General features: G+C 33.1%; 4 protein-coding genes and 3 pseudogenes across 4 annotated transcripts; 2 read left to right on the top strand and 5 right to left on the bottom strand.

Annotated features, from left to right (window-relative positions):
• Positions 1–92: 92 nt before the first annotated feature.
• On the bottom strand, positions 93–2,034 carry LOC125831188 (uncharacterized). The gene is made up of 8 exons (XM_049510375.1): positions 1,846–2,034; positions 1,681–1,770; positions 1,540–1,582; positions 1,339–1,448; positions 1,135–1,239; positions 436–638; positions 241–340; positions 93–158 (listed from the first exon to the last, which is right to left on the bottom strand). The coding sequence occupies exons 1-8, from the start codon at positions 2,032–2,034 to the stop codon at positions 93–95; spliced, it is 906 nt and encodes a 301-aa protein (XP_049366332.1).
• Positions 2,035–10,972: 8,938 nt separating this feature from the next.
• LOC125831544 (uncharacterized) lies at positions 10,973–12,734 on the bottom strand. Its single transcript, XM_049510707.1, has 8 exons — positions 12,456–12,734; positions 12,302–12,391; positions 12,175–12,217; positions 11,851–11,960; positions 11,672–11,776; positions 11,300–11,502; positions 11,136–11,205; positions 10,973–11,041 (listed from the first exon to the last, which is right to left on the bottom strand). Exons 1-8 carry the CDS (start codon positions 12,732–12,734, stop codon positions 10,973–10,975), a joined length of 969 nt encoding a protein of 322 aa, XP_049366664.1.
• Positions 12,735–16,899: 4,165 nt separating this feature from the next.
• Positions 16,900–17,833, top strand: LOC125831190 (uncharacterized; annotated as a pseudogene).
• An 821-nt stretch (positions 17,834–18,654) lies between these two features.
• Positions 18,655–23,590, bottom strand: LOC125831163 (uncharacterized; annotated as a pseudogene).
• A 7,827-nt stretch (positions 23,591–31,417) lies between these two features.
• LOC125831542 (mitogen-activated protein kinase kinase kinase 17-like) lies at positions 31,418–34,842 on the top strand (annotated as a pseudogene).
• Positions 34,843–34,943: 101 nt separating this feature from the next.
• On the bottom strand, positions 34,944–41,612 carry LOC125831186 (uncharacterized). Its single transcript, XM_049510374.1, has 2 exons — positions 41,278–41,612; positions 34,944–35,601 (listed from the first exon to the last, which is right to left on the bottom strand). The coding sequence occupies exons 1-2, from the start codon at positions 41,567–41,569 to the stop codon at positions 35,066–35,068; spliced, it is 828 nt and encodes a 275-aa protein (XP_049366331.1). The 5' UTR covers positions 41,570–41,612; the 3' UTR covers positions 34,944–35,065.
• Positions 41,613–46,602: 4,990 nt separating this feature from the next.
• LOC125831200 (DNA repair protein RAD16-like) lies at positions 46,603–54,549 on the bottom strand. The gene is made up of 16 exons (XM_049510385.1): positions 54,468–54,549; positions 53,952–54,044; positions 52,559–53,688; positions 52,256–52,378; positions 52,094–52,167; positions 51,799–51,859; positions 51,551–51,697; positions 51,381–51,466; positions 51,039–51,108; positions 49,539–49,664; positions 48,818–49,045; positions 48,115–48,219; positions 47,870–48,022; positions 47,537–47,625; positions 47,387–47,467; positions 46,603–46,882 (listed from the first exon to the last, which is right to left on the bottom strand). Exons 1-16 carry the CDS (start codon positions 54,505–54,507, stop codon positions 46,810–46,812), a joined length of 2,679 nt encoding a protein of 892 aa, XP_049366342.1. The 5' UTR covers positions 54,508–54,549; the 3' UTR covers positions 46,603–46,809.
• Between the last annotated feature and the right edge of the window lie 17,540 nt (positions 54,550–72,089).

Genomic DNA, 72,089 nt, shown 5'->3' with positions numbered 1-72,089 from the left:
AGCTGCAAAATTGTTCTAGTTTAATCTCTATATATGGTAGCTCTTTCTACTAGTTACTTCCCAACACTTTTGCTATCTGTATCTACTAGCAATTATTGTGGTGGTTGACGAGTTAGATTCAACACCAACTGATGCAGCATATTTGGAATCTCTGGATCGTCCTGCAAATTAAACACAAAATTACTACTTAATATCATAAAGTATATTTTGGTTTTGTACATTATCTAGAGGGATGTTGATCTGTGGGAAGAAATAAGACGATGGACTCACACGAGTAATGATGCCAAAAGTGTTGTCAATTAGCTGTTTTGGAAAATTGGTTCTCACTGTATCATATACCCTGTATCATGAAGGGAAAGATCAAATCAAACAATAATGTTGTTGATAATTAGAGACTAATTCACCACAAGAGCAGCAGGGACAAAAACAAATTACCCGCCTACCCATGCTACTCGCGAAAGACTTAGGCAGCATTGAACAACATATTTTAGCTGCTGTGAGCAAGGGATTTCAGAAGTAAATGTGTCTACCAGTTGATGCAGGACTTGTATCACTAACAGAAAACGAGCGGGGAGAGCACAACAATATTTTAGCCCTTTCTCTTGCATCAAGATTTTCATAAGTATGAGTGTTGCAACCTGCACGGACATATCAACAATAGTAATTCAGAAAAAAGGTTGAAAAAGACGGTCAAAAGGTTTTCTTATCATGGTCTCACTTTCAAATGAATTACACTGTGTAAGGACTCAAGCTGCTGGAACATTACATGAGAAAACTATATGGATGTAAAAACTCTCGAGAGTATTTGACCATTTTCGACTCAAATACACTCTCTTATTACCAGAATGAGAAGAAAAGAGAGAGGACCAGAATCATGAAAACAAACATTACTATGACGTGGATGATATCAACACTAAACGATATCACCAGGTCATTTCTTCAATTCTTCCATTCTAAACTTTCTTTTAAAGAAACAAAGTAGGGCCTTCTTGGCAAAACCCCTCCTCTGCTTTGTTCTTAATTTTGTGATCTTTTATTCTGGTTAATTCAAATTTTTTTCATATGAACTACATGTATAAAAGTTGATCACAGTAGAAGCATTTCGGATGATCACTGTAGGCAGGCCTAACTAACCTTCCGTATCAGTTGATCACCATGAAGGATGCAGTGCATGCATAAAGGAACTACTTGTGTGTCTAGCAATAAAAGAAGAATTTCTTGCCCATATGACTCATCGAACTGCACAAGAAATCGTATAATTAGTACTCGTTAGGATCAGATTATGATACATCACATGCTTCTGGTGCATTAAAGGTAAATTAGGTACTGTATTATGACCTTTGCTAGGGCAGAAATAAGATTCAAGATGCTAAGTGTCACAAATCGCAGAGGCCTCATCACATTTTCAGAGATTCGGAGAAATGGATTAAGAAAATATGGTATGTTTGCTGCATAAAAAAGAATAATGTTAGAAGAATACACTACTGAAATAAATCTTGTTCCGTGTCACAATCTAAATAAGCAATTTGTTGTTGCTACCTTTGAGGAGGCCGATTCTTGCATCTGGGTGAGAAGCCATACACTGCACTCATAAAAGATTAATTATGAGGCACTGACTATCGCCTTTACAGGCAATATGAAAATCATGTGACGATACACAGAACCGAAAAGTATATTCACCTGAATTACATTAAGAGCATTACAAAGTCGAGTACATTCCGTCATAGTTAATGTTGGGTCTAAAAGCTTGGGGTACACTGCTACTACTTCCTAAAATCAAAATTAGATCCATAAATCAATTAAGAGTGGTGAAGTTACAACGAAGCAATTTGATGATATAGCTACCTGTAAAAGTATGGTGAGTGTAAGTTCAGAGTTCCACAAGTGAAATCCAAGATCCATGCGCATTGCTTCAGTTGACTGCTCTATGATGAAATTGTTGAGTTCAATAAGAACAGCTTCGCGAATACTACTCTCACGAAGATTCATTATCAATTGCTCCGTCCTGTAACAACGCTCCGACGGATTACTCATTTCCAGAAAACGGTTACAGAAAATCTTTACTTTCTTGTTTCTTTTTTTCTTCACTGTGTGTGTGTATGAATTAATGAAGGAAACAGAGAGCAGATACTTATATATATACACACGGGGGAAGTGGAGGGGAAGGTTTCCATTCATGTAGACTCTCGGGATTCGAGCCAAATTTATTGGAGATAATATGCCATTGTTTTGGAAGTAACTCATATATATCCCTAATTCCATATTATCACACAAATGACCAACATATACCCTTTTTCCTTTAACGGAAGTGTAAAAATTAATTTTAAATTAACTTTCATAATAATTCATGTAAGGGTATATTGTATCCTTTTCACAAGTTTTTTTGCTTTTTTAATTCAAACGCTAATTTGTGTTTATGGATAAATTAATTCTTTTCACTTATTTTCATATAAAATTTATTATGGATGTCCTAAAAAAAGTTTAACGATATAAAAAACTTAAGTACAATATACCTGCAAAAGAAATAGTTTTATTTTTTTTTTCTTTTTTTCATTCACACTTCTTTCTTTTTATTTCTCTTATTTTACACTACAGAATGAAAGAAAATTGAAATAAGAATAAGAAACTCAAATAATAATAATAATCAAAGAAGTCAAAAAAATGATTTATGAGTGAAAAGGACTAAATACATGATTTTTAAATATTAAAAATAAAACAAAATATTTAAAAATAAATTTTATAACTTTCGTAACGGTATACGTGAGCCACTTTTGTTTTGTAAAGGTAAGGGGTATATGTGGTCAATTTTATAACGGTGGGGGCATAAGTGAGCCACTTTTGTAACGAGTGACATATCAGCTCTAAATGACAAAGTTGAAGGGTATATTGTTAGGATTTTGCCATGATTTTCTCATCATATTTTAAATTTTATTATTTTCTTTAAGTAAAGTCAAAGTATTACCATAAATGCTTGAACATTTTTGATAAGGAAAATATAATTCTCTTCCATATTTAATTAATTTTTTCTTAGAAGAAAATTTTGAAACTCTATAAATTGAAGATTTCTCTTCTCATATCAACAAAACAATATTCACAATGTGATCATTCAAAAAGTTTTGTTTATGGGAAAATTATTACAAATATCTATTTTGTCAAAACAGAAAAAGTTCTCAGGATTGAATATCAATAATAATTTTATTATTCAAATTTTGCAAAATTAAAAGACATAATACATAAATATGCTTTTTAACTTAGCGTTATTTTATATTTATGCTCTCCGACTTTAGATGTGCATAAGTAGATTTGAGATAATTGTTATAGTGTTGTGGGCTAGAGTAAGTTGTGGTTATAAAAAAAACCCTACGAACTCTAAACCCTACGAACGCGAATACCTCAAATACCGTCTATGGCCACGCCGGCCGGCGGTCAGGCCCCCACTGGGGTTGGTCTGCCCACCATAAACAACCCTACCACCACCACTAACAATCTTGATTATGCTGCTGCAGTTCATAATTCAATTGGCCCACAGGTGGCGGAGCCTATAGATATTAAACCTATTATTTTTTTGCATGGGGAGCCAACGATTACATGGACAAAAAAGGAATTTGAGAAGTTAACAGTGAGACAAAATCTCCAATATGCTGTGGTAGCTAAATTTTCCTATGGACGTCCTGATCTATATGAATTGAGGAAGGCAATTCCGATCCAATTGGAAATTAAAGGACCATGTAATATTGGTTTCTTAGAGGAGAGGCACATACTGATTAGATTATCATTACTAGAGGATTATGCAACTTTGATGTCTAAAGCTTGGGAACTCAGAGTAAGGAATAGGTATTTCCCCTTAAGATTCTTAAAGTGGGATCCGTGGTTCAACCCAGAGGAGGAAACAACCATTGCCATTGCATGGATTTCGTTCCCCGGATTGCCAACTAATTTGTTCGATAAAGAATCCCTTTTTTCTTTGGCAACAGCTGTGGGGAAACCTCTAGTGATTGACAAAACCACTAATAACCAAACCAGACCTAGTTGTGCGAGGGTTAAGGTGGAAGTTGATTTGCTAAAAGAACTACCAAAAAGAATTCAAATCAATTGTATAGAAGAGGAGACGGGAACAGTCAAATCAAAATGGCAAAAAATCCACTATGATTATCTTCCGAGATACTGCACACACTGTAAACTTCAAGGACATGATTTACAGGGATGCTGGATATTACACCCTGAGCATAGGCCAAAGAGAGAAGAAAAGCAGGAAGATAAGAAGCTAAATGACAAAGGAAAAGAAAAAGAGGAGGAGGACAAAGGGAAACAGATACCAAACGTGAATGGAGTGTTTAAGAATGGGAAGTTGATTCATGAAAATTGGAACGTGGTTCAGAATAAAAATAACAAGAATAAGTTGCAGCATGACCTAAACCAGAAAGAATATGATACCCAGCAAAATCACAACAACAAGAATAAGGATCACAAAGATAATAAAGGTGACAAAGGAACGGCTATCACTAATAAATTTGAGACTTTAGTGCATCTCACAGATGATGAGCAAGATGGAGCAGAGAAAAATGCGGAAAGATCAACAAGTGATAGCAACCTTAAAGGTGAAGATAAGACTAAACAATGGGTAGAAGCAACTTTTGGCAAAAGTCATACTGCAGCAAAGATAGCCAACAGTCAAAGTGAAGATAACAATAACCAGAATAGCAAAAATATAGAAGATGAAGTAACCCAGAATACCGACAATATGGGGAAACAAAAGATACAGGAAGAAGACATAATACAAGAAAAGCAACAGAATACAGAGGAAACAATAGTTAGTGAGGCTACAAAAGACGATTTGCATATAATTGAAAAGGTGCCTGCAGATTCAGGCAGCCCACAAGTTGTGCTCACCCCCCAAAAATCACCAAATAATAGCTATCCAGCAACACAAGGAAATCAGGACCCTGCAAATTCAACAGAAACAGCTACATCAGTAGTGGCAGACACACATCAGGGTAATCAAGACAATAGCATAGAAACTCAAAGCAAAGACAGAGAGATAGATAGAATAGAGGAGAACAATAGTCAGATAGGGGCAGAGAATCAGAATATAATAACAAATAAGACAGAAAGTCAACCACAAGGAGAGCATAAAAATGAAGTTCACATTGGAGATGATGATGAATTGGAGAACAGTGCAGTAGCAAATCAAGACAACAACAAAGGAGATCTATCTCCTAGACAAATAGCAAAAACAAAGAAAGAAAAGAAAAATGCTAAAGGAAGAGATAAAAGTGTACCTCCAAAGGCAACGGGAGGTATACTAACAAGGAAAGCTCATGCCAACACTATCTCTCAATGAATTGCTCACTTATATGGAATATAAGGTCGGTTAATTCACAACAGGCCTTTGAAAGGGTAGTAATGATGAATAGGCAAAAACATTTTAACTTCATAGCCTTGATGGAACCTTTTCAACATTATAGACACATTGACATGTATAAATTATGGTTAAATATGGAAACAACTTGTCATAACTTAAATGGCAAAATTTGGTTATTTGTGGAGGATAGATTTCAGATGGAAGTACAGATGGACACAGAACAGTTACTATCATTCAAACTCACAGATATTGATGATGGACAGGAAATACATGTGACACTAGTATATGCTAGCACAGATAGACGTACTAGAATAGCTCTATGGGATGATCTACATACCATTGCAGCAACTATGACTAACCCATGGTTAGTAGGTGGAGATTTCAATGTGATAATTGATGATATGGAAAAGTATGGGGGATTGCCAGTACAATTTAATGAAACTGAAGACTTTATTCACTGTATCAATATTTGCCAGTTAACAGACTTGGGTTTCAAAGGAAGTATGTACACATGGTGGAATGGTAGATCAGATGCAGCCTGCATATTTAAAAGACTTGACAGATGCTTGGGTAATCAAGCTTTGCAGAATTTATTTCCTAATTTAGAAGTGGAGCATCTTATCAAACAGGGTTCAGATCACTCTCCTCTAGTTATAACAAGTGGAGCAGATAGAAATCCAATCAAGAAAGCATTTAGATTTCTAAACTTTTGGGTGGAACATGAAGCTTTTCAGAAAGTTGTAGCAGAGAACTGGCAAGAAGATCATAGTACTGACCCTTTCTTTAACTTTCACAGTAAACAGAAAAGGGTGAGTAAGGCACTATCTAAATGGAGTAAGGACTCATATGGAGACATATTCAGACAGATAGGTACTTTGACAGAAGTGGTACAGATCCATGAGCAAGAATTTGAGAATCATCCTACAAACACTAATAGAGAAAGACTACAGAAGGTGCAGGCTGATTTAATCAATTTATATGCAGTAGAGGAAAAGTTTTGGAAACAAAAAGCGGGAATGCAATGGTTTGTGGATGGGGATAGAAACACAAAATTTTTCCATGCACATGTTAATGGAAAAAGAAGAAAATTGCAAATAAAAAGAATCCAAGATGATAGAGGAGAATGGTTAGATAGAGAAGAAGACATAGCGCAGGAGGCAATCAGATTCTACACAAAACAATTTACAGAGGAAAGACTTCCAAGTGACTTTGACATGCTGCAGTATATACCTAATATGGTATCAGAAGAACAAAATATTGTAATTAATGAACTACCAGAGGAGGAGGAAGTTAAGAATGTTGTATTTGGACTAAATGCAGAGAGTGCTGGAGGACCAGATGGATACACTGGTAAATTCTATCAGACTTGCTGGGGTATAATTGCAAAGGACATGACGAAGATGGTGAAATCTTTCTTTTGTGGGCATGAGTTGCCTAGGTACATCACATGTACGAATCTGACACTAATTCCAAAGAAAAAAGAAATCACCACTTTCTCAGATATGAGGCCTATCAGTCTAAGCAACTTCACCAGCAAAGTGTTTTCTAGAATCATCCATGATAGGTTGACTAAGCTACTGCCAACATTAATATCACCACAACAATCAGGCTTTGTTAAAGGCAGAAGTATTGTAGAAAACATCTTACTAGTTCAAGAGATAGTTCATGATATTAGAGTAAGGGGTAAGCCTGCTAATGTTGTTATCAAATTAGACATGGCAAAAGCTTATGACAGAGTATCTTGGATATTTTTGACTAAAGTGCTCAGAAAAATAGGTTTTGGGGAGATCCTAATAGATATGATTTATAGAATTGTATCCAATAACTGGTACTCAATACTAGTTAATGGACAACCTCAAGGGTTCTTTAAGTCCACAAGGGGAGTAAAACAGGGTGATCCCTTATCACCAACTTTATTTATCCTGGCTGCAGAATGTTTATCCAGAGCTCTTAATGCACTTCATTGTAGGGATGGGTACAAGGAGTATGGAATGCCAAAGTGGAGTCCCTATGTGAACCATTTAGCTTATGCAGATGATACTATCATATTTGCATCAGCAGATAAATATTCTTTAGAGCTGATAATGAACACCTTGCAAGAGTATGAGAAGGTAAGTGGACAACTGATTAACAAAGCAAAAAGTGCGGTCTTCATGCATCATCACACCCCCCAAGTTCTAGTGGATCAGGTATATTCTGTGACAAAAATTCCAAGGAAAGATTTTCCTTTCACCTATTTGGGCGTACCAATGTATTATAGCAGGAGGCAGAATATTTTCTACAAAGAACTTTTGGATAAAGTCCAAAACAGATTAAGTTCTTGGACTGGAAAACTCTTATCTATAGGAGGAAGGACAACTTTGATAAAATGTGTCCTACAGAGTATGCCTATTCATTTATTATCAGCATGTGACCCTCCAGCTGGAGTCATAGCCCAACTACACAGAATGTTTGCTAAATTCTTCTGGAGCAACTCAGTTGGAAACTCTAGTAAACACTGGGCCACTTGGACAACATTATGTCATCCATATGAAGAAGGAGGAGTGGGTTTCAGGAGTCTTCAAGATATATCTAAAGCATTGTTTGCAAAGCTATGGTGGAACATGAGAACTAGAGAATCATTGTGGAAAAGTTATATGAGCAATAAATATTTGAAGAAACACCATGCAGTGGTAGTACAAGCTAAGACAAGCACATATATCTGGAAGAAAATGATCAAAGGCAGAGAAGAAGTAGAACCTGAAATCTGGTGGTCAATTAAGCAAGGTAATTCTTATTTTTGGCTAGATAACTGGACAGGTTTGGGTGCTCTGTATAAAATTATTCCCCCAGAATTTGAGTACGATCAAACAGTCATTCTAGTCAAAGAAGTTGCAGAAGAAGGACATTGGGATGAACAAACTTTAAAAGAATTACTTCCTCAAGATTTGGCTGATCACATTTTACAAAGAATCAGTCCACCCAAGGACACTGAAGAGTTTGATAGACCTTACTGGAAATTGGAATCTAGGGGAAAGTTCACAGTAAGTACTGCATTCCAGAAAGTAAGACAAAAGCAGGAAATTAACAAGGTGTACAACCTCATGTGGATCAAAGGTATGCCTATCAAAATCTGTTTTTTCATGTGGAAATTGTGGAAATCCAAACTACCCCTAGATGATACATTGAAGAAGTGGGGAATTCAATTCCCTTCAAGATGCTATTGTTGTGAAAATTCTAAAATAGAAGACACTGCTCATGTATTCCTACACTCCCCCATAGCTCAAATGGTATGGGAGCACTTCTGTGGGCCAGTGGGAATTAACATGAAGAACATGCAGCTATCCCAAATTATTAATCGATGGTGGGAGATCGATGCACATCACCAGATTAAGTATATATTTCAGGCTGTCCCTTCTATCATAGTGTGGGAATTGTGGAAAAGGAGAAACACACTAAAAAATGGGAAGAAAATCTCCAGTAACAAGGTGATCTATCAAATTATGCATACATTGATTCTATTCATGAAAACTAGGAGGAGAAATTGCACGTACATCCCATACAAATGGACAATGGTGGTAGAGGCTATTCACAACTATAATCCAACAGTAAAGGTAACTAAAGTTATTTGGGGACCACCAAATACTGGTTGGGTTAAAGTCAACACTGATGGAGCATCAAAAGGAAATCCAGGAAGAAGTTCCTGGGGTTTTTGTGTGAGAAATAATAAAGGGGATGTCATACAAGCTCAGGCTAAGGAGATTGATGAACCTTTAATTACTAATACACAGGCAGAAACAATGGCACTCTTACATGCTTTGAAGTACATAGATACAGCACAACTAGACAAGGTGATTATAGAAACTGATTCTCTATTACTTAAAAACATTGTGGAAAGAGTGTGGAAAGTACCATGGAAGGTAGTGAATATTCTGGAGGAAATATGGAGGCTAATGCAAGGAAAAACAGTGGTTATATCACACATTTTCAGAGAAGGGAACAAACTAGCCGATTACCTAGCTAACCTAGCTCTAGAGAAAGGGACTGTTCAGGTGAATTGTTTTCAAGAATTAGAATCTCAAGGCAAGAGAATAGTGAACAGTGATAAACTAGTGGTACCATATCTAAGAATCCGACAATGCAGAAAATAAACACATATCATAAGCAGGAGGAGGTGCATCAAAGGAAATTTGTTCCTCAGTTTCAAATCCTCAGAGAGGCGAATTATGAGGAACTGATTTTTTCTAATAATTGGCTCAATTTTGCAGTACCAAGGAAAAATAATAATATGAAAATGGGCAAAAGCACAACAATAAGATAGGGGCATACACACAAGTACAAACAGTGAGCCACAGTGGTAAACACAAAAAGCAAGCAACTCAAATAGAAGTGGTGGTTCATGCTACTACTGAAAAATCAATGAAACACAGGAAAACCCCAACAGACAGAGCTCATCCAATAGTCACAGGATCTCGACATAAAGTATCCAATGAATATGGATCACTGATCGTACCAAACGATGGATCCCAACATCAATCTTGCAATTAACACACAAAAATGGAAAATGAGAATCACAACAAAAAGAAGAAGAGAAAGAAGGGGACTGAACAAAGAGGCAAACATTCACTCAAAAGAGAAATGGTCCTTACCAGGACAAAAATCGAAAAGGAAATGGCTGACCATGGAGTTCTGGAGAGTTCCAAGAGTCATTTCAATTTTCACTTTAGTGCTTTTAGATATAGAATTTATTTGCTTTGTTTTTATTTTATTTATGTTGGGTCAATTTTGGACCATCTTTTGAACATAGCCCAATGGGCATTTCTTTAATAAAAATGGCCTGATGGCCAAAAAGTGTTAAAAAAAAAAAAAAAAGTTGTGGTTATAGTTCTCTGGGCTATATTTCGCCTTGGCTATCTTTACAATGGAGTTACTGTATGTAGAGAGTGCTTACATTGTAAGAGTGAGGGATTAAGATTTTAATTCCTATATTGCAAGAGATTGTAATCTGAACGTTGTTCGATGTTTTAGTGGAGATTTAAAAAATCCTACTGAAATAGATGGTGATTTTACTTTCTTGATCATGGAGTCATGTTCTCATTACTGCAGTGAAAACTAATACAGGTCTTCAATACATTCTTCTGTTTATAGTTACGTTGTAGCAACAAGTAAGGGACCTGGTCCCTGAATTGTGGTGGACTCGTACAACTCTTCAATTGGTAAAGAGCATGTGGAGATTCATCATGATCGCAATAAATATGTGGAGATTCATCTGTGAAAAGTTTGAGGATAAGACAATTGAATGTTTGGCCTTTTGCATCTACAAGGAGCTAAAACTATTCTCACATATTGATGTGGAAACTCCAGAATATGAGTCCTCCATTAGATGCGAGTGATGTTAGAAAGTAACTTCTTACAGTAAAATGAGAATGTTCATTCAGCAAGCAGTAAGGCTAGTTATAGGTTCAAATACTCAAAACCTTTACATATTTACAACTATTACTCCTAATTTAAGCTCTTTCTACTATTATATGTATATGTATATAGCCTATAGGGATTGGATTCTGTAAAGCAAGTTTCTTGAATTCCTTCCCAACACTATTTGCTATATATCGTCAATCCTCTTCCGAGCAATTATTGAGGTGGTCGATGATTAAGATTCCACACTAACTGATGCAGCATTTCTGGAATCTCTGGATCTTTCTGCAAATTAATAATATCATAAAGTATATTTTGGTTTTGAACATTAGCTAGAGGGATGTTGTGTCTGTCGGAAGAAAGAAGACGATGGACTTACATGAATAATATTGTGAAAAGTGTTTTCAATTAGCTGTAGAGGAAGCATGTCTCTCACTGTTTCATATACCCTGTATCATGTTGGGAGATCAAATCAAATAATAATAAATTGGATAATTAGAGACAAATTCACCATAAGAGCAGCAGGGACAAAAAATTTTTTACCTGTCTTCCCAAGCTACCCGCGAAAGACTTAGGAAGCATTGAACAACATATTTTAGGTGCTGTGAACAAGGGATTTGATAAGAAAATGATCGTACGAGTTGACACAAGATTCGTATCACTGACAGAAAATCATCGGGGCGAGAACAACAATATCTTAACCCTTCCTCTTGCATCAAGATTTTCATAAGTATGAGTGTTGCAGCCTGAACACACATAACACTCTTTTCATTTAATCAGCAGAAAGCAACTTTTAATTCAGAATAAAATTTGATAAAGGCAGTCGAAAAGTTTGTGTTTCATGGACTCACATTCAATGATTATATCGGAATTTCACTGTCATAGAATTAAGATGAAAATGAAGGTAGGCCTAACCTTCTTTATCGGTTTATCACCATCACGAATGCAGTTCACACAGGAAGAAAATATTTGTGTGTCTAGAAATAAAAGAAGAATTTCATGCCCATGTAACTCATCAAACTGCACAAGAAAGTGAATTCAGAACATCGTAATGTATTACGATAGCTGCAGTACTAAAATAGTTATATTATCACCTTTGTAAGGGCGTCAATAAAATTGAAGATGCTAAGCCTCAGAAGTTGCAGAGGCAACATCACATTTGGAGTAATTTGGAGGAATGGGTAAAGATAATCTTGTACTTTTTCTGCAAAAAAAAAAGAAAGTATAGAAGTGCAGAGAAATCAGTACTCTATGATCCCTTTTACTTGTTCCGTATCTCAATTGATCCACGAAGCAAATCGAACAGGACAATGCTAATGGATGCAGAGAAACACACAACTGTGAACATTTACATTTCATATACATTTAATGACTTGAAAGAATGAAAAGGTAAAACGAAACTCATCCATCATCCATACCTTTGACGAGCCACTTTCTTGCATCTGGGTGAGAGGCCATACACTGCACTCATAAAAGAGTAGTTGTTACATATCATGAACTGAAAATCATGATCTATGTGTGCACAGAAATGTAAAAGTACTTTACCTGAAATACAGTAAGGGCATTACGAACTCGAGCAGATTCCTTGAGGGTTAATGTTGAGTCTAAGAACTTTTGGTACACTGCTGCTACTTCCTAAACTCAATTAAGTTAGATCAAGATTTCAAGTATGAAATATATTTGAAGAAATTAGTTGTACCTGTAAAAGTATGTAGACTGTATCAAACAAGTTCCACAAGTGATATCCAAGACCGATGCGAATTGATTCACTTCTGTTGACTGTATTGAAGGATTTCCACAGGTAATATCCAAGATTGATGCGCATTGATTCACTTCTCGGCTGTTTGATGAAATTGTCGAGTTGAATAAGAACTTCTTCACGATTACTACTGTAATGAAGATCCATTATCAAGTACGCCGCCCTGCTATGATGCTGGAAAAAGAAAACCGGCAGACGAGGCGGCAGATAATTACTCATTTCCAGAGAACGGTTAAACTATATCGTTATGAACTAATGAAGGAAACCGAAAGAATATATATACACACACACCGGGGGAAGTGGAGGGAAACATTTGCGGTTATTTTTAAGCTAGCTTATTTTATAATGTATACTAATTTATTTTTATTTTTCGTTTTTAATTGAGTTAAATGAACTCATAGAGACACTAATTTTGCGGTACTATGCTTTATTATGTTGATTTGACAAACTTATCGAGGAACCAGATGAAGGATGAGATATGCACCACGCCGATTTATTATATGATTGAAATGTTCATTCAAGGGGAGCAGTCTCTCAGAGGGACCATGTATGCACCAGGGACGATCCATATGAGTCAACATCTCCTATCACTATTGCGGTAACTCGTACCAATCTTCAATACATTTTGTTCATGGTTATAGAAACAAGTAAGGAGCCTGGTTCCTATTATTATTGTGGACTCATACAACTCTTCAATTGGTATCAAAAAGCAGGTTTTCGCTAAAAGGTTAACACCTAGAAAGGATCTTTTCAAATGGTTGCTCCATCAAATACGGACAAAGGTCAAATACTCAATAACCAGATCACCTATGTTCAATGGACAACACTATTGGTGGTGGAAGAAAAGGATGCATAACTTCAGATCGAAAATCGATTGAGAAGAATTTGAAGGCTAAGAAGTTGTTAATGTATTATTACTATGGCTGAACAATGATCACTTAAAAAATACCCATGAAATTGATGAATCAACAATGATATAGATGAATCATGTACGAAATATGGCAAAATCAACTTTGAAATTGATGAATCAACCACCAAATTGATGTTTTATTGGCGCTTATATCAATTTATGAACCTTAGAAATAAATATGTATCAACTGAAAACTAAGAATATTGTATCAAATATGAAAAAGGTAAAAATTCTCCATCATTTCTTTTCATCTTTGAAGCCGAGAAATTCATTGCCATATTGCTGTAATATTAACGGAAATTTGAGCCATATTAATATAAAAATAAAATTGAATATATTGTTGCCAAGTAAAAAAATAAAAATAGATTATATATATATGTAACTATATTCAGTAATCTGTTTATACGACGATAATACAATACAATCTTCTCACAAGTCAGTATCAAACATTTGCAATTGGTTCAAAGTTAAAAAAGTAAAATAAATAAATTTAGGAGTAACTCGACTGGTAAATACAAAGAGCATGAATTTGATATTAATTTCAGAATTATATCTAAGGGTGTGTTTGGTATGAAGGAAAATAATTTCTGGAAAAAAAAATTGTAGCCCAAAGTGATGTGTTGAGTGTGATTATCATAGACAATTGAGTGATAAAAATGCTTCTTTTCATTAAATAAGGACTGATAAATTGCTGAAATATGAACATAACTACTCAGAATTTGTTTTCTATAGTATTAACATAATTTATTGTAAAAATATCAACTGTGGTAGAAGACATCACATTCTAATAGTATTGTACAAAAATTCAATATGAACCACAACAGAGAAAATAAATTCAACAAGCACAAAAAAGCAACATGGACTAGGGGTGTGTTTGGTATGGAGGAAAATATTTTTCAATTTTTTCATGTTTGGTTGGCTTAAAATGTTTGGAAAATCAACTCATTTTCCTCAAATTTAAGGAAAATGACTTCCCTGCCAAAATCAAGGAAAACATTTTCCAAAACTCTATTTCATCCTTTAATTTTTTTTTCTTACCCGACCCATACCCCGTAGCCGACCCTCCCCATTCAAAAAAATAAAAAAAAATTAATTTTTTTAAAAATTTCAAATATATTTTTATGTAAAAATTATGCAAAGCACATAGTATAAGAAAAAAATTACTTCCTATCCCTACTCTTTCCTAAATTACAAAAAAATTCCCTTTTTTAGTGTCTTTCGGATACATAATAGTGCAGGCGGATACATTAATTAATAAGTTGTTGTTATCAATTTAATGCGTTAAATAAGGGATTAAAAACAGAAATTATAATTGACTCCCACAAATCACGCGTACGTTTCTTCCTTCTACCAATCAGTGGTTCATAAAACTCTAACTGAACTAGAAATTTCAAATTTCCAATTATGAAACCTTCTCCCTGTTCTTCGAAAAAACTGTAGAAGTTTGATTCAAAAAAATTGGAGAGCAATTTTGTGAAGATTCATAATGAATATTTCGATCTTGTTAAGACATTCTGGATTATGGGAAAGTGATGTTAGATACGAGCGATACAGAAGTGATGGGATAGTGGTTGGGGTAAATATTTCGTTTGTGAATCTTATTTCAACAATTGCAGCTGAATTGGATATTGATGAATTGAAAACAAACATCAAGATCAAATACATTGTGGAAGGTAATTCGTCTCCATTGTGTATTCAGAATGATATGGGGGTGAAATTGTACATAGAATTTAAGAAACATGAGGTGGGATTCGGTATGTATCCCCTATTCATTGATACATCGGATAAAAGTGATGAAGAGATACAAAACTTCGATGCAACAATAGGTGCAATCGTGTGTGTTAAAGGTGAAAAAACCAACGCAAAGGCTCTAAGCATTGTTGAATCAAAAATTGGTGATTCCTATTACATACCAGAAATGGAGGGGGAAAATCATATATCAGATACAAATATTTTTGTTGAGGAAGTGAAGCAATTGTACAAGGATAAGGCAACTCTAATGGCTGTAATGAAAAAATACAAAATAAAGCATAGCTTCAATTTTAAAGTTAAAAGATCTGATAACAAAAGGTATGTGATACAAATAACTGATATTGTTCTTCATTTTTTATAATTTGTTTGTTAATATGTTTATCATGATACACAAATAACATGTGTTACGTGCAATCGTAGGTATTAGGTATCATGTTCGTTTTGAGTTACTTCTGGTTATTAATGTATCAATTAAGAATGGTATGTGAAAAATGTTTAATATGTGTATTGTGTTTAGTGTATACAATAAAGTATCATGTTCATTTTGAGATACTTGTATTTATTAAAGTATCAATTAAGAATGGTATGTGAAATAAGGTTAACAAGTGGATTTTGAATTAGTTATCTGATTTATATCTGAACATGATTAAATGTGTCCTCATTAAACTGCGTTATATATTAATATGTGTGCACATTACTATTTAACTAAAAGTATTTCTAATAATGTATCTTGTACTGTTCTTTTATTTTTATTTATGGATTGATACATTAAACCTGATCAAATAACAAATATATATGGTGTAATTCAGCTACATATTAGTTTATTATTCAGATGATTGTTGTTGGAAATTCTAGGCGTCAGTTAGGAAAAATACAGACATATTCAAAGTGAGATACTTCAATAGTGAACATTCATGTCCATTAAGGGATAGGGTTTTAAGTAAGGTACAAGCTACTGTTGGGTTTGTTAGTGGTGTGACAGCACCAAAATTGGAGAATCATAAAAGAAAACATACTCCAAACGATATAATTATTGATATTATGGCACTCTATGGTGTTGAAATTTCTTACCAACAAGTATGACGGGCTAAAATATGTGCATTGGAGATGATCAAGGGTAAACCTGTAGATGGATATAGACAGATGTCAAAATACATATATATGTTGGAAACTGTGTATCCAAATTCATATATACGGATGCACAAATCGAAAAAAAATGAGTTTATGTATCTATTCATATCATTAAGGCCAATGATGAGAGGGTTTGAGTTTTGTAGGCATGTTGTTGTTGTTAATGCTTCACATCTTAGCGGAGCTTACCGAGGGACATTTGTATCGGCACGTACACTCGATGGGGTAGGTATGTCATGTTGTTTATTAATTTAATTTTTTTTAAAAGTAATTTTAACATTCTGCAACAATTTTTTATAAATAATTATAATGTTGTGTGTTTCTATGTTAAGGTTGCATATTGCCTTTAGTTTATGGAGTTGTTGACACGGAAAATGATTGTTCATGGACATGGTTCTTTCAAAAGTTTAAAAATGTATTTGGTGAGAGAGAAAAAATGTGTGTTGTATCTGACAGAAATGAAAGCATAATGAAGAGTGTAAGTATTGTTTATCCAAATGATCCTCATTTGCATGCATATGGCACCTCTGGAAATATGTTTGTACAAACTTTAGGAGAAGCAGATCCACACTAAGTGATCTGTTTTATTCAATGGCAAATGCTTATAGAAAAGAGGATTTTGAAAAGTTGATGGCTAAATTGGAAAAAGTATATGGCAGAGTTAAGAAGTATCTTCAAGATGCTGGGTATGAAAGGTGGTCTAGGTCACATGCAACAGTGAACATGGGGAGAATGATGACTTCAAATATAGCGGAATGTATCAATGGTTGCCTTGTTGATGCACGACAACTACCTATTATAGACTTTCTGGAAGAAGCTAGAATTCTAATTGGTTCTTGGAATTGCAAAAATCGAGAAATAGCTTCTTATACAAAGGAAACATTAGGGAGGATATTTGAAGAACCATTGATTATAAACGCGTCTAAATGTGCAAAAATAAAGGTGCATTTATGTATTACAAGTATTATGTATCTAGCTTTACTTCTAATTATATTATTGTGTATACCAAATGAAAAAACGTGTGATGTATCTCTAATTTGTAAACAATTGCAGGTTGTTGCATCTTCTGAATTTATTTTTTCAGTGTATGGAGGTGGGATAAGATACATTGTTTATCTTGAGAGAAAAACTTGTTCATGTGGTAGATTTCAACATGACGAGATACCTTGTGCGCACGCAATGACCGTTTTGAAGAAGAGGAATATTAAAGATATACACCCATACTGTTCTAATTACTATAAACATGAAGCATTAACAAATACTCATGCAGTTCCAATGGAACCAATGCCAGACAAAAGTGATTAGACAACTCCGGAATGTGTTTTGGAAGAAGTCGTCTTGCCACCAAGATACAAAAAAATGTTTGGTAGACCAAGGAAAAGAGGAAGAAAAATCCAGATGAAAAGCTAACCACAAACACGAATTATTGTGGACGTTGTAGACAAGAAGGTCACAATAGAAGAACATGTACTTACAAGAAGGTCACAATAGAAGAACATGTACTTTCTTCCCGAAAGAGTCTTGATGATTTCTTTTTAAGAGTATTTTTATGCTTCATGTGTAACAATTTTTTGGATATTTTGAATCTGCTAATAAGATATTATCATTTGGTGTGATTTTTACTTTATATAAATGTTACAAGAGACAACATGTTGAAAGATACTAAATATATTGAAATTAATTGTTTTATATTATCATGTAAAATATATTGTATAATGTGTTGGGGCATATAAAAATTTGTTATTTGATAAGTGATTATGTATCATATACATGATAAGTTCAAGTATATTTTGTATCTGATAATAAAATATTGTTAGTTATTGTTCATTTACATCAATGTTACAAGATTCTACATGTTAAAAGATACTAAATATATTGAAACTTAATTGTTTTGTATCAATTGTAACATATATACAAATTTGTTATTTGATAATAAACTACGTATCATATACATAATAATTTTCTGGATATTGTGTATCTGATAATAACATAGTATCAGATGTTGTGATGTACATCAACGTTACAAGATACAACATGGTAATAGATACTAAATAAATTAAAAATTAATTGTTGTTTACCAAGTGTAAAATATATAGTATTAGATATTATTATGTAGCTGATGGCTATATTGTATTAGCAGTATTGGTGTATACCATACTTATAAGATACAATTTGTAACAAGTTACTATATAGTAAACTATATATATTAAAACAAAAATTGAAAATGAAATACAAAATTTGACAAAATCAGTCTTCAAATTAATAATTACTTAGAAATATTATGTTAAAATGGGAAGAAATATTACAAAATACTAATTAATGTATCTTCACCACAATAAAACATAACTATTCTACATTAATCAGTCCATCTTCTGCTGGTGAAGTGTAGTCACTCTTCGGCCTTGTAGGATCATCATTATCGCTAACATATCCTGCCTTGGCCTTGTCCATACCATACTTCCATAACAGTGTTGCATATCTATTGCGAAGATAGTCACTCTGAAAACTAATAGATGGAATGTTAATTTCATCGCTCAAGAATTCAGTAAAAGCAACTACATACATTCCACAGTCACTGCAAACAAGAAGAAGATACATTAAAAAAATGAATTAAATGTGTAAGTAAAGAAATTGTTTTACAATAATAATAGGCTATCGCTTTGTTGTTGCATAATGTCTTGAGCATATTCCACCTTAAACAACTGTTGTGGACCCAACAGTTCACCAGTTTCTTTGTCTTTGTACACCTCTAATGATGCCCAATTAGTTCTCTCCATTTTATCAAAGAACCCACTATCATGAAGATAGTTTGGAAGGATTATAGACAACTACTTTATCTCATCGGAATAAACTTTTTTCCTTGATCCCATAGATGAGTCATACACTCGTATTAACCTTTTCTTTAAAACAACCACAACAAACACCCAATGAAATCTCTGTCACAGTTAACTGAAATATAAACCTCGTCTACTAAATGTCATGGTAAAGCAATAGGGATCGAAAATCCATTTATGATGTCTTTGATAGACCTTTCATAAACATATACAGTAACATCACGATCAATATGTTCATGTGTACTAAGAGTATCATCTGCAGGAGCATAATAATACCTCTTGTATACAATGTTGATATATGACTTGAACAAATAGTTGACCGTAGTGTATCTATACTGATCCATGCTTCTTAATTTTGACTTCTTGTGTAGATAGTAAAAAATTACATCTATGTACTGTAAAATAAAGAAAAAAAACATAATATATAAATCAGCACAATATGAAACAAAAAAGATACATTGAAGAAAAAGCAAACCCAATTAGTAATCTGATATCTATTTTAAATGACACATGTTGATTGTGTATCTTATACATAATTGGAATGCTTATTGTACCTGATCAGTCCAGCATTTCATTGGATGTGACATAGTATAAAATCAGTTCTTGTCAACAGGAAATGCGACAACAAAATCCATATGGTCAAAACCAAATAGAGCATATTTGCCTCTATATTTATCCTCAGATGGTTTTCTATGAGAATGATTAAAGTCAAAATAAAAATAATTTAATAAAAAGTAATAGTATAAAGATACATTAATAAGAAAAACTTACTTATTCGCATGTGATTTGAGGAGTCTCTTTTGTATCCACTCTAAGAACTCTTGCATTAAACCTGACGAGAGTTGATATGTGATTCGACATTATTCAAATGGAGTGTATGGGCGGATGTCATCGTCTATTTTCTCCTTGCCCTTATCACTTGATCCAAAAGAAGTCAAATAGGGAGACTGCATAATCTTTGAAGGCATTATGTTACGCTAAGCTGGAGCTTTTGTATCAAGATTGGGGGCAAGCTCCTTGACTGGCAGCTGGGTAGGTGGCTGGCTTTCAGATAGAAAATCATCACTTTTGGTTAGCTCGAGTGGAATGATTACACTCAGTGATTTGACATTAATTGGCTAATTTGGAAGTCCATATACAGGTGCATCTTTGGCTGCCTCGGTTCTGAAAGAAATGGAGTCTGATGTGGTAGAATCCTATATAATGTCAGGGAAATATAAAATATATTACAATTTACATAAACAAATTATACCACATCAGGCAATTGTTAGCATTTTCCAATAAACAAATTATAACCATACTGATGTATCAACAACTACTGGATTTGAAGCATGTTTTTCTACGTCTTGTTGAATTGTATCAGAACCATCATCCTAATAAAGAGAATATCAGATACTATTATGATTTTTTTCAAAAATAATTAATGTATAATAATTAAAAAACTCTTTACTTACCACTTTCTTATCATGAAAAATCACATTTTTCGAAGGATCGCTATAGTGTGTTGTGGGTAGAAGCCCAGTGGACTCTTCCATTGCATGTTCCTTAATGGATGTATCATCCTTCTGTGTTTGTAGATTTGATTATAAGAAAAAATAAATTAAAATATCTGGCAATGGTAGAATATTAATGTAAATGATACAAAAATTAAATATAGCATCATATACATTATTAATGTATAAAGTACAATCAGTGATGCACAAAAATAGCAACGTCTGTTTCATTATTAAAGTATTAATCATCAAACATGATATATTCTTAAAATTATTTAAGGAATTGAAACGAACAATAATGCATGTGATATTAATTTAGGTATCAGATATGTACGTACCTTTGCAACATTTTCTTCAGAACCCTTTTGTTTTCCCACCTCCACAACAGGTACATCAACATCATGATCAATAGTTGCAAAATTCATTTGCATGGGTGAAATGGTTTACTGGTAGAATTATCAGAATTGGGTTGTGGATCAACATTACCTTTCTCTACAGAATCATCCACTATATATGGGATGAAACGCCTCTAATATCCTTCATGATCCAAAAAATCAGTATAACACAAAACTGAAAAGGGAAGCAAAAAAATAAAAATACAACTTTTTCAGTTTTGTTATCTTTCGCGCCAACAACTTTCAACAATTCAGCATGATTTTCTTTTATTAACGCCTCAAGAGCTCCAATTTTATTGTCAACCTAGATTCAAATTAAGCATATTAAATGGAGTTAATAATGAACAAACAAATGTTTAAATCATATGGTTGTGTTTACTTACATAACACTTCATGAAATTCTCCAGTTCCTCAATTCATGCACTGTCCAAAGCTGTTCTTCAAAAGATTGTATTATAAGGAACACCAGATACATTATCAACTTGTTGCGGTTGTGAATTTGGAGTTTGAAATGACTGATTTGGTTGCTCATGTGGTTGTGTGGCTTTGGGCACAATAATTTTATGTGGATGTACAACCTTTATTCTCTTGGGGGGTGGGGTTGATCATGCACTAGAAACTCATGTTGATCTCCTTAACAGTTGCTCCGGAGGTTTTGATGAGAAGTCTTCAAAACCAGGAACCTCCTCCGGTTGCACCCCCTCATTATTAACATTTGATGAATCTGATTGAATTGGAGGTACATGACTGTTATCTGGTAAATCAAGTGATCTGATTTCCTCGGGAGTTGGCTGAATGTTAGAACAATCATTCTATACAAACAAATAGTAAAACATCATGAGAACAAACGTAATAATGTATCGCAAACTAAAAAAAGGAAGTAAAAATATTGTTATGTAGTAATTACCTCAGTAAAGATGATTTTCATAAACATCTCAAATTTGGGCTTTGCACCCACAACTTTCCAATTGCATATCCTTGGTATACCATTTTCTTCTTTAACAACTATCTCGTTATTTATTACAAACGCACGTTCATATACCCAGACATTAAGTGTGTATGGGAGTCCATTCAAACGATACATTTTTTTGTTAGGGTGTACTCTTTTCTAAATGATTTCATTTACTTTGTGAAGGCAAGTCAACCCCACGGGTATTGTTCATAACTGTCATCTTCTACCATGAAGAAATCTTCAATAGGAATTGTTGCATCACCAAGTTGCGAATATACAAATGTATGAATGAAATACAAGATAGTCATCTGAAGGGCATCATCAGTGTTGTCCCAACCACCTTGTATAAAACGATCTACCAGACGTCATTTATTTACATTATAATTTGGACTAGGAAAATATCTTTGCACCAGCCTACTAGTTTATGAATCTGAATAAGTAAAATCTTTGATATTTTCTTTACATTTCAAACCAGTAATAATAGCAAACTCTTTGGTACTAAACTGCAAGACATTTCCTTTGGCATGACGAATGTGAATTTCTTTATCTAGATTGTCCTGCTCAACCTCTAAAAGATATAAACACTTGGTAATCTGACCTTGATAGTTGCATTTGGGGATATTTAGGTATGGAGCAAATATGGTATCCTTGAATAATTCCATACCTTCGTCCTTTATTGACAACACTAAATCTTGATTAAAATTTGAGTTGTAAGTAGGACCAAACTTTAGGGAGTGCTCTGGAATATGTTTAATTACATATTTCATATTCTGCAATTCCATAAATGATGTTTATCAATCATAAAAAAAAAGTATATGATACATGCATACCTACAAAGAGAAATATAATGATGTTTCGCTTTATTTGATACTAAATAATAACAAAACATAATAGATAAACAAAATCAATTATTTTGTATATACAGTGACATAATTGAATGTGATACAAATATAAAATCTCATAACCAATATATGTTGTTTAAGTATCATTTGCGCATTTATTTATGACTATGATACACTGTACAAAAAACAACCTACATGCCAAATTGTGATTTAAACAACTATCTTAGATACAATACTCTTCACTTTATTTGATACTAAATAATAACAAAACATAAGAGTTACACAAAGTCAATTATTTAGTATATACAGTGACGTATATCTGACTATGATACAAAATATAAAATTTCGTATCCATTATATGTTGTTTAAGTACCATTTGCTCAATTATCTATGAGAATGATACACTGTACAAAAAACAACCTACAAACAAAAATGTGATTTGAGCACTTATCTTATATACAGTTCTCTTCACTTTAGATACATTAACAATTAACAACAAAATTCGTAACAAAATATTATATCTGGGAAACAACTGCATATTTCAAACAAGATACATAACAAAAAATTATTTATCATCAGATTAAAAAAAACGAATAAAAATAGGGGATACATATATGATAAAAAAACATACCATGTGTAGTGTTGGTTGATTAATGGGAGGGGCAACCTTTCTACCCCTTTTCTTTGGGGTTTTCGCATCCTTTGATTTAGAAGATGCATGTACTTCCTTTTCCGATTTTCTCGTGTTGGAACTTTGATTTGTCATTATTATTGGGTCATGCATCCTTTTAGATCTCAATTATGCCCAATTAGGATCTTCTGAATCAAATATTCGAGATTTGTTAGATGTTAGATGCATAATGCAAGAGCCAAAATGATGAATACACAATAAAAAGAAGAAGATGAGGAAATCAGAATGAAGAAGATGAGACAACTTAATTTGAACTCTACAGGCAGTTGAATAGTGATAGGATTCTTTTGAAATTCAAATTGATTTGAATTTGATAACTCATTTGGTAATGGGGAGAGATTGAGGGCGAAAATTAGGGAATGAAAAACGTCTGTTTTGGCTTCCAAAGAATAATGTATCCGGTAAAGTTGAATTGGGGAAAAAGTAGGGAATTTTGTATTATAATAAAAGAGTAGGGAAATAATGAGAATAGGTAAACTAATGTTGTGTACTTTAGTATTTTTTTTCCTATTTTTATTCCTACCCCCAAACCAGCCTGTAACACCTCGGTCTTAGAAAAAGCTAAATTTAGAAAGAACTAAATTGGAAATAACCAATTTGAGAGTAGTGCAAGTTATTCTTAAATTGTGAGTTTTGGGTCAACTTCAAACGACCATAACGTTCAGCACAAGATGAGTTAGGTGACCCAAGAGATATCAAATCGAAGTTCGTTGAGTCCTCTTTCCAACGCCGCTGAGTTTGCTAAATTCCGAGTCTGGATGAGGGAGATATGTCGTTTGAGTTCAGCCTATCCAGTTAAGAAAATTCATCCAAATTAAGGAAGGGTATTTTAGTCTTTTCCTTACCCCCACTAGCCTAGCTCATTCTTGTTAATTTTTAAGGGGTCTAAACTGATTGCAATTAGTTTTAATCCTTCATAAACACGCTTAGGGTTTTAGTAAAGAGTTCAACAGGAGAAGAGAACGTTCAAGATTCTTGTGAGCTTTGAGGATTCTCGCCAAAAATTTGATTCTTTCGAGGTATGTAAGTTTTCATAGTGATGGGTTAGTCACCCATACGCCAATCATGAGTTTCCTTAATGAATTCGTCCATGAGATTTCGTGTATTGAGTTCTTGATGAGTTTTCTTGAGATTTTGTTCTTTATTCGTTATTAATGGAGTTTGATGAGTTCTTGAGGTGAGGGTTTTGAGTTTGAGGGTTGTTCTTGAGGAAATTTGAGTAGATTTTTGTTTACTTTTATTGGGTTTACGAATCTAAGAAAGTTTTGAAGAAATCAATCGATTCTTGGTAAATTAGTGCAAAAAATCAAGAAGAAAAATTCATTAGAATGTTCTGAAAATTGGCTGGGGCGGCGCTCCCCAGATGCGCCAAGAGGGCAGGCGCTCTGCGCCTGCAGCGCGCCACAAACCAGGCCCAGTAAGTCGAGGGCTGGCGCCGCGCGCCAAGAATGCGCCAGAGCGTCAGCCCACTTTCTTCTCCGTTCTTCGATCTATACTTATTTCTTTGAGTTGAGTTTTCATTCTCTTCTTAATCCTATCAATTTAAACCCTCATTAATCATCGAGAGATCCTATATATCATGAATCATAACTCTTGAATTCACATTTCAAATTCAAGATAGAGTTAAGAGTAAAGTTCGAGGAAGTCCTTTCGAGTCATTTTGAGAAGTCTTATACAAACTTTTAAAACTTGTTTAAAGACTTGAGTACATGAGTATGAGAATGAGGAGAGTTGAATTCATATTTCAAAATGAATAAGAGGGGACTAAGTATTCTCAAGTATGTACCACCTTTACATTTAAAAACGAGAAGAAACCTTATTTTCTAAATGAGTTCATGAGGAGTTTTTGAGTATCATATCTTTTCAGAGAAATCTTTTGAGTAATTATCTCAAATTGAGCAGGAGTTATGTTTTCTTTAAAACATATGAGCATGAGTTATAAATATATTATTGGGAGTAGTATTGAGCACTGATATGAGGATGCGTTCAGTCAACTAAAAATCCTCATGAATCATGTATGCCAACATGGGTAAATGATCATACATTTTAGATGATTCCTTATTGCTTTTAAGCATAACTTAGTGGATCCACTTAGTTTAGGATGTCTTATACTCCGGCAAGGTATAGGACAGTTCTAGCAGCGTGGGCGAGTTGTATCATCACATAGCTCATAGTAATGGTTGTCGATTAGAGAATCTCCCAAATAAGAGTAAATAGTTTATTATTGTGTTTTAAAACACATTGAGGTATTATCTACTGTTTTAAAAGCTTTCTTTATATAGTATCTTTATTGTTGCTTTTATATTGAATTGATTTGAGTATTTCTGAGTTGAGTATCCTTGAGTTGAGTTAAGTTGAGATGAGGTGAGTATGTCTTCCTTTTTATCAGTTCAAGCTTATGTCTATGCTTTAGAGTTCCCCTTGCATGGTCGTACATTTAATGTACTGAAGTCATTTAGCCTACATCTTTCATGATGCAGATACAGGTAAGCAGGGTCATCAACAACAGTTCCAGATTTGATTTGGTGAGTCTCCTTGCTTCGGAGGGTTCCATATTTACTTTCATTCTTGTTAGGATGTCGTGGGTCTTGTCCCGACTTCCATCATAGTTGTTAGAGGCTTCATAGACAGTAGTGTTTTGAGGAGTCTTTTCCATTTCTATTGTTAATATTCAAGGCTTGAGTTGTGTTGAGAATATTATTATTAAATAGTAAAAGTGTGCTTCTCTCTAACAGCTTAAGCTTTTAGATGAGATGGTCACACACTTCAACATGGTATCAGAGCAGACAGAGGTCATGAGATCGAATCTCACCTCCACCCCTCCACCCAAATCAAAAAGAATTTCCACGTGCTTGGTCCATGAAAAAAAAATCAGACCCGCACGTAAGGAGGCGTGTTGAGAATATTATTAAATAGTAAAAGTGTGTTTCTCTCTAACAGTTTAAGCTTTTAGATGAACAGTTTTGTATTGATATAGCTAACCAACTTCCTCAAGTAATGATGTCTCAATAAGTTGAACAGTTTTGTATTGAGTATTTTGAGTTAAATCGTTAAGAGTTGAGTTTATTTTGAGATTTCTATTTCAACTGAGTATTGAGTCAGGCCAAGGGTTCGCTTGGGGACCAGAAATAGTTCACGAGTGTCGATCACGTCCAGAGTGTAGGCTCGGGGCGTGACACAGCCCCCTGCCCCCTATCAAACAAAAAAATCAAAAAAATTACAAAATATTTTTGAAAATTGTTTCAAATATTAAGATTATTTTTTTACTAATCCAACTCCTACCATCCCCCACCCCATCAAAAAAATATTGCTTTTGAAAAATATTTCAATTTTTTTTTACTTTTTACGCCACCCTCCCCCCACCACAAACAAGGTCACCCCCACCAGCCCGTCAATTTTTTTAAAAAAATAATTATGCCACACCACCCCTAACCACCCCCACCCCCCCACCCCCCGCGCACGCCAGCCCCAATAAAAAAAATTCAAAAAATTATTTTTGAAAATAAATTCATTTTTTATGCCCTACCCCCCACCCAGGCCATTCCCGTTAAACAAATTCTTAAGAAAAAATTACTTTTGGGAAATATTTCAAATTTAAAAAATCTTTATTTTTTACGGCATCCCCTGGCCCCCTACCCCCCCCCCCTCTCACCAACCCTAATCAATTTTCTTTTTCAAAGATTTAGTTTTTGAAAAATATTTCGAATTTTAAAAATTTTCATTTCTTATCCCCCTCCCCCCACCCCCCAGACCATTCCCGTCAAAAAAAAAATAAGAAAAAAATATTTTTGAGAAATATTTCAAATTTAAAAAATCTTCACTTTTTACGCCATCCCGCCCCACCCCCCCCCTCCTCAGGACCCCGTCAAACTTTTTGTTTGAATTTCTTTTCCTAGGTTCAACGGGGGTCAAGTCCTGGGTCAAATTTGATTATAGTAGGAAAAAATGTAGGCACTGACGTGATATAAAACACGTGAAGAAAAGAACTCGGAGAAGAAAACGGTCAAATGGAAAGAGTCTTGATTATGGGAGAAAAGTGCAGAAGAAGAAGCGAAGAGACACGCTAGTATTAGCTCCACGAACAGTGACTCAAGAAGTTGTTCTAGGAAAATAGTATTAGCTCCAGAGGTAGAGATTCTAAGAGTTTTTCCACTTGCCAAGATACAACTAATAGTGGTAAATAGGAAGCGATAACAAAATTGAGTTTATTAAAATACATTTGCATATACTACCTAAGGTTCCAAATATTTATAGTTTTAACAAATTAATCTTGTCTAAAAGTACTTGACGTCTGAGGAATTTTTTTTATTATATCTAAGTTTTTAAATTTTCTAATTTAATTAGTAAAGTATTATTACTGATTAGAGAGAAATACATAAAAAGTAATATAAACAAGTATACTTATGATTAAAAATATTACTATAAATACTTTTGCAAAGCGATGTCCAAATAAAATAGGCATAGTATATAAATATATCTTTTATTTTGTCTTCTATACTAAGACGAATGTATCTATTTGTTTAATTTATATAAGTTTAAGAGTCTATTTATACATATTTAAAATTGAAAGGCATAAATATTTGCTTAAGTTAAATTAAAAACACGTTTATGTATTATGCAATAAAATATTGACAGCTTGTTTTTATACATTTAAACAGCACTAAAAGATAGGATTAGGTGGCCTTGAAGTTGACAAAACAAAATCAGCGCCACATGTAATAATAAGTTGTTTTCTACTTTGTTGTTTCTGGAATTTGACACTTCACTTCTGTGGGCTAAATTCTAATACCTTAAAACCCCTCAATAAACCTTGTTCTTTTCATCTTTTCTTTAAGAAGGCTTTCAGTTTTGAAATTTTGCAATCAGTGTTTCTCTGTCTCATTATCATTTAATTAAAATCTGCGCCAAATGTGTTGTGTGTCCGTGAATGATGGTTCCTAAATCATGTGCTCTGTAGATAAATTGTATGCAGATAGCTTGTATTCATATTTTGCTTTCTGCTGAAATGATCTAGATAGGTTGATTTCTTTTAATTAGCTAAGTTGTAGTTTATTGAATATGATTTTATTGTGGTCCTTTTGATTAATTATAATTTAAATTATTTTTGTAGCCAAGTGATGCAGCTAGTGGATCCATTATTTCACGTATGAATAAAAGAAGATCCTCCGATTGAAGTAATCCAAATAACAATGAATGAAGTTTTGTCGTGCAGTTGTATTAGATAATTAAGTATAGTAATTGCTTGAATGGATGTAGTATGATTAATCGTTGGAATGAATGTGCTTAATGTTTAGTTTTTGAGACAAATGATGATACTAATGTTTGTGTTTAATCATTGAAATATATGTTTGACACTAATGTTATATTCGTTTATGTTAATGTATTTTTAGTTCAATAGTATCTTTGACATTACCTATTTAAGAAAGCAATTTGTATAATAAAATATCAATCAATCAGTTTGTAAGAATTATAAATGAATAAATAAATAAAAAATCAATGGAGGGGTTTAACCCCCACAACTTTTTAAATAATTAACCTAAAACTCGACATATAGCGGGGGTTTTAACCCCCGCTATAAACCGCCGCTAAAATTTTACGGCGGCCAGGAAAATCTCCGCAAACTGGTAACGGTGAATGTTCTTGGGGCGGGCAACTGATTGCGGGGGTTGTTGACCACCATAACATATAAATTTAAACCCTCAGATAACGCATTTTTTTGCAGCGAGGGTTTAGGAAACAATTGTGGTACTTTATAATGCACGAGGACAGATCCCCCCTTCATAATGAACTAACACAGATACTAAAGAAAGAAAAACAACTTTAAGATTTTAAGATTCGATTCAAGCATGTAAGTAGTGACTTTGTTTGACTAAAATGAATGTCTTAACTTACCTAAGTATTAAGTTTTGCTTGATCAAATTATACAAGTTCTTCTACTACATATTCTGATCCTAACAAAACATTTGCCCTAAAATATTTTTAAGAAATTGGATGAAATTCTTTGAATGAGGAATGCAACAAAATGAAGACCATAAAACAGGAATGAAAATTTGTGAGAACATCTATGTTGCTTGGACTCTTCAAAAAATGATGAATAGGAACCCCACAAGCAGGAGCGGATCTGCATGGAGGTTAGGGGGTCACCCGACCCCCCTCGTCGAAAAATTACACGGTATATATAAGGTCAAATTTTGTTTTTATGTGTGTATATATTAAAATGAACCCCCTAAACACATGTAAAGAGGCTAGCTCAGTGGTAAAGGGGGTTCAAGAATTCGCTTGGACGTCATGGGTTCAATTCTGCGCAACAACACTTCCCTAAAATTTTTCTTGTTTTCTTCATTTGGAAAATCAAATAGCAAGGCTGAGATGGGCTCAACATTTTTGGGCTGGAGCTTTATTGTTTTTTTTTTTCATTTTTTAATGTTATTTCTACTTTTCAATATTCATTTTTTCGAATTTCTAAGGCACATTATTTTCATTTTTGTATTTTATTATTTTTGTCTCCATTGCTCATTTTATTTTTACGTAACTCTCTTTTTATATACTAATTCAAAGGAATTTTTTAAAAAACTATCAATTATTCTTAAACTTGAAATTGAGATAGAGAAAAAAAACTTTAAAGATAAGTTAAACTTAATCGAACGAATAAATTTGAAAGACATGATTATTCATCATATTTCTTTCTCATTTTTTCAATTCTATTCTAGAGAGACGTAAACTACATTGATATGATTTATTCATTTTTTTATCAATGGAAAACCTTATAAATTGAATAAATGAACAAAAAATTGGCGATGCCACTTATTTATCCTTTTAATATGCATTATAATATTAGTAACTCAATCCCCACACATTTTAAAGAGTATTAAACAATTTTTAAAGTAACATATGATTGAATGAACACTAATTTAATTTATTTTAAAAATTCAAAATAAAGTAAAATAATAAAAAATTAAAGAAAAAAATTATTTTTTTTTAAAAAAGAATCAACGAAGCATAGTAAACGTAGGAAGAAACACTAAATGCGGCATGACAAGGCAAGTTATATTTAATGGATTAAGGATAATTTTTTTCTTTCCCGATCCGTTTTGCTCCATTTTCTTATTTACTTCTTATAAGTTGAACCCCCTCCACGAAAATCCTGGCTCCGCCACTGCCCACAAGTACCTTCTTCAACCTGAGTGCTTGTTTTCACTAGATGTACGAGGAGGATTTGATGTTGGTACATAATTATGATAAAGTTCATTCGAAAAAAACATTTAAACCACAAACTTCACAACCTACCAAAAAGTGGGTAAAAACTTATTGATACAAGTTATATATATCAAACTAATGAATACATGATATATATATATATATATATATATATATATATATATATATATCATTCACATATCATTATCATTAAACCATAATTAGTTCATATATATCCTAACCTTAATTTTATCATTTAATCATAATTAATTAATATGATTTGGTATAAATATTATACTTGATATATTTTTATCCAAGAAAGAAGAAAAATCTAATAGCAACCATTTTTGTTGGTCCAATCCAATCCAGCCTCTCCAACTTGTTTTTGAAAGATGATTAAAATTCAATTACCCACTTCACAGCTTGACACGTGGCACCTTCCTAGTAAGCCACGTCATATCTGTCCTCTGGCATACCCAAAGCTGCCTAAAAACCACAAGTAATTGGCCATAACTAAAATAACCAAACTTTTGAAGTCTTTTAATAGGAAAGAAGGCAAACCTAAGCCTTACCAAACTAATTTAGACATTCATTATTTTATACACTATAGTTTATATTATAGTATAATATAGCTAGCCTCTATGTAACAGAACATGTCCTAAACTCTTTACACCTCCTAACTGGCTCCTACCAAAAAAACAAAAAATGGACTGGACCAGAGGCCACATTATAGGCCATGGCTCTACAGCAGCCGTGTCGGTCGCCATGTCACGCTGCACTGGTGAGATATTTGCTGTCAAGTCCACGGAGTTGTCTCGATCCGAATTCTTGGAAAAATAGCAAAAAATTCTATCAACATTGAACTCTCCTTACGTAGTTGACTACAAGGGGTACGATGTAACTAGAGAGAACAACAAGGTAATGTTCAATCTTATGATGGAGTACATGCCCGATGGAACACTCATCGATGAAATTAGGAAACAGGGAGGCCAATTGAATGAGGAATTGATCTGACACTATACGAAACAAATTGTTCAAGGATTAGATTACCTACACTCGAAAGGGATAGTGCATTGCGACATCAAGGGTCACAACATTTTGTTATGTAACACTGATGTCAAAATTGGGGATTTCGGGTGGGTTGATGGTGTGACAATTGGTGGCACACCTATGTTCATGGCACCAGAAGTAGTTCGTGGCGAAGAACAGGGTTTTCGTGCTGATATATGGGCGTTAGGATGCACGATTATTGAAATGGCCACGGGTGGTTCACCGTGGACTAATGTTAACAACTCTGCTTCATTGCTATACCATATAGCATTTTCTGGGCTAACACCAGAAATTCCCAACTTTTTGTCATCACAAGGAAAGGAATTTTTAAACAAATGTTTGAGAAGAGATCAGAAACAGAGATGTTCAGCGAAAGAGCTACTCAAACATCGATTTCTTGATTTATACAACGAAGAATATCAAGACGAGTTCTCCAACAAGTGTGATTGATCAATGCATTTGGAATTCGAACGAAGAAATTGATGATTCAATACAAGAAATGAGTCGTTGTTTAACGGAATTGACTCTACAAAGGGTAAGAAAATTGGAATTACAATCAGGAAAACCAGATTGGAAATTGGATTATGAGTGTTGGATCCTGGTAAGAAAGAAGAGTGAAGATTTGCCAACCTGTAAAAATGGCATGACAACTTTTTCGGAAAAAACACACTTTTATTAATTAATTACATTCTCAATACCCTCTCTCACGTGCAAGCCTAATTCTTTTTTCATGGCCAAGCAAGTGAATATTCTTTTTTATATGGACGGCGGTGAGATTCAATCTCAGAACCATTTTTCCTGTGATTCAATGCCAGAACTTATTTGTCTGGTTTGATATTATGTTGAAATATGCAATTATCTCATCTAAAAGTTTAAGCTAATAGAGAGATCATAACTTTATTAGTTAATTATATCCTCAATGAAATGGAGATGGAAAGATGTAATTGCCAAGATAACATTTTTTATTGTAGTAGTTGTAGAATAATAAATAGTACACTCATAAAAGAGGTTCACCAAATAAAATTATGTGTTCATAAATCTCTCTTTTAAATTCCATAGACTTACTTTTCTTATTTTGCATTTGCCTCATTTGCACTTAAAGCATAAGAGATTAGCTCATAGAATTACAGTTCAACACCCAAAATAGTATCCTTTTATTCTCTTTTATTTGTCCACTTTGAATTTTGCATGTTCTTTAAGAAATGATTAATATTAATATTTTACTACAATATACATATTAATTGATGTATAGTCTTGATCTTACAAAATGATTGGGAGAATAAATAATTAGTGTTGAGGATAAAATAGGAAAGAAATAATTTTCTCGTGATATGCTATATTACTTTCAATTGTCCTCTTTTATATTTAACAAAACATAATATCCTTGTTTCATTCAAAATGAGGCATCGAAACGTTAGATCATTGACTTCTATCAATAATAAATTATTAAAGATCACATCCGACGCATATTCTACACATGTGTGTTTGGCACAATTTGTTAATATTCCATGTATAACGAATGCATGATGAGTCGGTTCACATTTTATGTACCAAAGATTGCAAGATCTTTAAAATATTTTATATTTAGAAAGCAACAAGTCGTTTATCATTTATTTTTTTATTTAAATCTACACTTATTATTTTAATAAGTAAAGTATTAATATATTTAAGGATAATTAAAATGGAGTAGATTTAATAAATAATCTTTAGACTAAGACTATGAAATACAGTTTCAAGAAATATGCATAAATTTTAAAAGACAGAAAATAAGAATCGGATCGGAATTACTGCATTGGTAAGTTCTTTCACCATTTGTGTTGGGTGGATATTACTTTTTTTATGCATTTATTATTTGTCTGCTCTTAGGGATAAACTCAAACTGTTTTAATTAATCATTATTGATCAGTTTAATTAGTATGATAACTACATATTTATTGTCAATAATCTTATGGGCATGACAAAAAGAAGAAAAAAGGCTTAATTGAATAGAAATTTGATAAAAGTATCCAACCTAAGGAGATCTTTCCCTGCCTAATCTTTTCTAGGCACCATTACATAGTCATAATACACACATGTCACAATAATGTGCAATTGTCTTTGAGAGATTTGGTGTTTGGAGTCTATCACAAATGTTATTTTAGTTATATGATCCTTCTCGAGATCAGTAAAAGATTAACACAAAATATATATAAATAAAATATAAGAGATTTTGGTATATAATTAGTTTCTTCTATTCAAATGATAAGTGGACATCAGAGATCATTTTCTCCTATTGTGAAGAGTATAATCTCTTAAGATGGATCATATTTTTGTTATCTCAACCTCTCCACCTACTCATAGGGAAAGTAAAAATAAAATAAACTCTTCAAAGCTGAAATCGCATAGGCAACCTCAGCTTAGCTTCCATTAAACATTCGATTGAAGCATTTCTTTGCAGAAAACAGATCTAAACTTAAGGGTGTGTTTGGTACGAAGGAACAACAATAACAAACTCAGTGTAGCCTCAAAAGTTAGGTCTAGAGAGGATTGAGTGTATGTAGACCTTATCTCAACCTTTGTGGGGAGGAAAGGAGGCTATTTCTGGCAGACCCTCAACTCCTGACATGGAGTAAAACATTCAGTTTTTCCATGTGTGGTCAAAATATTTGGAAATCATTTTTAGAAAAAGTTCCTTAAAAATGTGGAATATAACTTCCCTACCAAAAGCAGGGAAAACAAACTCCATAAGTGTCATTTCAAGTTTATTGTCTCCTCTTCACCTACTCAACGCCCAAAAAACCCATCCCTGGACCATCCCCCCCCCCCCCCATAGTGTTTTGCTAGATTATGTATAAATGTTCTTGGAGAAGTAATTTTGTATTCTTACCCAACACTATAAAATAAATAAGAAATCTTATTGTTTTCCAAGAAAACATTTTCCTTCATGCTAAACACAGCCTAAACAAAGTTCAGAGGCACATCCAATAAGCCCTGTTATTTTTGGATTTTCAGTGGCAATTACCAATAGATGTGATGCTTGTTTCTTTAAGCTGGTCAAGCTCAGCTTACATGAATATGGCAACAAGCTAAATGAAGGATGACACAGGCAAATAATAGATGACTCCACAAGAAAGAAGCAAAGGTAAATTCATTAATTTTATTCACCTTTGAAGTAACCAATAAATGGAAGAAGAAGAGGAGGAGGAAATTAAAGCTCAAGTCTCTGCACATCCAACTTTCAGTCATCAGTTCTCTTTGATAATTTACATTAGTTATACTTACAAGAAAAACGCATCTTCCAGTGGAAGCAAGTGTTAGTTGTCCTCAACACTGATAAATTGGTCTTCGGTGTCTGGGCGAGGATGATGAAGGAGTGGCAGAGAAAGGGTACTCACCATATTTTGTTGCTGTTTCCGATACATTCTCAAAATCTACACATTTTCCATTATTTTCAACTGTTGGGAACCCAAGCTTGGTTTTCAAATTAGACCATTCATTTGACTCGTCAATTTTCTGGACCTCGTGGCTTATTGACTGCAACTGGTTCCGAAGTGTCTGATTGTAATCAAATAAACGATCATATTTGAGACGGAATTCTTCAAAGTTGTTCTTTAATTCTAACACGATAGCTCCTTCAGCTCGAGCCTTATTAGCTTTCATCTGATAATCCATTTTCAGTTTCTTCATTTTAGCTGTCAAATCTGCAACCTTCCCCTGTAAAACTCTACAATGACCCTCCATATGCAATTTCCTTTCCTGAAGTATTTTTCTTTCAGCCTTGATAATCTTCCTAATAGAGATGTTCTCCATTATTACAGGGTGCAATTTGTCCAACACCATCCATGCAAATAGTGAAAATCCTGCAAATCACAGGTTTAGCATTAAAACCAAAGGGATTTGCAGAACGTGTTCGAGTATATTCATCTGCACAACCTATATAAATGTCACTCCTATTGGCAATTGACAAACAACAGCTTCAGTTTTAGGTACTCCCTCCATTTCAATTTGTTTGTCGGGTTTTGACTAGGCACAAAGTCTTGTAGTCTTAAATAAAGATATGTAGAATGTACCAAAATGTCCTTTAATCTTGTAGACTTAAACATGACATGTGGAAAGTTGAAATTAAAGAGTTGCCGAAAAGGGAAAGAGGCATTCTCTTTTACAAGGACTAAATAGAAAAGTAAGACAAACAAATTGAAAGAAACTAGAGTAGTACTTTTTGGAGTGAGTCAATGTTATTAGACTGAACAATCAAAATCACATTCATTACTGGTGGATATGCGGGAAGCCACATATAAGGTTCAAAGTTAGTTTAGTAACTCGTACCCGTACAAAGGATTCAATATGCTTTCATTAAATAACCTTTCCTGGCCTTATAAAGATATCTGGGGGTCAGGTGAATAAACAAGAACCATATAAATGGCTTCTGTTATGGTTAGCAGCGGAGGCCGAAAGCAAAAGAGTTACAATCAGCAGTTAAAGTAGTCGCAATATATGCTCCCGATCCCACAAGACATTGGAGAAATGTTCAAAGAAATGGAGAAACAATCTATTTGAGGAAGAGGAAATAGCTACCAAAGAGATGACAAAGAAAAACATTAGTTCCAAATGCTCAAAGGTAATTGACATGATTGTTACTTGTAAATAATAAACTCGGTGGCATTTCACCAGTAGAATGACAGGCTTCCAAAAATTGTGAGGTCCTGGGTGCCTTGTTATTTATTGAAGAGCTAGACACTTGGCACGTGTATCTTATCTCAAGTATGACAAACTTTATATTAAAAAATAATAAGATTTTAATCACCTATTTAGTTTGAAAATTATGTTTGAGATGATAAAATTGAAATTAAAGAAGCAAATGTCACATGTATATGGTGGCTACAATCTACATATACATATAGTCCACATGTTCACTTTTAATTTTCTCGATATTAGAATCTTCTCATTTGGTAAATATGCATCTCCAATCTTGGACTACTTATTCAAGGATGGGTAAAAATATACAGGAAGATTAGTCACATTATTATGATACTAGATAGTTAACAATTATATTTGTTGGAATATGGTAATACAATAGATCAGCAGAAGTTCGAAATCTGTGTTTTGAAATGGCGGAAGAATGTACAAGGGATTACCCTGCATTTTATGCAGCTTCATCTTAGACTGAATTACATACAATTATATAGTTTGACAGAAGACTTCATTTCCTTTTTCTTAATAGGTGGTTTATTCGCAACAAATAACTAGCAAGTCTTAACATGGGGCTCTCCGTTTCAAGAACCTAAAAGGCCATCTGGAGATCTGCTAGCATGCTGGAACTTCAAGGGATGAGTTGTTAATCAGGATTGACGGTAGAAAAGCTTACCTGGATGTATATGGTGGACTATTTGGAAGGAAAGGAACTCAACATTCTTTGAAGGAATTTTTGTAGTAGAGCGAAGATTTACTCTAGGGGTTTTTGCTTTTCTGTAAGCTATCAAGATAGCTCTCAGCACAAACTTTGTGCTTAATTTTATATAATAATGTTACCTTTCCCAAACAATGTTATATGCATCCTTTCCGCTCTACTCAGGTAATATTAGAGAATTCACATAGAGACTATTTTTAAGCTAGCTGTCACCGAACCTAATGTAACTCTCAATCTATCCGGGTTTGGGACTAACTTTGCTATGGTGAAGCTTAGATGGACAAAGTTGACAATTAGTATTGAACCATAATGTATTAACGTTGTTTCTTATCAAACGTAAATCCAGATTCTTCTTTGAAGCATTTTGTATCTGGTTATTCTGAATTAACTCGGTAGGGGTAAGATCGGCATACACTCTACCCTCCCCAACCCCACTTTGTGAGATTACACTAGGTATGTTGTTGTATATCCTGAATTTTTGGAAAACAATTCATCATCATGGCATTGCCTTCTCAAAGTAATGTTCTAGGTATTGTTTTGTCTAAGCTGCTTCACTGTGGATTTTGTATCAACATTCAACAGCAAATCTGAACAAAGCAGGAAAATCTTCTTTCAGAAAGCTGCTACTCCATTTGTCTAGCCAGAAGAGTGTGTTTTCCCTGTTGCCTACTTTAATAAATCACTGAACTCTTGCCATAACTTGCTAATATGATTCCATGGACCAACACCATGTGATGTTCTATCGACCTTGTTATGCCAGTTTATGTTCCCTCCATGCTTAATTCTCACCACCATCTTGAGAAAGCCTCGTCCTTTCTCCTTGGGCACTCTGGCCCATTTCACCAAATGAAACTTGTATTGTGTGCTATTCCCTAAAAACCTTCTTCTGATTTTGTCTTATTGCTTGAGAACCTTACCTAGGATTGGAAACAAGGTCATGAAATACATTGGAGTGCTATCCAACACACTATTCATCAAAGTAAACCTCTCTCCCAATGAAAGGTATGGTGACTGTCACGTGACCAACCTTTTTTACAAACTTCTCTATTACTCATTGCCATACTTGATTGCTTTTATATTTAGCTCCTAAAAGTAGTGGGAAGAGTGCCTATGTTGCATTAAAGTATCTCTGGCAACTCTTGTGTGATGTCCACTGTATTAACTGGATGATTGACTGATTTTCAAGTTAATGAGCAGGCCCGAGACAATTTCAAACACAACAAGCAACATCTACAGATGTCTCAGTTGGCCTGTCTGAGCTTCACAAAAAATCAGTTTAACATCAGCACATAGAAGATGAGAAAATTGAAATTTCTTCTCCCATTCTGGACCCTACTGTGAACCCCTTAATCCATTGGTTCTAGACTACTTTTCCTGTCATGCTACGAAAAGCTTTCATTACCAAAATGAAAAGGAAAGAAGACATAGGGCCACCTTATCTCAACCCTCTTTGAGGTGGAAAGAATACCACAGGTTCAACATAAATGGAATACCATGCTATTGTGATACAAAACTTAATCCATTTAAGCCATTTTTCTCCAAATCCCATTTGCTGCAAGATGTTGAATAGAAATTGCCAACTAACATGGTCATATGTCTTCTCCAAATCAAGTTTACATAGAAGAATCCCTTGCTCCCGTTTATTCATTCTCCAGTTCAATAACTCATTTGCAATAAGAGAAGCATCTATAATTTGCCTTCCACTTAAGAGAAACCAAATTTTTTAATTACCTTTTTCGACCTTTCTGCCAGCAGCTTAGATATAATTTTATACACACTTCCTATCAGATTAATGGGCCTAAAATCTCTTATATCTTCAGCACCCTTCTTCTTGGGAACTACGGCAATAAAGGAGGCATTGCAAGCTCTAGCAAAGCTGCAGGTCTGCTGGTAGTATTTTAGGGATTTGACGACATCTACTTTAAGTATCTGCCAAGCTTTTTGATGGAAGGCCATTGTAAAGTTATCACGGCCTGGAGCTTTATCAAGTACGAACAGTTTTATTGCCTCCTTTCTTTAAAGTCCCTCTCCAACCACCTTTGTTCCTCCTCAGTTATGGTCCCATGCCCATAGATATCCATTGAAGGTCTCCAAAATTCTGCTTCAGTAATTAAAATTTTCTGATAGAAACTCAGAATTCCTCTTTTAGTCCCTTCTGCCTCTTCTACCACCTCATCTTTTGCCACCAATCAGCTTATGGTATTGCATCTTCTGTGTGAATTCGCTACCTTCGGAAAGGATTTGGTGTTCCCTATCCCATTGTTTTAACCAAAGACATCTAAACTTTTGGCATCATGAAGTCTATTTTGCTTTGCCAATCTTTTCCAACTCCATCTCTATGTCCCTCCTTCTGTGATTTTCTTCTTCGCTAAGGTGCGTGTATTGAGCATTCTGATTCACGGTCTCCAGTTCCACCAACATCTCTTCTTTTCTCTTGCCTAACCTTCCAAACTCCTCCTTGTTCCATTTTTTAACATCTCCTATTAATCTTTTGACCTTCTAAGTACCTGATCAGGACTGCCAGTAACATCATACTTCTCCCACCACTCCTTTAATTTCTCTATGAAACCTTAAACCTGAAACCACGTGTTCTCGAGTTCGAAGTAAGAATTGGTTTCACCTATTCTTCACATTCTAGCATCACTAGATTGTTTTGGCATAATAGATTGTTTGATTTCTTTAAAGGCCTCGTCACATTCAGCTGATATCAAGAACCTATCGATCCTTGATGCTTGTGACCATGTTTCTACATTTATAATTCATTTTCAGGCCAATATTAGACAATAAAAATAAAAAGGACAACAAGTTTCCTATATATGCTACTTGCACAAAAACATCTGACAGGCTAAACGAATCATTGAAAGAATAGAACTTAATGTAAACATACTAACATGACTAAATCATTTTTCCAACTGATTGGTATTATTTATATAAATCTCTTTCTTCCATTGTGCCTCATATTTTGCTAAATTTGCATGAATTCCAAGAAATTGTAGGCCTTTCGAGACAACTTCATTTCAGGTGGTTTTAACATCTCCATGCAACATGTTTTCACATCAACAGACCGGTACATCTAAAGGTCAGCCCAAGACATGTTCAAACCATCTCATACGACCTTCTCTTATTTTCTCCTCAATGTGTACTACTTCCCCCTTTGGCATAATTTGGTCTTTTTTTTTTTGTCTCACCAAACTCGTATTTCTGTGACATTCATTTTGTGGATGTGTTGGACTTTTTAGTAGCCCAACATTCACGCTCATATCACATTGTTGGTCTTATAATTGTTCTATAAAACTGGTCTCAAGTTCGAAATCCCTTGCCAGCGAAAGCAAGGGGTTTGCCTTCTGGGTCGAGCTCGTCGCACCAGGCTTGCCTAGTGCGGGTTACCTCTCCTATGTGGTTTGCGAGCTATTGCATAGGAGCAGGGTTTTACCCTATGCGCACCCAAAGGGTAGCGGCTGCAGGTTTCCCTTGACATAAAAAAAAATATATATATATATATAATTGTTCTATAAAACTTACCTTTCCTTCCTTCTATCAGAAATAACCCAATAACAGTTTTCTATTTCGACCATCCTTTTAACTATTCCATGCAAGCTACTCCTACCAGAATTTAAAACCAAGGTTCCTCAAGCCCTAGCCATGAACTCAACTTATTCATTGTGGGTCAATCAATCAAATATGTCCCTTTTCGGTTTCGACCCAAATTAGGTCCCGAGAAAATCTGAATTCACACCGTAAAGTCCCACATTGAGGGACAAAGCACTCCCTAACAAAGGCGACTCCATACCCAATGGGACTAGAATCCAACATCTCTGATTAAGGATGAACAAGTAATATCTCAATCCCAAACAAGTTGGAGTTGGCTACATGAATTCTCTATACTAGTTCCTCTCTATTATTTCATTCTAATACTAAAAAAAACAGTACTTTAGAAGAAGAAAAAATATCTAGGGGTTCTGTAAAACTAGAGCAGTTATCTAAAATTACACTATTCAGTTACAGGTACTCCACATATAGATTCCAAAAGTTGTAAATCAAGATTCACTACGAAGCAGTACATTCAACAAAGATTCTATTTTCAGTTTATAGAAAGAAGGGAAAAAAAAAACAAGAAATGGAGCATTACCCATGAGAGAAGATTGTAGAATTAGTAAATTGAGAGCAACCCCATCACTCCAATCGATGGGTCCGTGAAAAATCCTCCAGCTACATAAAATGGAAATACTGGTGTATACCCAATACACGAAAATGGCGAACATCAATATCCGTATCCATACGATCAAACTGTTGTTTCCGCGAGACAAAGCTAGAAGAAATGGTTCTTGAAATTGGGTCTGGAAGCAAATCCCAAAGTATACAAGTATTTCGCCCAAAACAAGGGAGATAAGTACGAATAGTATAAGGTATGTGGCCAACATCGTTTGTTCAACTAAGCTAAGCTCCCATGGCGTTTATTCATGCTGTATGCTCAAATCAAATTGACAATTTGACAATTTGACAATTTGACAATTTGTCATCTAAAGATGCCCTTTTTTTTTGTTCTTTCACCTATTGCAAGGTGTTTGTTTAAAAAATGGTTTACCACATAATAGAGACATCTAAAGTTTGATAAAAAAAAATTATTTAAATTTTTTTAACTAAGACTAGAAACAAGTGCATGTGCTAGCACGGATTCAATATCTGTTATCCCTTCTTTATGGGAAAATTAGCAATTAAGTCATAATACCTAACATAATTAGTCAAAATAACAACACTTTAAAATATTTATTTAAAATGACAGAATGACAATATTTTTATAAAATAATATGTATTCAAATTTTAGTATTTAAAATTAATTTTATTTATGGAAAAAGTCCTACATTGGACCAAATTATATATCAATAACCGTTTAAAGAAAAAAAATTAAACCAATACACATTAACCTTTTTTCAACTCCATTCACGTTTCTTCCCCACTTTTCACGTCTTCCCCACCTTTAACGTTTCAAGTTTATCTTTCTTCAAGGTGCTAAATTGTTGTTCATCAAGAAATCTTCTTTATTGTTAAATGAAATATATTTATTAATTCAAGCAGATTTCTCGATTGGCAAGGTAATTTCCATTATCCATTTTGATTTATTTTGATTTGATGTTTAAATCACCGATTCTATATATTACGGATTTCCAGTCGAATTTTTCAATTTTTATGTGATTTTGTTTAGTTATTCATCAAATAGTTATGATTTTCAATTTTTTCGATTCTTTTTGTGATTTTCTTTTAATTTTTCAGATTTTGGAGAATCTAGAAATTCATATGTATGTTTATTTTGTTTGATATTTAATACATTCTAATTTTTGATAATTTCGAAATTCAAATTATCAAAAAAATTGTTTTCATATTTGAGATTTAGTAGATTGTAGTAACTACATTAGCACACATACATCATATATTGTTTGATTTTTTTATACATTCATATTTAATAATTTCGAATTTTGCTTATAGGGTTACTAATGCACAAGTGAATATGGATTCAAATTCGGTTTTGATGAAAAAAATCGGAAAAAAGAACATAGTAGATGAAGAAGAAGAAGAAAGACAAAGTCAAATAAGAAGGTTACAAAATTGTATTCATACCACAATTGTATTCATATTAATTTTTGTTTGTCAATTGTTTTTCTTTTACTCATCATTTGTATTTTTATTTTAAAATATTGTATTTCTTTTTTAGTTTGTAGTAATTTAAATAGGTATATAATGTATTCGTCACAATTCTATATATTATGATTAAATACATAATTTATAGAATTGTGACGAATACATTATAAGAAGGGAAATGGAAACTTATTGGTATTCATTTTTTTCGTTTGAAATACAAAATCATACTGAAATACAACTTGATATTTGAAATACAAACTTAGTAAGACATATTTTGTATTTTATTTGGCTAAAGCAATATAATTTTATGAATACATAATATATAAAATTGTGCGATGAATATATCACAAGAAGGGGAATACAACATTATTGGTATTCATTCTGTGTTTGATATACAAAATGATATTGAAATACAACCTGATATTTGAAATAAAAACTAAGCTAGAAAATATTTTCTGCAAATTTAAAGTGAAATAATAATATAACAAAATTGGATATTGAAATATAAATACAATTTATTTTGAATAAACTTATTCTATGTATTCATCGCAACTGTATTTTTCAATATCATTTCGATCTACAACTAATTTGTATTTATAATTTGGTATATACTACACAACTGCCTTTATTTTTGTACTTGAACTAGAATGCCAAAGAGTTGTATTCATCATAAATCAATACCAACATTTTTTGTATTTTAAATTAGTTATACATATCATTAGGTATTCGAATACATTTCGGATGAACACATATTCAAAGAAGTTCAAACATTTAAATATCCAAAACAGAGGGCATTAGAAATTTTCCAACACTTCCACTCATATAAGATATAAAATACAAACTACTGTTTTCAAAAAAAAAATTGAAATTCTTAAGAACAAAGGAAAAAACGCTAGAAAGAAAAATGACAACATATGCTCTTTCAAAAACGTAACTAATGTTAAATTTAAAAAAAATTACCTTTTTTGAAATTTTTTGTTCCATGATTTTCTCTATTCAGTTATTAATTATTTGTATTCTTTCAAATTAATCAAAATAAAATAAATACATAACTCAATCCTTAACAAATTAAAATATTGACATTTTAAATAAATAGTGAAACTATTGCTAAGGAGTCCCATTAAAAGCTAAAATATTGTTGTTTTGAAAATTTTCCCATTTTTTATCTCAATTTATGTGATATAAATAGAATCAGGAAAGTCAATTAAATTTTAATATGATTTTTAGATATTTTAAATTGTTAATTATTGTCATTTATAGTACCGTAATTTTTAAATAATATATGTTTACTCTCCTTGTTCAAATTTATGTGATACTGATAAATTTTCTGGGAACAAATTGTTTTTATCTCTTTTAATTTTTAATTTTTTAATTTTTTAATTATGAATTTATGGTCTATATTACTTTTATGTCATTTTAAAACAATATACGTTACTCATCTATCCATATTTATGTGACACTGATTCGAGGGTCAACTTTTTATATGTCTTTTAAATATTTTAAGTTGTTAATCGTTGTGATTTATAGTATTTCTTACGTAATTTTCAAATAATATATATTATTCAATTTGTCCAAATGGATGTAGCACATATAGAATTTCAAGAGTCAATCAAATGTTGTTAATTATTGAGATTTACAATACCTTTTACGTAATTTTCAAATTGAATAATACATGTTACTTCTTTTGTCTCATTTTATGTGACACCGATAGATTAATTTCAAGAATCAATCGAATATTTTATACGTTTTTTAAAAAAGAATTAAATTGTCAATTATCATAATGTATAGTATTTTTTATGTAATTTTTAAATATCTAAAAATTAAAAAATAAGACAAACAAATTAAAACGGAAGAATCATAAGAAAATTACAGAAATGTTCAAAAGGTGCTCAAGCAAGCATGTTGACCTGTTGCCTGCTTGAGTACCTAAACTAGGGTTGCGTATCGGTCGGTTCGATTTTGAAGTATATCGGTTTGGCTTATTGGTTATCGATTTGTAGAGATGCTAAACCGTTATAGAACCATTATGATATTGGCTTATCGGTTATTGATTGTTATCGGTTTAACCGTTAAGATTTGACACAAAAATAAATTAATGAAAAATACTTAGAAACAAGGTGACAAATCGAATGAATCATGTACATGAGTTCACAAGTTGCATCTTGCTCAAATGCAAACACTTTAACATTGTAGAATAACCAAGATTTTGAGATTGCCAGAAATAAAAGTAGGAAACTAAACTCTAAGTCAAATGACTTTATATACAAAATGGTATAAATATAATTATTTAATTTACTATCGGGTTATCACTTATCAGTTAACCCATTAAGAAAAAACCTCAAACCGTTAAGAACCGATAACCCGATAATAAAAAAAAAATTATCTGAACCACTAAACTAATAACCCATTACTAATAAACCAATAACTCTTTTTCGATTCGAATTATCAATTTCGATTCGATTTTGAACCACCCTAACCTAAACTCCCTCTTATAAATAAGTAGAATATGTTTTAATTGAAAATTTAATGTGTTAAAAAACCGTCATATTATATAGTACTCCTATTTTGATAATCAAAGAAAGAATAAGAAGAGTGTAATATACCCTATATTGATGTGGCAAAATAATGAATGGACTGATTATATGTCGCATTTTGAGTTAAAAAAGATGAGAAAAAAATATTTTAAAATTAGAGAAAATTACGCGTATAAGTAAACATATACTAGTTAATTAGTTAACATACCTATAGTTTGTCTTAATTATAATTCGTGACCTACTTTTAGCTATAATTATGCGGCTCGGCTTTTTAGTTTTGTATAATTCGCACGTTAGTATAATTCGGAATTTATATAATATAATTTGTATAACTTTTGTATAATGTTATTTTGTATAATATAATTTGTATAACTGTTTACACTTCATATGTTTGTAATTGTATAAATTCGTTAGTTCGAGTTTATACAAAAATAACTAAATTATATAAATGTACCGTGAATTATACAAACCTGCGAATTATAAAAACCCACGAATTATACAAACGAGACAGCTGAAATTGTAGCTACAACCCGTAAATATACAAACTATAGTTATGGAGCATAATTAAGTTTATTATAGTGGCTATTTGCGAAAATTCCCCTTAAAATTATAGTTTAGTTATACTTTTTACACTCCCAATAGTTTAGATATAAAATTAAAAAGAAAAAAATAGTATATTGTGTTTTTTATACTTGACTAAAAAATGATGTGTTAATTAAAAAAACTTGTGGACAAAAATTTTGAGTCAGACGCGCCTAAGTGTGTATACACACCTTTGGTTCAGTCAGCATTGACATGTGTTCCTCAAATCTCCAATAATTAAGAATGATTTAGCAAGAAAATAACTTTTAAAAATTTCATCATTTCATATCATATATCCCAGGAGCCGATAAGCAGGGCGGAAGAGATTGAAAACAACAAATTGGGCTATACGGGATAGGTTGAAGTCTTCGCGAATTTATGCAGTTCACTCACTCCACCACGGCACCGCTTGCCATCCCAAATCTTGGACAACGACATATATGCATTCTATGTTTACTCGACAAAAAAAGAATAAAAAAATGGAAGTAATATAAGATTGTAAGAGTATGTGAGGTTGTTTTGCCTAAACGTAAATAGTTCAAATATATATATAAGCTCCACGTATAATGAGAATAGTATGTTATACATGGAGATGTAAAACAAAAGATCAAAACAAGACAATTGAGGTGAAAAAATGATAATGGAGTCCTATGTAATAACAAGTTGTATATGATAGTTATAAGACTTAACAATATTATATTTATTTATTTATATATAAAGTAAATGTTGGAACAATAATTGAAAATTCCAACATATGATGATAAAGTTAAGGTTAGTAAAACCAACAGAAGAGGATTGACTTTTCTACTTTGCAAAAACAACAACACTAGGGATAAGATTCAAGCAAGAAACTAAACAAAGATCAAATGATCTTTCTTGCTGAACCAAGTTACAGAACATAATATAATTTAGGTTACAAACAAGAACTTCAAATCTGCCTCTGTTAGTTTCCCCAACGCCTCAGAAGAGCCACCGACCGTCCTGCACAAAACATCAATATTGGACAATCAGCACTTCAGAGAAAGAAGGGAGGAGTGATCAGAGTAAAAGAGGAAAATCGGAAGCCAAGTGTAAAAACGGTATAGGCCAATACTCTGTCCAAATGAGATTTGAAGGGAGAAGCATTTATCGTTGCGACTTCTATGAATGAGAAAGAGCTCTCTCTCCATGTTCCGATTTTTAAGAAAAAAGGGAAAGAAGATAAAAGAGTGTATGACCCTTTTCTAATCCTTAGCTCAACTGTCTTAATGATTATTTGTCAGTTTCTAACAACAATAACTAAGTCTCTGACCATAACACTCCATTTAAAACTCATCTCAGCCCAATATTATATGTTCTTGAGAGCACAAAAAAATCTTGATTCTCTTAATTTATCTTGAAATCATTTCTGAAGAAAACGGATCAAAATTACTCAACAGTTTCAAGTCATCAATTATTCTCTTTGAATACCCATGCAACTAGAACAATGAAGTTGCAGAAACTTACCCTTCAAAAACTAGCTCCTTCTTCTCTTGCAACTTTAAGATCCTCTCCTCGATTGTATTCTCAATCACAAATCTCACAATCCTAGAAATGAGAAAACAACAATAAGCTCCCTTCATTGGTATAGCTGGTTAAAGAAATACAAACACAGACCTGATTGGTTTATACTGCCCTATTCGATGGATTCTATCTTGGGCTTGCCGCTCCACAGCAGGATTCCACCAAGGATCCATCAAGAAAACCTAGTAAAGTGCAAGAGGAGAGCGACACATCAAGGAAAGTAATCTAGGTCATTCAACGAAAAATTACACGTCCCAAAAAGCATTTGTTCTTTAGGTGCACAGCGAAGGAAGTTAAAATATCCCAAACAAAATAAATATTTGAAACCTGAAGAGAAGAAGGAATCCAACAATGGATTCAAACCACTTGGTATTTGACAAGAAATGAAGAATATGCATTGACAGAGAAAGGAAAGAAAAACTTTACTTGTGATGCCACTGTAAGATTGAGGGCAACACCTCCAGCTTTCAAGCTCATAAGGAATATCCTGCAATCTGGATCCTCGGTGAATCTTCTAATTGCAGAATCTCTGGCAGTCATAGACATGGATCCATCTAATTGAACACAACTGACGCCCGACTGCCAAATGCACACAAGACATGTTTTTTGTTATGACTACTGATGGCAACAAGAGGGGTAGGTGTGGAAGGGGATAAGATATCATATCTTACCTTCTGTAGAGAATAGTGTATCAGATCCAAAAATGATGTGAATTGACTGAAGACTATTGCTTTCGCAGAACCATCTCTTTCAATCATGAACCTTATTTCTTCTCTCTAGAACCAATAACACAAGCAGCAATGAGAACGAAGCATAGTGGTTCTTTTTACCATAACAGAGATACCATAAATATTCACAAGAAAAGCATTAGACGAGTTTAAGCCATAATGTCAAATGATATAAATAAGATTGAGACCACAATGAGAACTTATTATTCCTCAATTAGTTTCCAGTAAAAATGGGGGTGGTATTTGATGCAACATTTCCAATGGTAAGCAAACTCAATTAGTTTCTACTCAAAGTGGGGGTGGTATTTGATGCAACATTTCCAATGGTAAGCAAAACTTCAATTAGACCTCATGTATCCCCCATTTTGCTCACAACCAAACTTGACAAGAAATTTATCAATTTTCCTAGGTGCATATCAAGCAAATTCACCAAGATACAACATCTAGAAAGACTGAAACCATTATCCTGAACTTCTGCATGTGTAACATCTTGATCCTATGCCTGGTAAGTTAGATGGTATGGGAGCCTTAGGAAATGATGCATTATTGCGGCCTCTTGCACTCTTTGTGAGAGGAAAATAATAAAATAAAGCAACATATAAAGACGGGATAAGATATATTTATTGATTGAAAAGTAATTGGATACCAAAGCCTCTATTTTTGTGCTTGTCTGGAAATCATCAAGATGAATTCTGTTCAGTATACTTGAGGACCTAAACCCTTTGATCGTGGCTTTAGATTTCTGATCCCCCTTATCATTTGCCGTGAAATCCACTGTAAGTGGTTTAGAACATGAAGGGCATGAAACTTGTCCCACACTTGCAGAAAAATCTATTAGACATGACTTGCAAAAGACATGTGTGCAAGAAGTAACCTGCCATCATCAAGAGAGGTACACATTTTATAAGAGAGTCGGTTCAAACTTCAAACGACAGAATTATGTAAAAGAATTCATAGCATCTTTTCTTAGATTGTCAAGAAATGAGGAACATGAATTTAAATCATGAAGTCCCCAGTTTTATGGAAGTCCTTTTAGGTGTTTAAAGGCATTCCTAAAAGCATTTCTAGTTAAATATTAAGGTCTTCCATATGGTGCTGGAGAAGAATTTTCAGAAGCTCAGGCACTTAAAGAAGGCTTAAGAAGCTATTCTGAATAGCTTTTGACAAGACATCTTAGATGTAAACGCCGAGAAATATGGCCACATTAAGATTTGAAATATCCATCATATAATACATGAAATATTAATGTAGTACAAGTAGGAACTCCGTCAAATTCAACTTTAATGAATTATCAAGTTTCTTGGTGAGCATTTGCTCCTTTCTTTTTTATTTCTTTTCTCAGGGAAGGGGGAAAGGATGCAACTCACAACTGGATCTTCTACTGGATCATGACATAAACCACATGGCTGTTCAACAGAGCCAGCATCATTTGTGCTTTCTCTTCTAGCCAAAGCAGTACTTGAGTATACCACAAGGTAAGGATGATCAACTGCCTGTGGTCAGATCAAAAATAAAATAAAGAAAAATAAAATCCATCAAATATAAGCAATTTTTTCTAAGTTATCACTTTTGAGATAAAATTATGCATAGATCATAGAAAGTCAAATTGTGTGCTTAAGTACAAGAAATTTGAACTATTTATTTCTTTAAGGACCTAAAATTATTAAGGAAGTTCAGATTCAGAAGATGCAAACGGAGAAGGCAAGGTTTGTATACAAGGTCATATACTGGAGAATAACATCCCAAATACGGAAAATCGTAGCCAAGGCACGCTAAAAACAGTGAAATAATCAGAGTAACCACTTGCAATCACAAAGGAGACTAATGAAGTCAAAGTTCGCTCTTGCTCTTGTGTGGCACTTCTTTATTCAAGGAATTAAAGATAAGAAATATAAAATAGGCACTTTAATATGCAGAGTTTCAGGAAAAAAAAACATAACTTTAGATATATGCATTTTTTAACATATTCAAGCTATTTCTTAAGGACCATTCAGCTACACTGGATAATTCGGGATTGTATCCCAAAAAGTTAAATTATTAGCAAGGGGATTGTAGGCCAAATTGGAATCCTTGTCTAACATTTCGCCACACTGGATCACACATCAGGTTGGGTTTCTATAATCCAAACCAACACCGTCCACAATGTCAAATGAGGACAAGGAGTTCAGGATGACACTGGGTTTGCCAGTAGTGGTGATGGTGAACTGCGCTAATAACACTGGTGCAAAGACTCTGTACATTATTTTTAACTTCAGCTTATGTTAGAGACATGGTTATGCCCACTGTCAACAAGGGTAAGCCAGAGCTTACAAAGAAGGTTATGCCTGCTGTTATTGTTCGCAAGCCATGGCATAGAAAGGGCGTTGTTAACATGTACCTTGAATATAATGTTGTGGTGATTATGAGTCCAAAGGGTGAAATGGAAGGGTCTGCAATCACTTCCCCAATTGGGAAAGAGTGCTGATCTTTGACCTAGGATCGCTAGTGTGCTGCCAATGCTACTGTTTAGAAGTACATTTTCCAAGTAATTTGTAATTCATGTTTTGATGGTTTATCTAAGTTTTTGGACATCAAAGGGTTTTGTCTTGGTAAGAATTATTTGCTCCGAGTTTTGCAGTACTAAAAGATTTTCACCCATTAACAACATCAAATATTTCATTTCCATGGTCTCGTTCTTTTACCACAATTTATGTAGAAATATTGATATATTTCTTTATAAAGAAAAGAAAATACATCAGATCCATTTTTGAAGGTTAACAATGAACCTATAGCAGCAACACAGACTGTCATTCACAACTAAAACCAAATACAAGCAGGTACCATTACATTATTCAGAACAGTTCAAATTGAAAGCACGATCCCAATACCTGTCGCAGGCGTGTGAGTAGATCAAAAATGTGAGCATAGTTATTCATCAAAGTACCAGCTTGAATGTATCTGCAACAAAATACATCAGAAAGAAACAGTATAGTGATAAGAAGAAGGTGAAATAGCTAGTATTGAGCACTTTCGACGAAAACGGTGTAAGATATTTCCACGAAGAAGCCAAGGAGTGTCAATATATATATATACCATGAGCTGTCCCATTAAAACAAATTGAATAAGAACTTTACCATGAGTAGCAGATCGAGAGCAACAAAAAAACAAAGATGACTTTCAAACAAGAAAGTGTCTAGTTGCATAAGCAGTGACTAAAATAGATGACATACGTATTAAATTGTGCCTGGCTTTCATTGTACAGTGATGTGTAGTAGTCTTCTTCTTTAACATCCAAAGAATCTTTCCGCAAAGTAACCTGAACACAAAAGTAACTAACAGACTGAGTGGAGAGAAAATGATTATCAACTCGAGCACTGCGTTAATGTGAACCAAAACTTACAATCCTTGGAGGAAGTGCAAGATCAGCAGCCCTTCCCTTTTTAGTACGTCTCAGCAATATGCTTTTCAAAATTTTGTGTTTCAACAAAACCATCGCATCTCTTCCAGTCCCATGATTCCCTTGAGATTGTATGGGTGAGGCAATATACTAGAGACAGAAAACATATCAAACATCTTGATGTCAGCAACATTTTTTTTGTCTGAAATAACAGGAAGCACCAAAATAAGTAAATCAATTTGATAACTTACTCTATTCCACCAGCAAAAGTGCCGAATAGGTTTGTGGGGGCAATGTGGGCACTCGGATGAGCTAAAATAAATACAAGCATAAGAGGGAACAAGCGAGATTTCAAAATGGTGAAAATTAAAAGAGATTCAAGTAAGAAAGATTTCAACCGTCATTGAAGCATTCATGATTCAAAGACAAATTCTCTGGTAAAAATTAACAAATATAACAGAGTAAAAATAAAACAAATCTTGAGAAATATGTTACTCTCTCCAACCAAGTTAAATGCAAAGATCAGAAAGAAACTTTTAAGTCTACCTATAGTCCAGAACTCTGCAATCACAATCTTTGCAGAAGTAGTACGAGTAAGGAACAATTTGCAGGAAACGGACCTGTCCAAAAGTGAGGATGTATTAATTTCAGAGAATGAAGATGCCAATTATGTTAGCCACAAAAGAACATTAATCCCAAGAAACTTACAAGTGAGTACAGCTCTCCTACACGGTTCTGGAGGGGAGTACCACTTAAGGCCCACTTATAAGAAGATTCTAGCGCAAGAATAGCTCTTGTAGTGTTGGAGCGTCTATCTTTTACGTAATGGGCCTATGCCAAAAGTGCAATCAGTTAAAGAACTGCAGATGAAGGGTTAGTTCACACACACACACACACACACACATATATATGAGAGAGAAAGAAAGCTGCAGATGAAGAGTGCACATAAAAGTTTCATGAAATGAGAAATTGAGTATTCAATGTGCTTTAGGACAAAGACAAACTTTTTACCTCATCCAAAATGATACGATTCCATTTCACAGAGTGCAAAATTGACTTCCTCATGGACATATCTTGACCGGCACAGGCTGAATCATCAACAGAACCAGCATCAGTCTCGCTTTTGCGCTTTATTCCCTTCCCACGGCCTCTTTTACCCGTATCAATCTCTGAATCACCTTCAATAGGATTCTTTTTCAGCTTTGACGGTTTTCCTCCAGTCTTGCTCTGCTGCTTTGATTGTTTAGCCGTTTTAACAGCATCTGGTCCACAAAAGTACTTCTGGTGAACAGAAAGCTTTTGTTCATAAAAAGACTTTCCACACCACTGACATTTTTCTTTTGGTGGCATCACATTTTTCCGGTACTCAGCCTCCACTGTGGAATATGTAGTGATGACAAAATCATATTCTGCAAATTTGTCAATATTCTTCACCCTGTTGGCGCCATGATAAACCAAAATTTTGTTGCTTCCTTTAGTGGTGAAGCGGTCAATCTCACTAACCCACTGAATCACAGCAACAACGGGACATATGACTAGGGTTCCTTTCACTGCAGGGAGCTCCTGGGAAGTACAAGGGGCAGGTGAGAGCAAACTGGAACCAGAAATTACTTGCCCTAGTTCGCGTTTAGCAAGCACAAGAGCTATGGCTTGAACAGTCTTCCCCATCCCCATCTCATCAGCAAGAATACCACCTCTAGCAGTAGATTCTTCTTGCTTCAATGCCCAAGCCAACCACTCTTTCTGGTACCTCAGCAAGGGCATGATCAAATCAGATGGTGGCTGAGCAGTTTCAGTTACCAACTCATCCTGACTATTGAAGTCAGGATCATTTGGATAGTTTTCAGCCATCCAACTATCGTTTTCTTCTTCCCAGATTTCCCACAGCAAAGTGGGTCTCTTCTTTTGATTCTTTTCACGGATCTTCTTCCTATCCTCTATCCTCTCTATCAATTGAAGGTAGCCAGCATCTACTTCACCACCCCTTCCTACTTCATTCATTACCCAATCTACATGTTCCTCTTCTTCTCCCTGATCTTCTTTTGTTTCAATCCTCTTTTTGCCCCCATTTCTTTTTGTTCTAATGGAACATAGCACTTCCTCAATTAAATTATCTACTTCATCTGCTTCATCAGCTACATCTGTATATATGATTAAACCAATTAGTACAATCACATAATTAACCTCTTGCATTCACTATTCAACACACATCCATAATTTGTCTGCATGAGTTTTTGCCTAAGGTTAGCCAACAGGCATCATGAATCAGTGAAAAGAAAGTCCCAGCACACTATTAAAATTTCACTGTAGTTGCAATAGTAAAAAAAGATCAAATTGAGGGCATAGTAACTATATCTCATATGCAAATAATATTTGCATGAATAACAAAAGTTATATGGATTACCTTCATCATTGTTTCCAATATAATCAGAATCCGAGGATATAGAAAGAAGGTCATCCTCATCAGAGCTGTCCTGATATTGGCGGCTTTGTTTTCCTAATTTCACAATTCACATCAAGTCCAACCACATCATTTACCTTTATATACAACACATACTTGATATAGATATGTATAACATATACCATCTCAGAGAAATGCTTTATCGCACACACAAAAAAAAATTAAAATTAAAATTTTTAAACAAATTAGGCCTGAATCAAAACAGAAGTTCTTTTAGAAAAAATGACGGAGAAGAAAATCGTTAAGACTCCGACATCGAAAATGGAATGGGCAATTGATCTATAAAAAAATGTAAATTCCTCAGTACAAAACACACCCTAAAAAAATCTCATTTCACTTTTGCAATCAGTAAAATTCAATCAAAATACGCAAAAATTCACATCAAAAGAACAAAAAAAAGTATGATCGCACATGTATGGAGCAGCAGAAAACATAAAAGGAAGGATTTTTCGATCGAACCTTTGGCGGAAGACGATGAAGGACGAGAACGGAGCCTCATTGATTAGGGTTTTGCAGAGAAAAAGGGGAGAAAACACTCAACAGTAGTGTGAACAGTGCGTCTCTTCCCCTGAAGAGAGAGAGAGAGTGTGACAGAAAGAAGAGAGAGAAGCCAGAATGTTGTTGTGTGTTGAGTAAGACATTTCTGCGGCGGGAAAGGTATTTATAAAGGGTTGACCATTTAAGCATTTTAGGATTTTAGCCATCTATAAACTTGACCAACTTTTTAATCTAAATTTGACCAATTTTTAAATCTTAATTTTTGGACTTAAGCTATTTATAAATTTGATTAAGTTTTAAATGTAAATTTATGGATTTCAGTAATTTAAATTTGACCAACTTTAAAATCAAAATTTTAGAATTTTAGCAATTACTAATAAATTTGACTAACTTTTAAATGTAAATATTTGGATTTTAGCAATTCATAAATTTGACTAACTTTTAAATTTAAATTTTCGGATTTTAGCAATTTCTGAATTTGACCAATTTTTAAATAAATTTTTTTCAGATTTTAGCAATTAAATTTGACCAATTTTTAAATCTAAATTTTTGGAGTTCATCAATTTAAATTTGACCAACTTTAAATTTTAGCAATCTAAATTTGACCAAATAATATTTTTATATACCTTTTAAATATTTTAAATTGTTGATTATTGTGATTTATAGTACTTTTTACATAATTTTCAAGTAATATATGTTACTGTCATCATTCCAATTTATATGACACCCAAAATTGCGAGAGTCAATCCTATCTTGTGAAATATGATTCTATTGTGTTTTGTTTTTTTGTTAAAATTTAAATCTAGTTAAGCTCATTTCTAACTTTTCTATTGCATCTAAAAGTTTCGGTGTTGTCTTTTCGAACTGTGCCATAAAATCGTGAAAAAGTTCTAAATGCAATAAGTGTTTCCTTACGCGTAACTGGTTCCAAAGGTATTGTATCATTTTCAACTTCATCATCAATGTTGTTTTTTCCGATGGTATCCACAATTTCTTTTAAGTTGTGGACCTCTAAACATGTAACATTGTTCTAGATGCGATAAGTGATTTTCGAATTGCTCCATAAATTTATTTTTATGGGAATTCAATAAATATGATACATAAATTAGTAAGATGCAATGATTTCAATATAATCAAAATTAATCTTCATTAAATATGAAGATACACTTTAAATTAATATATTTGAGATGAGGTAAAAAATACTATAAATTATAATAATTAACAACTTAAAATATTTAAAAGACATATAAAGTTTGGTTGACTATCAAATTTTGTTTTTGGTGCCTCATAAATTGGGACAAAGAAAGTGACATATACTAAAACCTCACTAAATTAATATAGGTGGGATCATTAAATATTATTATTTTGTAGAGGTATTATTTAATATTAATTTATAGATTAAATAATACCTCTACAAAATAATAATATTTCATGGTCTCACCTATATTAATTTAGTGAAGTTTTAGCGTGTCACTTTCTTTGTCCCAATTTATGGGGCACCAATAACAAAATTTGATAGTCAACCGAACTTCATATGTCTTTAAAATATTTTAAGTTGTTAATTATTATAATTTATAGTATTTTTTATATCATCTCAAATATATAATAAAAAGAAATATCAGACAAATAAATTAAAACAAAGAACATCTATTAATTAGTACCCTCGACTAGAGAAAACGCCACAAATAAGCCTTGAATTATTGAAATAGGTCTAAAATAGTCTCTTGACTTACACTTACCGAATTTAGATGGTGTTTGGATTGACTTAGAAGTTGATCAAATCTACTTTTAAGTCGGTTTTTGACTTCTGGAAGTGTTTGGCAAATATAAAAATAACTTATAAAATAAGTCAAAAAATGACTTAAAATAAGTTAGTTGGCAATGTTAAAAATAACTTAAAATAAGTTAACTATCAAAAATAGTTCTCCCCTACTTTACTTTTTTTTACTTAAAAGTCATTTAGGTTTGACTTTTTTATTTTTGACTTAAAAGTTACTTTTCTTAAGCAAATTCAAACAGACTCTTAGTCCTTTAACTATCCAAAATCTTATCAGGTTTGGTTCCTTAACTATACATTTGTCGATTTTAATCCTTAAAGTATTCAAAAACTTATCAGGGTAGGTGGATCACCTACTAAGACTCTTTAGACCAAATTATTGGGTCAAGTACTCTACCACCTACTTGCATTAGTTATGGCCCAAATTGAGTAGACTAGAGGGATAATTGGCAGCAAGGCCCAACGAGTGTTGAACTCCTCAAAGGCCCAAGTTAAAAGGCCAAGTAGGTGGGTCACTTACTTGACAATATACGGCCCAAAATTGATCAAGAAAGTCGGCCAATGCACCTCCCTTTTAAAGGGATAAAGATCAGATCTTTTGCTTCATTTTTTAACTTGCAAAATTTCAGATTCATTAAGTTTCTCTCTTGGTCTTTCTTGGCTTAACACAGCAGCCCTAAAACACCTTAGGGTTCTTGAATATTGTCCCCCTTTTCAAGTAAAAGTTTGAAGGAGAGTTTAAGTTCTTGAAGTACAAATTTAGAGGATAAATTTTCAGAAACTAAGGTAAGGCTACTGTCCATTTTTGCCTCTCTTAATACAAGTTTGGGGGTGGAGAATTTTGTATATATTTGTCAAGAACTCGTGGATGGTGATGAATCATTGAGTTCAATATTTTCCTATTATGCTGAAGGTTTTTTGGGGATTGATAGTGATTGTCTTATGTATATTGTTGTTGGGAAAACTTGAGTATCTTGGCAAAGGATATATGAAGTTGTATTAATGTATAGAAGAAGGGTGTGGTGATTCACCATTTATGTAAGGGTTGTATGGGACTACTATCCGTCAAGTGTTTAGCTACTATTTTACGAGGCCCTTAATGTGATTAGTTTCTAACATTAGTTTAATCATGAATTATATTGTAGATTAACACCCCAAAGAGGGGCTGAATCGTGATAGTTGTATTGGTAAAAAAGTAAGGTATGTAAGGTTATTCGATTCCATATTCATTGGAATGAAATCTGATATTTGTGATTAATGTCAATGAGGTGAATTTCCTAAGCTCTATTCCTAGTAAAGGAAACATCGTGACAGTGTACGATCTCTAATATAGCTAATAATATTTTTCCCTCTCCCTAGTGCATCGAACTACTTCATTATATGTTTATTACTCCACTATTGTGTAATTATCCTCATATGGGCTAGTATAGGAGTGTTTGCAACAAGTCTAGTGAATTCTCCTCTTAGTTAATTGAAGTCAATTATGTCATTTAAGCTCATAACAAATCCATTGATGTTACGTAGCTCCTTATGTCATTGTTACTGCCTTGAAGTTATTATTCTCATATCTTCTACTACTGGTCCGTAGTTCCAAATCTCAAAAATGGCTATGACCACCAAAATAACAATCTCAAAGATTAAAGAAACTAAGTGAAGCAATCTGTATATTTATGGGTGGCAGCCCACGGGCAAATGCCTAGCATGGGTTGATCCCAATTGGTATAGAAGGGTGTCAGCTCTGGGCGAAAGCCTAGCATGGGCCGATCCCAATTTGTGTAATTATGAGGACATCATTTCAGGGGTTAAAATGTCTAGCATAGGTCATCTTCTTCTACCACTGATCAGTTGGTCATTTGTATCATATGCCTTATAAAGATTATAACGTACATAAAAGTAAAGAAAAGAATGTAGCATACACGATTCCACAAGTATAAGCAAATGTACTTTCTAATCCTTATCTATTTGTAGTTGGTTTCACTTGAGCTCTCATTTTACATATGGTTGTATTATGCCTTACATATTCAGTATAGTCTTTCATACTGACGTCCCTTATTTGGGATGCTGCATTTCATGTTGCAAGTACAAGTACTCAACTAGTAGATTTCCCTAATAAAAGCACATGACACTCAATGGTTGTTGGTGAGCTCCAGGTTGATTCGGGGCTTTGCCGAGTCTTTACTATGCGTATTTGATAGTTTTACAGTCATGAATTCTAGTAGAGGCTTTGTAGACATTGTAAAGCTATTATTTGTATTCATAGTTTTACTTGTCACATGTATTAGTTCAGCTAGTCGACATGTGTTGTATATGTAGCTTCTCATTAGTAAATCTATCTGCATAGTAGTTCACTTTCTCATCATAGATCACTTGTAAAACATGTGTTCATATGGTACTTGTCCGCTTCAACTAGGGTTGGGGTGTGGCAGTTTTATTTTAATTCTAAAAAAAAGAGTAAGTTAGATTTTGAATTGATAAGAGTGGGTCTATAAGTTTTTAATGAAGGGACCTACTATTTTGAATTTAAAATAAAAATTTAAGAGAAAAAAAAGGAGTAAAAAAATAATTAAAAAAAGTAGCCCATTTGGAATCAAACTCGGGACATAAGACATCAAATGTGGCACCTCTGCCACCTGAGCTAGGAGCATTCTGATGATATAAGGGGTGTCCTTTTTAATTATTTTACCTTTTTTAGTTTTTTTAGTTTTTTTTAGATAGGTATATTCCGTATTTTTTTTTATGAAGTCGTGTCCCGTGACACACCTTACCTAAGCATAAATCCACCCCTAGTGGTAAGCGTATACTTAAGGAACCAAACCTGATAAACTTTTTGGATAATTAAAGGACTAAATTCGATAAGTGTATAGTTAAAGGACTATTTTGGACCTACTTCAATAGTTGAGAAAATGGCCAAATGACCCCCAGCCTACTAGCGGATTTTCAACTACACACTTGTACTTCACGGGGGTCTTATTCCCCCCCCCCCCCCCCAAACTATTTTAAAGTGAAATTATTTCCTCCCTGAAATGTCATTACCAGGCATGTGTATTGTGGTGAAATACACGCACTTGACACGTGTATTTTACCATTTAATAATTAAAAAAACAAATAAAGTTCTCCTCCTTCCTCTTCCTTTCTTCCCCAATCATTTCTTCAACCCTAACTATAATAAGCACCAATTTTTTACCTTAATAAATTTCTATATCTCTAACAATTTATAAAAACGAAAATTCAAGTCACTTTTTCACCTACTCTGAATCACTAGAGCCTAGAAGATAGCGGTCCTAATCAAATCTTTCATTCAACCAATTCAACTAATTTTCTAGATTTTTTTACATTTCGTTCGATTTTATTCCTTAGACAATTTTAGATACACATTAAATGGGTCATAAACATTCGAGATTAGATTTAGCCCCTGAAGATTCCGTCGACAACTCAAAATCATCACGGATGAGAAGACCAATTTGAGACTAATTTGTGACACCAATTTGAGAAACCTCTCTCTCTCTTTCCCATTCTTTATTCTTTCTCCCTCTAAAACTTTCATGATTAATTTATGATTTGAGTTTTTGATTTTGATTCTTCATGGGGTTTAGGAGAACATGTAGGATCGTTCTTTAAAAATGTAGAAGAAATTATTTTGTTTTAATTTCTTATAGTAAGTTTGAATATATTTTTTAAAATATACAATTACTTCACTTTGATTTTTTTACTCTTGAGTCTATGACTTTTAAAAAAATTAATTAATGGGTATGTTTTTTTTAAAAAATTAATTTAATTTGTTAGATATGTTCTAAATAAGTCTATTGAAAAATTATTTATTCATAAAATGCATTAGTTGTTGATAATTTTTATACCAAACATCCATTGAAAAAGCTTCCACAATGATAATGGTGAAAAATGTATAGTTGTATAGATAAATAAGAAGAAAGAAAGAGAAAGAAAAAAGAAAATCAGAGAAAAGAATGGAAATTAAAAAAAATAGGCAACCCACTCTCTTAAAGAGAGTGAAATACACAATTTATTCCAACTCATCACTTAAGGGGTTATCCAACTCAGCACTTAAGGGGTTATTTATTCTATTTTAAAGTAGTTCAAGGGGGTTAATAGGTCTCCCGCGAAGTATAAGTGTGTATTTAGAAATCCGATAATAAACTGGGGAGTCATTTGACCATTTTCTCCCAATAGTTCAAGGAGCATTTACGGCACTTGCTACCCTCAACTAGAAGCAAAACACATTGACCAAGAGGTGTCTCCACTATTATATAGTAGTAATTTAAATATATAATAGACTAAATAAAATAAAACAAATAAATTAAATTATCAAAAATACGAAAATTCCATAAATACGGGTAGAAGTAGGCATGACAAAAATAATGCATTTTGAGCTCTTCTCTATATTAGTAATTATCCCATGTGACAGACATAAAATTATTATAAAAAATATATCTATTAATTGTGACAAAAACATGATTAAATTGATATACTTGTTATTCGTCTTGTATTTCCAAGATACTTAGAACAAAACTTTGAAGAACTTGGTAAGACACAATAAAGTTTAAGAACATTTTCACAACTAGAAAATTAAAACTAGTAGAGAAACTAGAATCAGAAATAGATTAGAAAAAATATATGAAATATTTTTTCTTAAAGAAGAATTGTTGTCAATCTGTGTTTAAAGAATCTTACTAATTCCAACAAACTTTGCAGAAACACGAAGTTACCAAAGTTTAATGAACCAGTGAAGAACAGAAGAACATAAATTAATTCACAAATCTAAAATCTGTAACACATACCAGAATCTGGAAAAATAGAAAGAAGATCAAGCCCATTGAATGCACAGTGTCCCCTTAAGGAAATTATTCCCCTCTAGTATCCGATGTTTGATTTGGAATATGTCCTCCCAGGATAGAATGATCTCAATCACCAGTGTATTAATACCCAAAACACTGGTGTTAGCGAGCCACTCAACGGCAGTAAAGTACACTTAGAATACTAGATTTAGTAGTAGAAGAAGTCCAGAAAAAATTCTATTTTTAAAATAAGAGGAAATTCCTCAATTTATAAAAAAACAAAGAGTAGTGTGAAAAGGTTCTTATTGTGCCTTACCGGAAAAGTCACAAACCTTTGGAAAAGTCACAATCTTTTGAAAAGGTCACCACCTTTTATAAAAGTCACAACTTTTCATAAAAGTCACAACTTTTTCATAAAAATCGCAACTTTTCATAAAAGTCACAACTCTTCATAAAAGTCGCAACTCTTCATCAAAGTCACAACTCTTCATAAAAGTCGCAACTCTTCATTTTTCATTCACACCTTTTAAAACCCAACAATCCCCCGCATGAATGGGGGAATGACTCCAAGACAAAGAAACGGACAAATATGTGTACTTACAAGCAAGAATTAATTGCATCTGGATAAGTAGGTTTCCCCTTGGACTTTCCGTAGTGAACATATGTCGGATATACTCGGTTAATCGGTAGATGCGATATCTTTGAACCGTCGAGCTTTGGTGTATACCTAGACAACCATATGTCACACATTAACCCTTTATCGTTTATGGTTCTTACGATTGTGTTCGTTTCAGCCATGAACACCTGCTAGTTTCATGAGTGTATAGAGAATAGGTTTTTGACAATAATTCTCTTTGAAGCGGCTTACACTTCACACCCACATAGGTGATTTCTAACCGTGTTATCGCGTAGATACACTATTTGGTCAAATATGCCAAACTTAGCAAATCATTAAAAACATTAAGCTTTAGTAACTCATTAACAAGCCTTAATGTTGTATCCTTGTTCCTGAGCATTGTCTTCATCATGAGAATATATGGATTGAGTTTGTTGACAATACCGAACCGTCAGTCACAACTTTGTTTTTCTCCTTGAATCTAACTCTTGGGATCTCCAGTCTGCTAGATAGAGTTACCGCCATGATGACTTGTCCTAAGCCGTAAACCCATTCCCTTAGATGATCTTTAAACTTTCTCTCTAGTTAGGCCTTTTTGTAAGTGGATCCGACACATTATCCTTTGACTTTACATAGTCAATTCTGATAATTTCACTAGAGAGTAGTTTTCTAACGGTATCTTGTCTATGTCCTATATGACTAGACTTTTCGTTATACATCATTCTCCATGCCCTACCTATTGCATCTTGACTATCAAAGTGTATGCATACTGATGCCAAAGGTTTGGGCCAAAAAGAATATCTATCAAGAAATTCCGGAGTCTTTCAATTTATTCACTGACCTTATCTAGAGCACCTAGCTCAGAGATCATTGTAGAGCTAGCGATACATGTCTTGGAATATTTCCAAGAGACTGCTCCTCTACCAAGAGTAAATAGATATCCACTCGTGGATTTCACTTCATTTGTCCGGTGATTCAATTCGCATCACTATATCCTTTCAATACTGTTGGATATTGTTATAATGCAAGACATAGGTTTAAGTATTTCTTAAATACTCCAAAACTCTTTTCATTGTCATATAATAAGTTCGATTGGGATCACTTGTGAACCGACTCAGTTCGTTAATAGCAAATGATATATCTGATCGCGCACACTTTGTGATATACATCATACTTCCCAATACTCTAGCACAATCCAATTGTGAGTCACTTTTGCCTTCACTCTTTTGAAATGCAAAGCTCACATTTCTTGGAGACTTGACAATATTGAAATCCAAATATTTGAACTAGTCAAGTACCGTTTCAATGCAATGAGACCGCGAATATGCTAAACATTATGGAGTTCTAAGGATTCTTATACCTAAGATCGCATCAGCAACTCCAAGATTTTTCATTCCAAACTTGCTTTCTAGCATATGTTTAGTAGCATTTATGTCATTAGTGTCTCTATTAATGATCAACATATCACCAATTATACAAACAAATAATGACCTAGTGATTTTAATGTAAACACATTTATCACTTCCATCATTCTTAAATCCATTTACCAACATAGTTTGGTCAAATATCTTATGTCATTGTTTGGGCGCTTGTTTTAGTCCATAAAATAACTTAACAAGTTCGCACACTTTCTTTTCTTTACCAGGAACCACAAAACCCTCGGGTTGTTCCATGTAAATTTCTTCCTCCAATTCTCCATTTAAGAGAGTTGTTTTCACATTCATTTGATGAATTTGGAGGTCATATACCACAACTAACACAATTAACATCCAAATGAATGTAATTCTAGTTACTGGCGAGTATGTGTCAAAAAGATTAAGACCTTGTTTTTGTCTTGTTTTATATCTGTCAACAATTCTATCAACTTTCATTTTCCTTTTGAGGATTCACTTTGAACCCAAAAGTTTATTTCCTGGGGGAAGATCAACTAACTTCCAATAGGATTGCTCAAGATTGAATCAATCTCACTATTAACACCATTTGTCCAAAAGGATGAGTCTACAGAAGACACAAGAAATGTTACAAAATCATATTCGAAGAAAGTAGATGTCCTTTGACATTTACTACACCTCAGGATCTCTTTATTAAGTACATTCTCCTTTTGTTCTTTCCAAGGTCGTTTAGACCTTTCACTAGACTACTCAAGTCTATTATTACAGTCCACTGTCTTAGGTCCTATTTTAATCCTTTTAGGAATAGAAACTTGGACTTTGGCTAGACACCCCCCCCCCCCACACTTTGAAATATTTCAAGTTGGATTTCCTTCATTTCCATTTCTCATATGGAATAGATTGTGTCCTGGAAAAACAAAATTTTCCATTGCTTTCTTTATGAAAAGGCAAAACTTTTTGTTGTTCCCTTTTGCATTAAGGATAGTTCCTCCACACAAGTTTTGTGGTAAACCAAAACTTTTAAGTAATGCATTGATCATTTCCTTCAAAGTTCAGTTTTTTTTTCCCATTAGATTGAGGTGAATAGGGCAGCAGTTTGGTGGATAATTCCACTTTTCAAACATATTTCTGCAAAATGAGATTTATACTTTCCATCCCTATTACTTCTTATCTTTTTCCCAACTGATTTTCAACTTCAATATTATATTGTCTAGACGTTCTATTGCTTCATCCTTATCATTCAGCAAATAGACATAGTCATTTCTAATGCAATTGTCAATGAAAGTTACGAAATACTTTTTTCCACCATGATATGGTGTTGACTTCATATCACAAATGTCAGTGTAAATCAATTCTAAGGGATTAGAATTCCTTTCAACAGATTTATAAGAATGCTCAGCATACTTAGATTTCACACAAACTTGTCATTTTTTTTACAAACTTGACATTTTTTATTTATTGCACTCAAAGTTAGACAAAACTTCTAAGTTGATCAGTTTTCCTTACAAGGTTTTGTAATTGACATGTCACAAGTGTTCATGTCACAAACAATTTGACTCAAGCAAGTAAGAACAAATAAAAAAAAAATTGAGTTTGAAAAACTCTCCGCGAGGTAGCTTTTTCTCACAAATATTTGTTCCTATTTCTTACAATTTTGTATGACACAGACATTGTTTAGAGTCATCACCTTGTCAAATGTCCTTTTCAACAAGACTTTTCCATAACTTTCAATTTGATTGTTATAGAACTACCCATGAACAAAGTTTCATCAGGTCCAATAAAGGCAATATAGTCCAAATGTTTCTTTTACAAAACATAACGAATAACTATTCACCAATATTCATGTCTATGCAAATACTTTTATTATAATAGACATATATTTTCATGAAAAATCACAACATTTTAAGTGACACTTTTTTATAAAAGAACACAATTATTTTGAACAAGTATATATATAATTTGGTAGTTTCATACTAGTCACATCATATACTAGTAATAGAGAAATTCAACAACCACAATACCGAATATACTCTAAGAATTTTGTGGGTCTAACATAATACAAAAGTATTGTTGAATTTCATATCTTTTGCTCCAAAATTAAATTAGACACCAAGTCTAATTTTATCTTTATCATAAGCAAAGAACCCCCACATTTTAAATGTGATCTCAAAAATATTTTTCAAGTATTTGAAAATAGTTTTTCCACATATTTTCCCAAACTATCAAAATGTCATTGGCAGTATGAAACCTCTTTTGAAAATATTATTCTACAAAAGAATTATATTGCTTCAATTCTCTTTGACAATCTTTATATAGTGTCAAAGTTCATTCCATAGAGGCACAAAATCGCAAACTCTAAGTCACTGGTATTTTTCCCTCTATGACAAATAGACATACCACTTCGTATTTAGAATACTAACAATAAAGACAAAAAATTTTTGTACAAGTTGTTTCTATATAACAGTGAAGTTTATAGAAAGTCAAAAGTACAACATTGACTTATTATGTGAAGTTTTCATATTTTTCAAACCAATTGCATAGTCTGATTTATCCAGAGTAGAAACTACAAAAGTTTTTAGTCTACAAAACTCAGACACAATCAAATTTCACATGGAGTACGAAACTACAAAAGTTTTTTTCGTCTCCAAGCAGAATTAAACATATTCTTTATCACATAGAAATGTTTTTATTTTCAATAGCCTTCCAACTATAACATTTTGACATACTATTTTATTAAAAAAAAATATGCATCTCTCATTTTGCAAACTAAAGAATTTTAAAGGCAACACTATTTGCCAAGCAAAATTCATTCCACAACAAATGGTTTGCAGATCTTTTTCCAAAGATACACATGATAAAAAAAAAATCAAAATTGTTAACTCTTAGAAACTATTTTCCTTCTTAGATAAATAATAAGAAGGTTACCTGCTGTAATCTTTAATCGGAATTGCACCAATTTTTTTCTGTACACTCTCACTTCGACCTTGCTAAACAAAGCACCGAATTCTAGAGAAGTAATGCATTAATATTCTACTTCCATGATATGTTTCTCTCAATCAGTAGAATACAAGAAATACCAACAGTATATTAATTTCCTTAAGATTGTTATTAGTCTTGTATTTCCAAGATACTTAGAACAAAACTTTGAAGAACTTGGTAAGACACAATAAAGTTTAAGATCATTTTCACAACTAGAAAATTAAAACTAGTAGAGAAACTAGAATCAGAAATAGATTAGAAAAAATATACGAAATATTTTTTCTTAAAGAAGAATTGTTGTCAATCTGTGTTTAAAGAATCTTACTAATTCCAACAAACTTTGCAGAAACACGAAGTTACCAAAGTTTAATGAACCAGTGAAGAACAGAAGAACATAAATTAATTCACAAATCTAAAATCTATAACACATACCAGAATTTGGAAAAACAGAAAGAAGATCAAGCCCATTGAATGCACAGTGTCCCCTTAAGGAAATTATTCCCCTCTAGTATCCGAGGTTTGATTTGGAATATGTCCTCCCAGGATAGAATGATCTCAATCACCAGTGTATTAATACCCAAAACACTAGTGTCAGCGAGCCACTCAACGGCAGTAAAGTACACTTAGAATACTAGATTTAGTAGTAGAAGAAGTCCAGAAAAAATTCTATTTTTAAAATGAGAGGAAATTCCTCAATTTATAGAAAACGAAGGGTAGTGTGAAAAGGTTCTTATTGTGTCTTACCGGAAATGTCACAAACCTTTGGAAAAGTCACAATCTTTCGAAAAGGTCACCACCTTTCATAAAAGTCACAACTTTTCATAAAAGTCGCAACTTTTTCATAAAAGTCGCAACTTTTCATAAAAGTCACAACTCTTCATAAAAGTCACAACTTTTCATCAAAGTCACAACTCTTCATAAAAGTCGCAACTCTTCATTTTTCATTCACACCTTTTAAAACCCAACAATACTTACATTATACTATTTGATGTTTATTTTAAAATGAAAATTAATCACAATCAAGCAAGGATGACATGTCTTTTTGCTATTGACAAAGGATGATAAAGGCATGAATTTGGGCAATCTAACTTGAAGGGGTGTAATAAAAGCATTTTATTTTTAACTATAGAATTTTTTGGATTTGAGCAATCTAAATTCGACCGTTTAGAGTTCTTAAGCATGAAGCAAGCAAAAAAGGCTAAGGATGATATATTTGTTGTGGTTAGATAAAGGATATTAAGAGTGCTTTTGGTATGGGGGAAAATATATTTCAAATTTTTTATTTTTATTTTTTCATGTTTGGTTGGATAAAAAAATTTGAAAGTATTTTCTGTAGAAGAATTGTTCCTCAGGAAAAATGATTTCCTTAATGAAAGTAGCGAAAATAAGTTCTATAAATGACATTATAACGTTTTTCTTATCCACTCACCCATCCAACTCCCTCAACCCCTACCCTTTGACCATCCCAATCCCGAGGTCATATACAACACCCTCCCTATTTTTAAGGGTCATTTGGTGTGAAGCATAATACCAAATTGTCATGAAATTAAATTATAGTGTCACTTTATTTGTTGTTTGGTTGACAAGTCCAAAATAACTTAACTAGAGATTAATAATTAGTATCGGGATAAATTATCCCTTCCTTGGGTGGTATAGTAATCACAAAATAACTTATCCGAGAAAAAAATTGGTAAAATGACAAACATATACCAAATCTTACTCAATTGTTACATTTCATTCCCCTTCAAAGAACCGTGTCATCAAGGTTCATAATTTTGGGGATAAGACATAAGTACCTCCCTAGACTATGACTGAAATCTCAGAGACACACCTAAACTTAACTAAGGTCCTATTGCCCCCTTGAACTCATTTTTTTCGTATTATTGTGTACCTTTTGTGCTGATGTGGCACCTTCAATTATCCAAGTTGGTTGTGTTTATACACACTCGCATGCCACGTGTGTAATTTTTTTTTAAAATTTTTTAATTAAAAAGTAATTTTATTTTAAAGTTTAATTTATTTTTTAAAAAATATTCTTTTTTTTTTTTTTACCTTCATTCATTGTTTTTTCTCTTTTATTTTTCTATTAATATTATTTTATTTGTCTTTCGTTTTGATTTGATTCCAAATTTCTTGTATTTAAAATAAGTTAATGTTGAATGGATATCAAAATAAGTGAAGAAAATCAAATAAAAGATTAAAAAATTATAATGTTAAAATTAAAGGACACTTTTATTTTATTTTTAAAAAAAATACACATACTTTTTAAAAAATAATTAAAAGTGAAAAGATGATAAAATATATATTTTTTAAATTAAAGTGAAAAGAAATTAAAATAAATATTTTACAAAGAAAGAAATAAGAATAATTAAATATATATAATTTTTAATATCAATAAATATGTGTACTAACTAATTATAAAGTTACCAATCAAAAAATGATATGTGTTCAATTTGTGCATTCATCACTTCCTTTCAAGAGAGTGTGAACACTCTCTATGCTATGTTAGCGCTTGTGGTGTATTTATTCCATTTTAAATTAGTTTAGGAGGGTAATAGGACCCTAGTTAAGTTTATGTGTGGTTTTGGGATTTCGGTCATAGGCTAAGAGGGTACTTATGTCTTATCCCTAGGTTTGGAGTTGGCTTAACCCATCGGTGGCCCCCTAAAGTTGGCATGATATTTTACTTAAACACCTTAACTGGACGATGTTCATTTTAGACACCTCATGTAGGATCTCGTTGTGTCATTTTGACACCTTTTTTAGTATCAGCAATAATACATAAGGGGTATGTATTACACTCGCTAATGACGTGTAGAGTGATGAATTAAATAATGACATTTGTCATTTGTATCAAAAGTAATTTTTAAATGATTAATTTTGAGTAAAATTAATTAATAAAGAAAGCCCCCACCCACCTCGATTGTCTTCTCCTACACCCCCCGGCCCCCCCAAAATCCCCTCCTAATTGTCTTCTTTAAATACACTACCCCCCAAACACCCTACGTCTCTGCAAATTTGCGCACCATATCACTTTCTTACTTCTTCTTCGCCTAATAAATAGCTTGATATGGAAGATATTTGCTCATTTAAAGATCTTTTTTTCTTAGTTTATAGAAATTCACTCTCCCTCAAATTATCAAGATAAGTTTCTTCTTAAATTCACTTCTCTACAAATATTAAATTCTTCCAAGAAAGAATTTTATGAATGGATTTATTATTAAATTTAAACAACATTTTTCGTCATTTTGCTTAAACCTTCATTCAAGAAATTTAATTTGGGCAAAATGGTGGCTTAAAATGGGGAAGAAGAAGCAAAAAAAAATTAAAAATTAACTAAAAAACCATTTCACGCGTCAGTTAATGAGTGTATCACACTCACTATGCCATGTAAGCAAAAACTATCAAAATGACATAGCGGAATCTTACATGAGATGTCTAAAATGAACACCGCTTAATTGGGGTGTCTAAGTAAAACATCTTGCCAACTTTAGGGGGTCATCGATGGATTAAGCCTTTGGGGTTCATTGAACTTGTGTTGCCCATATAATGATATTTTGACCACATTATCATATTTTTCTTCAATACAATCGTGTTTTTAGGGGCGTTGTAAAACTGATCAAGTAATTCCTTCAGTGTAATACCGCTGACCAAATGATTCACTTCTGTGCAATTGCGTTGATCAAATGATTTCCTTCGGTTCAATCACACTCGTACCAGATAACTAACAACAACTATTCACGCTAAAATGATCATACCCCTCTTATTCGAAGATTATTATTGCTATAGTTCCTAAATCACAATGCCAATCTAACGAATCAATTAAAATATAATTTAGATTTCATTTGCTTCATGTGGTACCATTTATGCTCAATAACATCAAAATATCAATCTTCAAATAAGCACCTGAAACTCATTTGAGATCCTTCAAACACAAATCAATAGTGCAAATTGATCACAAATTACATTCCAGACATCATCAAAATTACCACTTTGATGTCATTTTGTCTATATGTTAATCGCGATCAAATCCAAACTTAAGAAAAGCAAGAATTCCATCCAAGGGTCCAAATAACTTCAGAGTGCTTCAGGACCCTTGCAAGTCATCTATCCAAGTCAAAAATCACCCTACAGATCCAACGAAATTATCAAAACTCAAAATCCTCCTTATTAACTCCAAATGTTAACTTTGCTCAAACTTTCAAAACTCAAAAACTCTCCCAAAATGCATCTAATCACATTTGGGAATGTGTCATTCATTCTGCAAGTCACAAATAGCAAAAGTTATAGGAAGGGTTAAACAAGAAAAAAGAGAGGCTATAATCACAAAATTCCATGAGGGTTATTACAGTTGGTTATTCTTGATTATTTATGTTTGTCTCTTCATTCAGTTAACTTTAATAGTGTTTCTCCCAAATGCACACGCAAGTGTATGTGATCGCGCAAGTAATATAGTGATTCTTTAAGAATCAGATTATCGAACCCAAAGAACTTGCAGTTAGTTTATATCTAATTTCACTAATACCTACAATTTAATGCAAGTATGTCACAAGAGTTTGATTTATACTTGTAAACTAAGAATGCAAGAATTAAAAAATTAGAATAACTAAGAACAATTAAACCCAAATAGGATTTTAACAAATAGTTCAAGACAATTTCATGGTTGCAACTCAATTAAGAAATCATGTGTCTTATTTCCTCAATAGATTTTAGATGGTTATCAAATTACTGATTTACAAAGTTGATATTATGACTATGATCTCTTGACCTCTAATCACCTATCACAATTAATAATCTAACTAGATCGTTGAGCCGGGATATGTTGAATCAACTGCGGAGCACTAAGCTTTCTTCTCATTTCGTAACCAAGCATGACAATTAGGTATATTTCTATCCTAGATGCAAATCAATTCTAGTTTTTATGCAAGAAAAGATCATGCACCTTGTATTTCACATTCTATATATCTATATTCTTCTCTCAAATTCAATAAAAGACAATAAATTTATTTCAATGGTGATCAAGCATCAAAATAATAATTCAAGAACATACGAGTAATTTAAACAATAAAAAATCTAATCTATAGAGTCAATATTCAACAATCATTCGTAGCTACATCCCCTAAACAAGGATTCTTAGCTACTAATGCTAATAAAAAATACAAAGATAATTATTTTCATGTGAAGTAATGACTAAGAAAAAGTAGAAGATAAGAAACCTATGGTGAATTCTATTCCTTTCTTCTTGCACTTAAAAATAAGACAGAACCCTACAAAAGAGGCACAAAATTCCATTTATAGGATTTGGGAAAATAATTCAGTTTCCTTCTTGGATTCAGACTTGTAAAATATGAGATTTTTATCGAGACAACAATGGGGTGGCGCACCAGCAAGGTGCCAACCAGAACTCACAAAAGTTTGAGTCTAGCACACCGCACCAGCATAGGCCAATAGTAGTTCATGCCTTGGCGTAGCGCGCCATTAGTGTGCCTACATGGGGCGTCAATAGTTTGTTAGGGTTTTACCCTGATTTTCTTACCTTATTTGAAGTTTATTTTTTCGTAAAAGAAAAGACAAAACATTACCATAAATATTTTTAATTTTCATGAGAGGAAAATATATTTTTCTTCCATATTTGATTTATTCTTTCCTTAGAGGAAAAATTAGGAGATCCATAAATTGAAGACCCCTCTTCTCATACCAATAACATAAGATCATCCACAATGTAGTCAATAAAGAGTTTTGTTTATGGGGGAGATTTTCCCTCAATAGTTTTAATATTTTCTTTTTATTAGTTTTTCATATGTAGGCCGATTGGCTAAACCATATAATAAATTTTGATCTTTAGTATAAGTTTTTTTAATCTGATTTATCAATCATATGATATCCAATTGTAATCTTCCGCATAAAGCCCTAATCACCTTCATAACCCAACAAGTGGTATCAGAGCACATGGTTCAATGACCCAGGTTCATCAAGGTTGAAGACATGTTTAAGGTGATTTCAAATCAATTTGCAACAAATTTGATGATA

The sequence above is a fragment of the Solanum verrucosum genome, unplaced genomic scaffold (genome assembly GCF_900185275.1).
Source record: "Solanum verrucosum unplaced genomic scaffold, falcon-dt-bn FXZP01000049.1, whole genome shotgun sequence".
NCBI lineage: Eukaryota > Viridiplantae > Streptophyta > Magnoliopsida > Solanales > Solanaceae > Solanum > Solanum verrucosum.
The sequence above is the reverse complement of the archived record's forward strand: the minus strand, read 5'-3'. Positions and strand labels throughout refer to the sequence as shown.

Excerpts from the sequence above, each read along its gene's own strand:
- LOC125831188 (XM_049510375.1), bottom strand. The coding sequence starts at position 2,034 with ATGAGTAATCCGTCGGAGCGTTGTTACAGGACGGAGCAATTGATAATG. Across the intron at positions 639-1,134 it reads GTGATCAACTGATACGGAAG|GTTGCAACACTCATACTTAT; the intron begins GTTAGTTAGGCC and ends ATGTCCGTGCAG. Across the intron at positions 159-240 it reads CGTCTTATTTCTTCCCACAG|GATCCAGAGATTCCAAATAT; the intron begins ATCAACATCCCT and ends AATTTGCAGGAC.
- LOC125831186 (XM_049510374.1), bottom strand. The coding sequence starts at position 41,569 with ATGTTGGCCACATACCTTATACTATTCGTACTTATCTCCCTTGTTTTG. Across the intron at positions 35,602-41,277 it reads TCTACAATCTTCTCTCATGG|GATTTTCACTATTTGCATGG; the intron begins GTAATGCTCCAT and ends TGTGATTTGCAG.
- LOC125831200 (XM_049510385.1), bottom strand. The coding sequence starts at position 54,507 with ATGAGGCTCCGTTCTCGTCCTTCATCGTCTTCCGCCAAAG. Across the intron at positions 49,665-51,038 it reads TACTCACACGCCTGCGACAG|GCAGTTGATCATCCTTACCT; the intron begins GTATTGGGATCG and ends ATCTGACCACAG. Across the intron at positions 48,220-48,817 it reads GCACAAAAATAGAGGCTTTG|AGAGAAGAAATAAGGTTCAT; the intron begins GTATCCAATTAC and ends TATTGGTTCTAG.
- LOC125831544 (XM_049510707.1), bottom strand. The coding sequence starts at position 12,734 with ATGAGTAATTATCTGCCGCCTCGTCTGCCGGTTTTCTTTTTCCAGCAT. Across the intron at positions 11,777-11,850 it reads TTATTGACGCCCTTACAAAG|TTTGATGAGTTACATGGGCA; the intron begins GTGATAATATAA and ends TTTCTTGTGCAG. Across the intron at positions 11,503-11,671 it reads GTGATAAACCGATAAAGAAG|GCTGCAACACTCATACTTAT; the intron begins GTTAGGCCTACC and ends ATGTGTGTTCAG.